Source organism: Chelonoidis abingdonii, chromosome 14 (genome assembly GCF_003597395.2).
Source record: "Chelonoidis abingdonii isolate Lonesome George chromosome 14, CheloAbing_2.0, whole genome shotgun sequence".
In the NCBI taxonomy this organism is placed as follows: domain Eukaryota; kingdom Metazoa; phylum Chordata; order Testudines; family Testudinidae; genus Chelonoidis; species Chelonoidis abingdonii.
In genome coordinates, this window is record NC_133782.1 from 3347828 (window position 1) to 3410008 (window position 62181).

General features: G+C 50.2%; 2 protein-coding genes across 2 annotated transcripts; one reads left to right on the top strand and one right to left on the bottom strand.

Annotated features, from left to right (window-relative positions):
• Positions 1–27395: 27395 nt before the first annotated feature.
• Positions 27396–38445, top strand: PSMF1 (proteasome inhibitor subunit 1). The gene is given in 8 exon segments (XM_075072165.1): positions 27396–27473; positions 27475–27534; positions 29187–29339; positions 30287–30369; positions 31533–31727; positions 34269–34322; positions 36453–36611; positions 36781–38445. Coding segments are annotated over 8 exon segments (834 nt in total). The 3' UTR covers positions 36833–38445.
• An 11093-nt stretch (positions 38446–49538) lies between these two features.
• Positions 49539–51791, bottom strand: TMEM74B (transmembrane protein 74B). Its single transcript, XM_032766394.2, has one exon. It carries the CDS (start codon positions 51789–51791, stop codon positions 50604–50606), a length of 1188 nt encoding a protein of 395 aa, XP_032622285.2. The 3' UTR covers positions 49539–50603.
• Between the last annotated feature and the right edge of the window lie 10390 nt (positions 51792–62181).

The following is a 62181-nucleotide window of genomic DNA, read 5'->3' on the forward strand; positions in this document are numbered from 1 at the left end:
TTTAAATGTCACTGTTTCTCATTAAAGGGCTGCTGGTCATTTTCATCTCTGTGAGCATCACATTCCACCACCCGCTAATAGGTTCCAGTAGGAAAACAATGTACAGAAAGAAACTGGAACATCGAAGATGGACATCAGAAGGGCGGGAGCTCAGGGTTTGTCTCCTTGCAAGGTGTCTGTGATGTTTTTATGACCCTTTCTCAAAGAGTCCTGCTGCCAAGTGTGAGTCAGTTTTCCCTAGCTCTGACCTCCTCTTGCATAGTCATTTGTGATGCATGAGGCTGGGTAGCAGGGCAGATGGGGGCTCAGGAAGCCCTATAACAGAAGTGCTGAGTAACAGGAAATATGACGCCTATGGACCTTTCAGAGTGACTGAGGATTGCGGTTTTATCCTTGGACCAAAGGGTTCAAAGCCTCCTTGAGTTTAGCAGCAGTGCCAGGGATGTCCCGTTCCCCCCTACATCCCTTTCACAGGTGGTTTCAATAGGGTTGATCTGTCCTGACCTGGATGCCCATAGGCAGTCATTCTAGAAACATGCAGTGCTGGGAATCAGCTAACTGTGGATGTGCTGCATGGCAGGTACTTACCGGCTGATGCTCCTTGGGCCCGATGCTCAGTCACAAAAGCCCAGCAAGATCCTGCCCCACGCTGCCTTCCTCCCACTGCTGATTTTGTCCACTTACAGATTTTCCACCATAACAGATGAAGGGACTCAACATCTGTCCCCTGCCTAGCACCACTGGCCAGTGAATCCCAGACTTTCCAGAGAGGAACGGACAAGTGGGACATATTCCTGGAGCATGATGTGTGTCAGTAGCTCATGGTTTATGCCCAGAGGGTTTTCCTGTCATTAAAAAAGAAACCTCGATTACTACAGCACTAACGTCCTTGCACGTGTTGCTGTTTAATGTGCATCAGATTTACAAGGTGGTAACGGCTCTGGAATCTGTTGCTGCTGTGATATAACTCCCCAGGTGTCGTGAGCTGGAACCAAATGTGAATGGAGCACAAGTAGGGGGAATTTCTTGAAGGTGTGATGGGGTGTTGGAGGGGAGCGAGAGCTTCCCTCTTCCTGCTGGGTGAGAAATTCAACCGCCGTATCACCTCGCTTGGCTCCAAATTTCAGAAAAAGGTGATGAGACAAATGGGGGTTGCCAACAGGGCTCAGAGAGAGGGAAATGTCGGTGCATCAAAGAAATTTGAAATAGTTTGTGTGGTGCGTCCTTGGATACTGTAATGGGAGGGGGACGAAGGATGAACCTGTGTGCCATATCCAGACTCCCAAAGTCCTTGTAATCACCCTTTTCTTGAGTTTAAATTGCACCCACACACTGGATGAGTTTCCTAAGAAACTTCTTCACAGACCAAAGCATTGGTCCAAGTTGGAGCCCATGGCCAGGTCTACGCTTCCCTTTTGTCCTCAAAATTTCCCACTGTAGCCAGTTCAGGCTCACCAGTGACAGCAATGCAGGAGGTGTTTGGGAAGACAAGACTGCCATGGCCACCACCATTTTCACCATGGTGCTGCCTACCCCATTCTGAGCATGGGGGAATGACACAGTGATGAAAAGACTAGCAGCCACGGGTGTCTCTTCTACACCAGGGCTCCCCTTCCTCGGATTGGTGGAGCCAAGTTGGTGGTAGTAACACTGGGAAGTTAGAGAACAGGATGGGAAAGACTAATGTGGATGAGACCTGAAGGCCTGGTTCTTCTCTCAGCTGCAGGGGTGTGAATCAGAAGTCACATGACTGAGTCAATGGGGTTACATTGGTGTGAATCTGGGATGAGAGAGGAATGTCAGGAGGATCTCCAGTCCCTTCCTTTAATCACTTTCACCTCCAGTTGCCCAAGGGGTTAGCATGTGGCAGCGGCATGTGTCAATGAGGGCAGAGCATGCTAGTGTCATCATGCCCAGGAACACAAAGAAAATGAAGTGTCAGACTCTAAACTATAGAGTGGCGGCTCCTATACCAGTGCTGCGAGGGGGAGGCAGGGTAGAGCAAACCAGACCCAGAGCTGTACAACAACAGGTTAATGTAATAGATCAAGTTCTCTATGCAGAAGCTCCAGCACTGGTGAAGTTCCATTGTTCAAACCAAGGGAAAAGTTTAAGGGTCAGGGAATAGGCTTCCTGCTTTCACCGATTGGTGGTCACTAATCTCCACCTTTGCACTTGACCTCTGCCAGTTCTCACTCCAGACCTTCTAGCCAGTTTCTTAGGGCCAGAGATTAAATCATAAATTGATTTATTTTTCTCATAGTGAAACAACCAAACAAAAGAAGACAAACTCAAGGACAGCAGGAAAATTGCTGAGAGGCCACTTGGAATTGAAACTCCCTTTTACTGGGACACTGGAGACACTATACACAGTTGTGTGTGCACATGGAAGTGATCTTGCCCTGGTCTGAGGTCTTATTTCATAGATCTGGCTCTTGCTACGTGCACTGTTACATGCTCTGTTTCAGAAGCAAATCTCAGCACCTTGACATTGAGATTTTTCTGCCTATTATTTGAATGTGCAAAAATTGCCAGTTTGTACAAAATGAGGCAAAATTTCACAGATATTTATGCTCAGGTTTATGTGAAAATGGGTCCGTTGCATTCCAAATGTTTCCTGTCGTTAATTAAGAAACACTCCGTAGTTTAAATACAAAATTTCAAGATAGGGCAAAAATCTGCTTGCATAGAAAACATGCAAAATTACAAACTGTCCATGTTGTCAATGTGAAAAAGGCCATTTCCCAGAATCATTGTGGAAAACACCAAATGCCGAGTTGCAAAACAGCCCTGATCAACAGCAGCCACAAATGGTCATGTGTAATTTCACAGGAAAAAATATCATCACTGTCACTCGGGGTCTCCCAGGTTGTGCTCTGCTGAGAGCCTGATGACAACACAGTGTGGCTTTGATGCAAGGCACAGAGTTCTGCATATCTGGAGATAATCCAGAGACACTTTTCCAGGGCACCAAGGGAAGCAAAGCCCCTAACTGCCCTTTGTGCCTTAGAAAATTCCCCCTGAAGTCTTGCTCCTAGATCTCTTGGGGTGAAACTCTGGCCCCACTGAGCCTATGGGAATTGTGCCATTGACATCAGGGTGGCCAGGAGTTCACGCCTCGAGTCTGTACATTTTTCAGTAAAATGAACTGAGCTTCTAGGCTCAGGGGAAGGAGTTTCACACACCCGACTACCCTTCCAAAGGAAATTTTGAATATACACCAGCCCTCAACACCCTTACAGCGAATGATACTCTGTGGCTTCATCTCTTTATCTAGCCCAGGAGTCAGCAACCTTTCAGAAGTGATGTGCCGAGTCTTCATTTATTCACTGTCATTAATTTAAGGTTTCGCATCCCAGTAATACATTTCAACGTTTTTAGAAGGTTTCTTTCTAAAAGTCTATAATATATAACTAAACTATTGTTGTATGTAAAATAAATAAGGTTTTTAAAATGTTTAAGAAGCTTCATTTAAAAATACATTAAAATGCAGAGTCCCCCGGACCGGTGGCCAGGACCCGGGCAGTGTGAGTGCCACTGAAAATCAGCTTGCGTGCCGCCTTCGGCACACTTGCCATAGGTTGCCTACCCCTGATCCAGAGAGAGCCTTTAGGTGGAGCAGCAGCGGTGCCTACTGACCAGGTTACCTAACACTTTCCATTGTAACCCTCTGTTTTCAGATGTGTAACACACTTTGGACAGATTTTCACCTTTTGGGCTGAAATTTTCCATGCCAGGTGTGTGCCTCAGCTTGACATTTGTGTGTGTGTCTGTGCATGCATCTGTGTGTTTGTGTGAAGACAGAAAGAGAGAAAGTTTAAGCAAAAATGGTTCAATCACTTCGGACATCAAGGTTAATGGAAAATACAGAACTTTTGCTAATTTTAAAACTTAGCAGTAGTGCCTCTATGGCTTGTCGTAGGAACCTGCTAGAGATTCATAGATTCATAGACTCTAGGACTGGAACGGACCTCGAGAGGTCATCGAGTCCAGTCCCCTGCCCTCATGGCAGGACCAAATACTGTCTAGACCATCCCTGATAGACATTTATCTAACCTACTCTAAATATCTCCAAGATGAGATGCTCACCAACCTCCCAGCAATTTATTTCTGTTTAACTACCCCTGACAGTTAGGACTTTTCCAAATCCAACCTAAAACCCCTGCTGCAGTTAAAGCTTCATTGCTTCTGTTCATCATTAAGGCTATGGTGAACAAGTTTTCTCCCCCTCCGATGACACCCTTTAGATACCTGAAACGCTATCAGTCCCCTCTCAGTCTTCCTTAAAAATAAAACCAATCTCTCAGCCTTCTTCATAGTCATGTTCCAAGACCTAATCATTCCTTGTGCTCTCCGACCCTCTCCAATTCTATCACATCTTTCTTGAAAGCGGTGCCAGAAACTGGAACAATATACGCCATTGAGCTTAACCAGCGCAGAGTAGAGCGGAAGAAGACTTCTTCGGTCTTGTTTACAACACACCGTAATGCATTCCCAGAGCACGTTGCTTTGCAACGTATCACACGTGACTCATATACTTGTGTCCACTATACCCGAGATCTCTTCGCCAATACTCCTTCCTAGACAGTCTCTTCCATCTTATGTGTGAAACTGATGTCCTCCTAAGGAAAGCACTTGCATTTGTCTTATGAACTTCATCGGTACTTCAGACATTCTCCAATTGCCAGATCATTTTGAATTTAACCCTGTCCTCCATAAAGCAGTTGCCAATTCCGCCATTGGATTGTCTCAACTAATAACTACTTTCTATGCAGATCTAAGTCGTTAGAAGAATAACACAGCCGGTCCCAAAACAGACCCCTGCGAGTGCCACTTTTATAATCCTTTCCAGGCAGGATTGGGACCATTAGATAACTACTCTCTGAGTACGGTTATCCACCCTTAATGCACCCACTATGACTAGCCCATCTAAATTGTATGTTGCCTAGTTATTGATAAGAGATCATGCGAGAACCGTATCAGAATCCTTCCTAAAGTCTGTATACACACATCCACGCTGCTCCCGTTATCCACAAAACTTGTTACCTATCACAAGAATAAGCTGTCTAGATTGATTACTACGATTTTCTTTACAAATCCATGCTGGCGTATTCCCACACCTACCACTTCCAAGTGTATCGAGATGAGATTCTTAATTACTTGCTCCATTACACTTTCCCTGCTTCAGAAGTAAACTAACTGGTCTTGATTTCCTAGGTTGTTTTTATTTCCCTTTAAGATGGGCATATACTCTGCCCTTTTCCAGTCTTCTGCGAATCTCTCCCGATCCCCATTACTTTGCCAAACGATAATTAGCTGAGGCTCAGGAATACCTCTCTATTAAACTCCTTTGAGTATTCTAGTGAGCATTCATTCAGTCCGCCTTGTGACTGCAGCATGCTACTTTTCTAAGTTGATTTTAACTTGCTCTTTTTATTTTATCTTCTAGAACCTATCCCTCTCCCATAAGCATTCACTATTGTAAACATTCCGTAAGACTTCTCAGTGAAGACCATACAAAGAAGTCATTAAGCTATCTCTGCGCATTCCAAGTTCCTGTTACTGTTCTCCCTCCCACTTGAGCAGTGGCCTACCCTGCCTGGTCGTCCTCTTGCTTCTAATGTATTGATAAAAAAAGTCTCTTCTGTTTCCCCTTTACTCCCATAGCTAGTTTGAAGCTCATTTTTGTTGCCTGCCTTTCAATCTTGGTGCGCCTGCATTCCCTGTGGTTATTTGCCTATATCATCTTTGTAATCGACCTAGTTTCATTTTTTAATGATCCTTTTATTTTGATAGGGCAATGCAAGATGCTCATGGTTAAGCCAAGGTGTCTTTTGCCACGATTTCTATCTTCCTACCCATCGGAATAGCTTGCTTTGGGCTCTTAATAGTGTCCCTTTGAAAAAACTGCCAAACTCTCCTCAGTTGTTTTTCCCCTCGGCTCTTGATTCCCATGGGACCTTACCTATCAGCTCTCTGAGCTTACCAAAATCCGCCTTCCTGAAATCCATTGTTCTTTTTGCTGTACTCCCTTCTACCCTTCCTTAGAATTGCAAACTCTAGGATTTCAGGATCACTTTCACCCAAGCTTCCTTCTACTTTCAATTCCCAACGAGTTCCCCCTATTTGTTAAATCAAGTCTAGAACAGCTTCCCCTCTAGTAGCTTTTTCAACCTTCTGAAATAAAAAGTTCTGCAATGCAGTCCAGAACTTATTGGGTAGTCTGTGCCCCGCGGTGTTATTTTCCCAACATATATCTGGATAGTTGAAGTCCCCCATCACCACCAAATCTTCGTTTTGGATGATTTTGTTAGTTGTTTAAAAAAAAGCCTCATCCACCTCTCCACTTGGTTAGGTGGCCTGTAGTAGACTCCTAGCACAACATCACCCTGTTTTTTACCCTTATTCCTAACCCAGAGACACTCAAACTTCCATCTCCTATGTCCATCTCCACCTCAGTCCAAGTGTGTACATTTTTTAATATAAGGCAACACCTCCTCCCTTTCCCGTCTTATCCTTCTCTGAGCAAATCTATACCCATCCACACCAACATCCAATCATGTGTATTACCCCACCAAGTTTCAGTGATGCCAACAATGTCATAGTTGTATTTATTTATTAGCACTTCCAGTTCTTCCTGCTTGTTACCTCTCGCATTTGTATATAGGCATCTAAGATACTGGTTTGATCTTGCCTCCCAGTTTTTCCCTGACCCCCTTTCTCTCTGCCATTATAGCCCACGCTCCCTTGTTTCCGACCCATCTCCCAGGTCTTCATGTTCCCCACTATCTGTAGGCTTTGCTCACTGTCCCAGTCGAACCTAGTTAAAGTCCTCCTTACTACGTTAGACAGTCTGTGTGCAAATAGGCTTTCCCCTCCTCGAAAGGTAACCCATCTCTGTCTAGCAGTCCTTCCTCGAATAGCATCCCGTGGTCGAGGAAGCCAAAGCCCTCCTGGTGACACATCTTCGCAGCCAGGCATCACCTCCATGATGCATCTGTCTCTGCCCAGGCCCTATCTTTGACAGGAGATCGAAGAGAATACCACCTGCCTCCAAACTCGTTCACTCGTACTCCCAGAGCCCTGTAGTCACTCTTGATCTGCTCGCGTCACACCTTGCAGTATCACTTGGCCTAGATGGATGAGTAGCATGGGGTAGTACGAAGCCAGACAATCCTCGACAATGCCTCTGTAACATTTCGGATACAGGCAGCAAACCTCCCGAGATAGATATCAGGGCGACAGATGGGTGCCTCCGTCCCCCTCAGCAGAGAGTCTCTGACCACCACTATCCTGCATTCTCCTATTTTCAGTGGTGCAGCAGACCTCCCAGCCTTAGGGGTACGAGCTGCTCCTCCTTAACTGTAGGGGGTGATTCCTTCTCTCCTGTATCAAGAGCAAACGTTACCTATTACACGGCGGAGGGTTAGGGATACCTAACATCAGCAAAGACAGGGCTCTGTGCAGGTGTGGGGAAGGTGGGGGATGTGCACAGGGCCGGTGCTTCCATTTAGGCGACCTAGGCAGTCACCTAGGGTGCCAGAGATTGGGAGGAGGCATTTTGCCGCCCTCAGCAGCAATTTGGCACGGGGTCCTTCCGCGCTCCGGGTCTTCAGTGGCAATTCTGTGGCGGGTCCTTCACTCGCTCTGTGGCCCGCCACCGAAGTGCCCCGAAGACCAGGAGCGCGGAAGGACCCCCCCACCGCAGAATTGCCGCCAACGACCGGGGGTGCAGAAGGACCCCCGCCTAGGGCACCAAAAACCCTGGCGCCGCTCCTGGATGTGCAGGAGCAAGAATTTGGTTTGATGTTGTTGCTGGGGGGAAGGATAGTGAAGGAGGTGGAATGAGATCTTCTCTCAGTCACACTCATGACAGGGCCAGGTGATGTCCCCCTTACTTACTTCGAGTAACACCACACTCCACACATAGTCCCATGCAAATCAGTGGGACTGTTCACACAGGGTCAGACGGTGGACCCCTATTGACATTGGTGAGCAGTTACTCACATGAGTAATCATGTTGAATACAATGAGATTACTCATATGAGTAACTGCTCGTCAGTGTAGGGGGGTGATAATCCAAGCCACGGTGCAGTATTTCTCAGAGATAAGGTGGCAGACTAGAGCCATATGTATAAGGAATGCTGGCAGTTCTGGGCAGGCTTTTAAGGCTTGTAAACAGAGTATTATCCTCCAAAGGATTAATACCTGTCCAGTCATGCGGATAATTTAGTAGCAGTAACTCCTTATCCTGAGTAGGTGATGAAATTCAGGGGGGCAACAGAACAGATGAAAGTAGCCTGGGAGCTGGCTCTGGATTGGATCTGTGTTGCAGCTAATCTGTAAGCTTCGCTCTAACTTTAACTTCCAGAAAGTTTCCCAATAACTATTGCCTTCCGGGACAGGAGAGAGACCTTTTTGAAAGAGCCTTTTCTATGTGTCTTCCATCAGGTTTGGCCTTTGTTATTGAAATGGCAGACTGGCTAAGGAGCATTTTTTCAAAGCCATTTGTTTCCTTCCTCTGTTCTCTGGCACTTGATGGACTCAACATTCACGGTGTGGCATTTCTGGTTCACTTGGGAAGAACTGATGGCTCTAAGCTTTTCACCCCGATTTTAGACACTGAGAGGGGAACATCGGGATGCTGGTGGGAACAAGACTGATGGATGTCCTTGAGATTTTCCTAGTAAAATAAGTTCCAAATAAACGTGGAGGCTGGGTATTTCTCAGACTTTTTTTTGAACAAAGCTAATTTGGCCTTAGCTGAACCAGATGGGAAGGAAATTCCCTTATGGTTCATAGATGGAACAAGAATTGTTGAATGGAGGGTCTAAAAAGAAGGAAAGCTTTTCTTAAAGGGAAGGTTTTCACACTGAGCAAACACATTCTTAAAATGTGCAATTCACAACTCAATTTCCCTTTCCAGTTTTTTTAATATTCCTCCAACCTGTGCATGGAAATGGTCAACAACTGCTCTTACATTGTGATTCCCATGTGAGAATCCTATCGCTTAGGGCTTGACTGCAATGGATCTACACCAATTTACACCACGCAAGGCTCTGGCTTTAAGAAGTTGAAGCCATTTGCCCACCATTGGCCTGGCACCAGTACAGCTCCCCTGCTGCAGTCAGTGGTGGAAGTGGTACACACATATATCAAATTTACCAAAATAAATAGACACAAGAGATAAATATTTTCATGGTGAAACATCTCCGTTAGAGATGAGAATCTGAGTGTCTCAGAGGGCTTTGCCCTGATTCTCTACTGACTCATGCCTTGACTAGCCAGTCATTGGCTCTTACAAAATGCTAGCAAATCCGGTAATATTTCACAGTTGCTTTGCAGAGGGCTGAGTGGTGACACAAGACACAGGGGTGAATCAGACCCAAAAGGTGAAATGATGATGATAACAGTAAAAAAAATGTAAGAGATGAAAAATGTGTCTGAACATCAGTGAGGTGTGAAAGGCCACCATGGAGGATGGGGCCGAGGGAGGGCTGCTCTCTGCAGGTGTATGCTAGAATGCCAGGCACGCTGCCATAGGAGGTAGGACACTATTTAAGATGTAGCAGCTCTTTCAGGGGATGAGCTCAATTTTGTGCAGCGGTTTCAGCTCGGAAGGATCAGTTGAACGATTATTGCCAGGAAATTGTTTACCAGTTTCCTATATCCCGGCCAATGGCTTTTATTTACCACATCACTTTCATGTCAGCAAAAGAAAATTGCTCTGTGTATGAGCATGTGGGCACACGTGTTTCTGTGAAGGGGCTGCCACTGTGTATCTGAATAGTCTGCTTACAAGGATCCTTGTGCATTGCACACCTCCCCATGCTCACAAGTCAAGAGCTGCACAAATGGAGCAACTAGAAAAATAAAGAGGAAATTCATAAAAGCCCAGAAAATAATCAATGTCGGGCTCCTTTTGCCTTCTCTTTTTGAGTCTTTAGGGTTCCTATTTTCAAACTTCTCTCAGGAACCACGAGGATTAGAAGAAAGCTGAGATTCTCCCATAGTCACCTGACTCCAGGAGCTGGGGCCTTAAGGAAAGCAGCAAGTAACATGAGAGTTGCAAGAGTTGGCAACATAGCAACTGCCAGAGAGAGCAAGGGTGGTCAGGGCACGAGTCTAGGATTGGGACACCGGGCTTCGAGTCCCTGCCCTGCCACAGATTTTCTGTATGACCTTTGGGCAGATCACTTAGCCTCTCTGTGCCTCCAATCCCAATCTGTACAGTGGGGATAACAGCACTGTCCCGCTTCCCAGACTGTGTGTCCAGAGAATGACCTAAGAATGAATGATACCTGCTGAGCTCAATACCCGGATGAAATGGATGGGGAAAGTGACACAGACGCATCCAAGATGCCGTGCGTAGCCTAGATCTAAACACTTCTCTTTCCCAATCTCCTTTAAGTCACCTTGCCCCGCACCGCCCGTCATTCGTTCTTTGTATTTTGTTCTCTCTTTTTTTGTACTTTTATTTTAAGTGTTGTAAATCTTTACAACAAAGGACATTTAAAAACCCAAAGGAAGTATTTTCAAAATAATGTCACAATCAGAACGTATCCCTCAGTAAATTTAATTTGTAGGAAATAAAGAACAAAGTATTGCAATAAAGGGCTTCTAAACAAACCCTAATGCCTTACATGTGTAAATGCCTCCGTGGTATTTAAGCACCACATTTAGGTTGCTAACTGTTTGAAGAGGAGCTTGCATATTTGAATTGCATGTTCCCGGCCTGCCCATTATTCATGCTCTGTGTTAGGCACTCTCCTTTTTTAACCTTTTATTTTTGGTGCTTGGTAGATTTGTATCCTCCTAAGCCCTGCCCGTGGAAAATGTCCAATCGGGTGCAAGTGCAACTGTATTTAGACTTGTGATAGCTGCGCAGATCAGGCACATCTCTGAGGAAATGCAGCACAAGGACCAAATCCTGCTTCAGTTCCACGCGTGTAAATCCAGGGCAACTCCACTATTGTCAGAGGGATCAATCTAAATTTACACCAGTGTAAAGGAGAACAGAACAGGTCCTCAAAAGATAGCCTGCACCTCCCCAAGTTAGGGTAGCTACAAGAATATAAGAACGGCCATCCTAGGTCAGACCAAAGGTCCATCTAGCCAGTATCCTGTCCTCTGAGAGTGGCCAATGCCAGGTGACCCAGAGGGAATGAATCATCAAGTGATCCATCCCCTGTCGCCCATTCCCCGCTTCTGGCAAATATAGATGTACATAGATAGAACTCTGTCTGTCCCTTCGTACATATACCTGAACTCCAAGCACCTTCCTAGTTAGGGCCAAATTCAGGGAGTGACTAAGAACAAAATCATGCTCCGTACATGTGAGACTAGCCCCTGTTCTGGGACCTCAAGGCACCCACCCCCATCGGTGCAGCTAGGGAGTGAGTTTCAGCCTCAGCTGAGAATTCTTTGCTCCCGAGGGTTTGTTCTGCACATATTTCCAAAGGAAGAGAGGAATTGCCACCCCAGATTACTTCAGGGGTCTCTCGAAGTCATCCTGACAGTTGGCAAGTAACAGCTCCTATGGGCCTTGATGTTCAGTAGCTAAATCCCCTCTAGCTCGCCTTGGTTTTGATGGAGCGTGGCTTATACCCCCTGCACTCCTTGGGACAAACTGTTCGTGTCACCCCACTGCATTCCTGGGGATCTAACGTTTTTGTCTCCAGCAGCACCCTGCTTTTGGAAAGGCAAGTGGCTAAAATTGGGCGGTTGCCAATCCTGGAGTCAGAGCATCTTTCTGGAGTCAGTATCCGCTCCGATCACCCACTGAAATGCAGGTTAAGTTACAGCACGATGGGAGGTATTCTCACCATGCTTTGCGTGGTAGGGATCCATTATACTAAATACAAGATCAAACTGCTTCTGGAAAGTAATGACCGTGTTCGGGCAACCAACGCTGTGCAGTTCAGTATCTCAGCTGTTGGAAACACTCTGCATTTGAGGCACATTTCTTTTTCCATATATTCCTTTTCCAGCTTGTGGCTACACCTCTCTCTCTCTCTCTTAATAATACCTGGCACCTACAGGAGAATTTTCCCTTGAAATATCCAGCACTACTTTTTTATGACTTTTATTCTGTATCTTAATTAGTGAACTGGAAAAAATGTCGATTGTTACATACCATATGTGAGTCTGTACCTTCAATTGCAATGGAAAGAGGCTTATTCCTAAATGGTTTCATATACCCGTTATTGTACCATTAGGCAGAGATAAATACCCTGTGGTAATGTCGCTCTGCAGTCACAGCAACCGATCCTATTTTAAATTAAATGATAAAGCCCCCACGCCCATGATCTGATTTTAGCTACTCAGTGGCTCCTGCGTAAAGAGCTCGGGCTCCATGGTGCACATCTGATGGCAATAGCTGCTCTTACCTCCAAACCAATTGTTTTTTCAGTACCAGCCCGGGCCCAGTGTTTACACCGCACATGAGGTTTCCTGGTTTAGAAGACATGTGGTTAGTTATCAATCTGCTGATGGAGCTGAGTGCAAAGTTTTGCCACCGTTAAATAACCCAATCTTCTGCAGACGGCTTGCATCAGGGACGACTCTGGTGGACAGTCCTGAATGTTCCTGTCCCATCTGGTTCTCAAGCTGTCCTCACCAGCTGCATCTACACACATTTCGGGAGCTGCTGGGGAAGCCTCTTTGCTTATCTTTTACATCTATTTTCTTCCCAAATCGTTAAAGCGAGAAATAACTCTTTAGCCCACCTCATTTCCTTCCTCCAACCCTGCCTTGAAACTCTGCTGTGCTGCTGACAGGCTGGACATGTGCAGAGAGCCCTGCCCACCATCTCTGCTTCCCTGGGCTCCCGCACTGGTCTCAGCTCTGTGGGGTTGGGAGCATCTTTGTTCTCTGTTTGTACAGAACCTAGCACGGTGGGCCCTGCTCCATAAGTGGGGCTCCTAGGTGCTATGGTAATAACAGCAATAAATGATAACAACAAGACAATATTAATAAAAGATCCTGTCCCCAGTGTTTAATGGTGCCTGAACGACAAGCCCACAAACAGGCAGTGGACTGGAGAGGCAGGTCCAAACACCTCTTGTGTTTTTATGATCCAGATTCAGACCTAAGCTTTCTGGTCCCAGCCTATTCCCATAGAACAGGTCTGAACCAGAACACATACCCATCTGAAACCCCTGCACCTCTGAGGAACCAGATCCATACCCCAACATCCAGGCCTGGGGTCATCTCATGATCGAATTGTCCGTATGACCAGCCGGTACATCCAGTCAGGCCAATTCAGCTTTCGTAGTGTGTACTTGCGTGGGTATAGCATCCTTTCAGCCCATAAGATCTCAAAGTGCCTCACAAACAATACAGCACCACTGCAATCAACACAAGCCCCGTGGAGATGCCAAGTGGCAACCAGGATAAAAGAAACAGAACAACAATGCAGGGGCAGAGGTGAAATCTTGGCAAAGGCTCCTGGGACAAACCCTTGTTTGTGTGAAAAGTCCCAGCGGATCAGTGATGTTCACTCAAGCCAGACAGGGCCAGACTCAGTTATAAAGGTTTCACCCAAGAGATCTGAACCTGGTGCTTGATCTCACAAGGTGCTGACTGCTCTGGCCTCAATCCAGCACAGCATACGTGCTAAAATGTGTTGCTGGATGAAGCCCAGAGAATTCGGCACCTGGCAGCATCCAGCTGCTGGTAAACTGCATGGAGGCCTCTTTTTGTTGACGGATATTTTCTATTGCTATCGATTGCCAACAACAAAGACTATTAATTACTCAACAGCTCTGACAGCGGAAGCAGATACTTCCAGAGAACATTGCCTGATAATACCCAGGCCTGCTTGGGATGGGGAGGGATGCTAGCTGGCTGAAGGTGCCATTCAGAAATGAATGTACTGTCCTCAGCGGTGACTGTCTGGACAGCACTCTGGAGAAATGAGCATTGTGGGAATGGAAGAAAATCTCTCCCTTCTTCATTGGCCTTTTTTGAGTTTTTCCCACTACTGGGTGTGGTTGTAGCATTCCTGAAGGGTTTGCGGAGGAAAGGTCTATGGAGCCATGAGACATCACCAAAGATTATTTTTTTCATTTATTATCTGCTCCCAACCAAAGCGTAGGGAAGTTGTTCTGAATGACGTGCAGCCCAAACAGTGCCGAGGTAACGCTCAACTCAGTCAGACTTTATTGGCAGGACAAGCAGGATGGGCATTGCCAAAGCGCAAGAAAAGGTCAGACCCCCTCAGCTCTCTGTCAGAGGCTGACATGCCCCACCCAGGATGGGGGTTACACACTGGGTTTGATCCGCTGCGTCATTGGCCATTTTTTTCCCTGGGGGCAGGTGGCTATGTCGTGCGGGGCCATCTGTGCCATCGCTCACTTTCTCCCAGGCTCTCAGGCACAGCCTCACCACATCGCCTTAAACAAGACGCCTTTAATATGCTGGTTGGCCCCGTCTCCAGGCCTGGTCAAGCCAGTAGACAGGTGAGAGCTTATGGGCTGCAGCAGAGACTGGTCCGTGCACAAGGCAGCCCCAAGAGGCAGGGGCTTTCATGGGAAAGTAGTTTTCACTCTATGGAGTAAAATGACGCTCAACCTCCTTACTTCACAGCGGGAGCACTGCAAGTAACATCATTTCTTTAAAGGGTCTGTTGAGCCGGCACAAGATTCAGCAAAGATCCCTGGAGAGTAGTAGAAAGTGAGTTGCCTTCATGGTGGGAAGAGGCAGAGGGCAGAAGTGTGTCCAAAATTTGTTGTAATTGGCTAACAGGCTAGACAGGGATTTCTAGTGGCTCAGCCTGCCCTTTTGTGGGTCGTAGCCCCACAGTGCTCCAGTGAACTGGATAAAGATCCTTATACTTACACGCTACAGCACTTGCAATGTGAGGATCTCAGTGGACTTGAGGGGACATTCATTAATGTCACCTCTCAATCTCCCTATGAGGTAGCTGACTAGTATGCCAATTTCATAGACGGGGAAACTGAGGCATGGAGTGATGACATGATCTGCCACAGGTCACACGGTGGGTCAGTGGCAGAGGAGAGAATAGATCCCAAGAAGCCTGATTCCCAGTCTCAGCTCACACTGTTTCTGTCCAGAACTGCCCTCACCCCACTGTCTTGTAACCAGCCCTTTTCCTAGCAAAGAGCTCAATAAAAGAAAGAGAAAGAAACCCTTCAGTGCCAAGCTAAATGGAACAATTCCTGCCTAAATTTCACAGAAGCCAATGGGACTGTGCAGGATGTAATTCAGAGAACCTGTCCCCATCCTGTATTTTTTTTAGGACAGTGCCTAATATTCTATGACCTTTATCTGATATGGGGCTACTGAGATGTGTTTGGTGCAAGTAAAAAGGTTTCCAAGCAAAGGATCACATGCTTTGATACAAACGTGTGATCTTGTATCAAGACTCTAAACATTGTGGGGTTGTGTCTCTTAAAAATAAGCTTTGCCCCATATTATTAAAGGGTTCCCCTTTATTTCCTTAAGAACATAAGAACAGACCTACCGGGTCAGACCAAAGGTCCATCTAGCCCAGTCTGCTGACAGTGGCAAGTGCCAGGTGCTTCAGAATGAATGAACAGAACAGGCAATCATTAACCCTGTCATCCACTCCTAGCTTTTGGCAAACAAAGGCTAGGGACACTCAGAGCCTGGGGTTGGATCCCTGACCACCCTGGCTAATAGCCACTGATGGACCTATTTTCTTGAAATGGAGGTGGTTACTGCCACAGCATTTTGCCTCATCTGTTAATTTCTCCCAAATTGCATTCCCTGGAACAATGAAACCATAATACACATGGAAAGAGAGAAGGGATTTTTCTACAGGGAAGAGATTGAAACCACATGCTGGGAGAGTGAGCAGCAGTAGCAGTAGAAGGAACCAGACAGTAAAAGAACATTTAGATGAAGCAATATATCTATCAACAGTGATGTTAAATGTAACATAAATTAGTTTAGCTTTTAAAACAGACACAACTAGGTCTGATGTATGCTGCCAAAAGGGTTTTAAAACAATTAGAACAAGCCTGAACTTCTGTGTTCTCAGAACAGCCTGTTAAAGCTGGAATGAAAGTTCTGCTTGTAGGGGTGCATCACACCAACAGATTCATGACTCATCAGCTGGACACGTTTGACAACGCTCTGGTTTCAAGAGAGTAAAGGGTTTCAGTTCTAACTGGCCTTCCCCGCAATGTGTACTTATGCCCGATATTTCATCTGAGGTTAATAATCCGGGGACCGTACCGCATTGCCAATATTAAAGAATGGGGCTGTTTCATCCAAGGAGCTCAAAGCACTTTACAAAGGTGGAGCAGCATTAGCAATACTTTTAACAGATGGTGAGACTGAGGCACAGGGCAATGGTGTCAATTCACCCAAGGTGACAGAGTAAATCGGGTGGGAGTACAGCCATCAACTGCCTTCTGCACTAGACCAGACTGCGGCTGCTCCCATATGACACGATTATTCTCAGGCTACAGGCAGAAAGGTAAAACAACCCAGGAAGGAAGTGCTCTGAGAATGGCCCAAGCTACTGCCTCCACAAGCTCACACCTCAGAGGATGCTGTTCGCATTGCTAAAGAGCTGCTGGTCCACTGGGCTGGGTGGGGCCCCCATGCCACCAGCACCAACAGTCAAGCAGAACTGATAGCCAGGCACTGGGAGGCAGGGTTTGCAGGCCTCACACCCTGGTAAAAGCTGTGGCACTGCCCTGCTCCAGAACTTCAGTACGTGCTAACTCCCAGCACCCCCAGCTGCCAGGGAGGGGAGGTTTGAACACTCGTACCTGAGCTGAAGCCTCCATGGGCTCCATTTCATCCCCTCTCCCTCCAAAATGGACTCAGCCCTTCACCAGCAAAGTATCACAAGGACTTCTGTGACCTCCTCCAGTGGGTATGTGCTCCACTAACCTCTGCCTGCCCAGAGGAAAAGCCGTTCACTCAAACAGCCAGCTCCCTACAAGTCATTCAGCCACCAGGACCAGCTATGTTCTCCCTAACAGAAGGCTTCCCATATAACCGCAAGTGGTATGGGTGCCAAACCGCCCGACTCCAGGGCTATCCGATTGGCTCTGCTTGAGAACTGATCAGCAGCAGCTGCCATTAGCATAACCTCAACCACAGGCACCTCCAGGAGGACGTGAGCCAACACCCCCTCTCAGCTGCCCAGTGCCAGGACAAGTATATTTAGGTTTTGCAAACTCTCCTGAGTCTTCGCTGTGTATTCCTACTCCATGCAGCTAGGTGGGCCTACTGCTGCTTACGTAACCTTGGTGTCAGTATTAGCCCAGCCTTCACTGCTGCTTTGTTACTGGGAAATAACAGGCCCTTGGAAATGAGGAAGCAGCAGAAAAGGCAAGTCCCAGGATTATTATTTGAGAGAGTTGCAGTGAAGAGATGCTCCACAGCCAGTGCGTCTACTTAACTTATTCCTACCACGCTACAGCTGCTCTGTGTGCCGAGCGAGTGCCCTTTGTTAGTTCAACAGCAGGAATTCCCTGGTGGCCGGCGGCCACACTGCATTCTGTATTGATATGGAAGTTGGATCACGCTCTGAGTGAGATACGAGGATTCCGCCGCGCAACCCCAGAATGGCAGGATGTGTGTATGTCACTTCAGATGAGCTGGCTGCAGTTTCTGTCCTTTATGTCTCTAGAATTTGTGTCTGACCGGTCGATTGAGAAATCTGTTTTCTTTTCCCCTCATTAAAGTGAAATATTGCACCAGGGCCTGTCCACTGGGAGCAATGAGCCAAGGGGAAAGTATGAACGCCAGGAAGGGCTGTGGTTTGCGTGACGGAGATGGAGCCGACCGTGAGATTCTGCGGCAATTGACACATCGGTTTACCTGCCTCATGCTGCTAGCCCCAACCGCTTTCCTTCAAGCCAGTCCAACTTGTTTAGTGCCACGTGAACTTAACGAGCGCACCAGGCTGCTGCCCCCACCGCTTCCAGCTTTGCCTTGGCTCCCGCAATCTGGAGGTTGCTAAAGGCCTTTGGACTGTTCCCTGAAGTCATTCAGATCCAGCAGCAAGCGGCTAACTTCCCTTCCCAGCATTTTGCTTCATAGCGGGGAGAAGGGGAGCGAAGTTAACTGACAAAGCCAACAGCAACCATGAGCTTTATCCTTGCAGCGTTAATCTCATTTCAGGATGTTCGCTGGGCATCAAAACCTGTCCCTGTTACTAATTCACCACACAAGTCCTGGTCCTCTTTCCCAGGGTCTTTCTCCAACAGTGCCTCGGTGGGAGACTGACTTCCAGTACCTCCTGTCGAACGCAGGTGTGGCTCTGAGCCCTAGTTTATAGGTCAGTGGCAGTGATGTTGCTTCAGGGCGTGGGAACCAGATACTCTGGCAGAGGGATACAGGGGCCGATGCAGAGGGGCCTGATGCCATTCTTATGGGAAAGCAAATAATGTTTGTCACAGTTCAAGGCAACTACACCTGTATTCCCCCTGCCTGTGGTCCACCAAAGACACCCACTTTAGGTTTCTGGCTCCCAGCCATCACCTCTCTTGGGTGGAGACCAGTGAACTGCCTGCAGTTATGTCACCACACAGCTCTTTCTAAGCAAGCACATTTATTCTTAAGGTGAAAGCATTACCGAGAAAAGATATTAAAACACTAAAAGAATCTACTCACATGCTGAAAAGCTCACCAGAGGTCTCCCACAACTCCAGCCTAGGGCTGTGGTCGGTTCTAATCCTTCAAACCCACAACTGGGTTTCTACAGCTTGCCTGGCTGATGCAGCATTTTATGTGTAGTCCTGCCGTTAATTTCCCAGACTTCCAGAAGAGCTCTATGTAAACTTGAAAGCTTGTTTTTTCACCAACAGAAGCTGATCCAATAAAATATATTACCTCACCCATCTTGTATCTCAGGTGATAGCAAAAGGCTTCCAGATGAGCCCTGTATGTATTTCTAACAGCATTTTCCAAATGCCTAAGGAATTAAATGTGTGAGTATTATTTCCTGTGGCTTCAGGAAGGCAAGAAAATCTGCCGACTCACAAAGGATGTTCTGATTTCCCCTCTCCAGATTATTTTTGGCAAGGTCACCTTGATATTCCCCTAATGATGTTACATTAACTTTTCTGTGGTTTGTGGTTCCTCTGACATCGTACATGCCTCTGACTTATTTGAGTTAAAATTAATTAGCACAGAAAACTAAAAGTTGCTGAAAATATTTCAACTCATATTGCCACAAAAAATAAAGCTGAACATGTTACAAACAAAGAGTCTCAGTGAAAAACGAGAGTACAAAGATGAAAAGAACCCTGTCAAAATTAATAGCTGTCCTTAATTGTGGTACGGCCATAAGTGCCTTCGAGACGTAGAAGGGGTTGCTCTTTTAAAAAATCCAACTGTGACACTGAAGCATATTTTAATGTTTTGCAATATTGTCTTTATTTTAAAAATTAGGTTAGCAAATATTTTGGTTCGATGTTGGCAAGCTCTGCTCGGTAGAGGCCTAAGCTGCAGAAATATAGATGGGAATCTAGAAAACAGCATAGGGCACACTTTAAAAAAGCAAGACCTTCAACAGCATACACAAAGTGTGTGTCCATGCCCAGTTACCAAAATTATGCACCCAAATTGGGTAACTGCATACACAAACTACCAGAACTGACCCTTTTATTTGTGCAGAGTTACTGAATCTACTGACACTAACATACCAATTAAGCATGCAAATTAGATTCATAACTCGGATCTTGCACAGTTTTTTCTCTTTCCATTCCCATTTACCACCCCAAGGTGGCCGGAAAGCCAGCACAATACTGCTGTTGAGAAATCAGTAACAGGAAAAAGGGCTGAGAACAATCAATTTGGGCTGTCACCATCAAACCAAACAACCTGCTGTTCACAGATCTAACACGAGAGAATTTTGGAGCGAAGCCAGCAGACTGGTACAATCAAAGGTAAAAGATAGATGACAGCTGGTTACCAGGACAGCTATTTCCCTGGCAACCAGAAGGCAGGAAGGAAACCTAGGAGGAAGATGGCAAGATGTGATTAGCTGGGGCTGAGATAAGACTAACTCTTCTAGAATGCAGTGAGTTTTGCATGCTCAAAGCACTGTACAGACATTCACTAATTAAGCCTCACAAAAGGTCTATGAGGTAGGTAAGTATTTGCCCCCTTTTATAGACCAGGACACTGGGACAGAAAAGTAAAGGGTGGCTACTTTTGGATTGCCCCAGTTTTAGACACCTGGGTTTCCAGAGGTGATGAGCATGAAGAGCTCCTATTTCACTTCAGCGAAGTTGTGGGTTCAGGCCCTTGGTGTCTAACGTTGGGAACCCCAGGCTAACAAACACTTTGGAAAATCTGGGCCTAAGTGACTACTCCTGAACCACAGAGAGTCACTCACCATGCCTGGGCTAGGAATTCCTTGATCTTACCCCTATGCGCCATCCGCTGCATCAAGCCACCTCTCCCATGTAAAACTGGTGTTGATTCAGGGTCAGATTCTGCCCTGGTTTTCCCCTTGAGCCACCCCAGTGACTTCAGCAGAGCTACATGGGGGGCGGGGGGCAGGTAAGCGAGGGAAGAATATGCTCCTCAGAGGCTAAGGTGGGACAGATCTGTCCCTTTGCTTCTCCACTGTCTCTAGCCTGGCTCAGTGGCTCTGGGGGGGCAGTCAGCTTCAGGGAGGGAGTCCCGCAGACTTTAATGAACCTTTGAGTGATGTCTGAGGTTTCAGCAGAACTGCCCAGCTGGGCTCCCTTCATGTGCCTGGTTCCCACCTGTTGTTGACAGAGGCCCTTGTGTGCAGTGACTCACTGGGACACCAAGCGGATGAGTGAACACCCTTCCCCAGCCCCAACCAGGTGCCCTTCTGCTTTGCAAACGCCTGCTCCTTCTGCCTCTGTCTTAGCGCTGGTGCCGGATCAGCCAGTGCCCAGCCTAGTCTAGTCCAGTCTGCCTACGTTCTTTTACCACCCTCATCACTGTAGTATCTGAGCACCTTCCCATAACACATCAAGCAACGTGACTACACATCTGTCCCATGTTCTCTGCCCAGGGGGGAATCGGGTGCAGTAGAGTGGCTTGTTTCAGTAGGTTTTTTGTTTTATTTGAGAGTTTTCTCCCCCTGCTGGCAGAGGGAGACCCACCGAGATCCTCTCGGAGCTCTCTCTGTTGTACCTCACTCCGCTTCAAAACAACTGTACACACATTCGCTAATTACTGTACAGACCTTCACCCGTCTTAGAGTTCTCCTGGCCCACTACTGCCTTCCTTGCAGGCAGGGTGACTTCCTTTCACAAAAGAGATTGAGCCTGAGCCTCATCCCTATTACAGTCTGATTGTTCCGCTCCCACGGGACTCCTGGGTTCTGCCACTGACCGACACACTGTGCGACCAGGACCAAATCCCTTGATGTCTCTGTGCTTCAGTCTACCCAGCTACAAAATAGGTGTGGTGCCTGCTTCCCAGGGTGCTGCGAGGCTTGTGTGCAAAGCAGGCTGAGAAGAAGTGGGGGCTATTACGGCAAAGCAGTTGTATCCTACAGGGATGGACCTGAACCAGAGTCCTGCCCCCAAACACTCCCATATCTGGGGCAGTTTGGGTGAGGAACCTGATCTTTGCGGGACCCACCTCTAGTTCTGTCTCTCTAACTGCTACCCCTTCTCCCTCTATAACAGGGGAGGGAGTTGGGGGGCTGAAGAGGGGGCTCCCCCAGCCTTTCTGCGTCTGCTGCAGGTCTTGGGTTCCCCCTGTGGAGGACTCAGGAACGCCCCTCCTTGGGAGTACTAGCTTCTTGCAGCCTTGAAATGGAGACTCACTTCTGGGATCAGTCCTCGGGTTCTACCGAAAGAGACGGAGGGCCCTCTAGTGTGCGCTTCTAGTTCCTGGAGCCATCGCAGGTCGAGAGCGGGGCCTGGAAGTTACTAACCGGAGGAGGGCTCTGCCTTGTTTCACTTCAATCTAGGACACAAGAATGGGCCAATAAGGGTACAAAACCCCACTTTGTGCCCAGTCCCTCTCTCCCCATGACCCCACTGTGTGACACAGAGGCAACAGGTGGGATTTTATTTATTTCAGCAAAGGCCCTTTCCAGAGTTTCCTTCACGTGGGATAATATTTGTGCTCCCAGGAAAATCCCGCTCCAGTATGCCTACCTGCACTCGCTTTCACCTAGCTCGCATTGCTGAAAGTAGCAGTGAAGATACAGAAGCCTGGGGCTTCAGCGCAGGCCAGCAATGCAAGTACGTGCCCTGGGTCCCTGGTCGTACCTGGACAGCCTGCACTGAAATCCATTCTGCAACATCTTCACTGCTATTTTTAGCTGTGCTGGCCTGCCAACCGAGGCTGCAATCACACCTTTGATTGCCCTGTAGACATACCCTCAGACTGGAGTGTTGTGGCCCTGATCACTGGCTTCCTGTTCCTCTGGTCTGACCTGTTCTGAAGACAACAGCAGTCTCCTTGTAAGGTCAGGTTTCAGAGCCAGTGCAAGGAAGTTTCACGCCCTAGGCGAAACTTCCACCTTGCAACCTCCCCCCTTCAGCCCTGCGGCAGCTCCCCACCCCCCTCAACCCTGAGGCGCCCCCACCCCCGCAGCAACTCCCCCCCTGCCTGAGGCTCCCCTCCATCCGGGAGCCATGTGGCACCTCCCCACCCCAGCTCACCTCTGCTCCACGTCCTCCCCGAGCATGCTGCCCCACTGTAATTCTCTTCCCAGGCTTGTGGCTCCAAACAGCTGATTGGCGCTGCAAGCCTGGGAGGCAGGAGAAGTAGAGTAGCGACCATGCGCTCAGGGAGGAACAGCTGTAAAAAAAATATGGAGGCACCGCTTTTTGGCGCCCCTAAATCTTGGCGCCCTAGGCAACCACCCAGTTCCCCTTAATGGGAGCACCGGCCCTGTCAGGTTTCAGAGTAGCAGCTGTGTTAGTCTGTATCAGCAAAAACAAAGAGGAGTCCTTGTGGCACCTTAGAGACTAACACATTGATTTGGGTATAAGCTTTCCTGGGTTAGAACCCACTTCATCAGAAGCATAGAGTGGATAATACAGGAGCAGGTATAAATACCTGAAAAGACGGGAGTTGCCTTACCAAGTGTGAGGTCAGTCTAACGAGACAATTCACTTAACAGTAAGGTAGGGGTATTTCCATTCAGCAGAGGAGAACGCTCTCTGCCCCAGTCTCCATACCCCCGGCACAGCTCAGAACCTGGAACTCAGAACACTAGAAACATCATCACTTGGCAAACTCAGGGCAATAAAGCGGCAGAAGCCAAATCAGCTGACCTGACATCACCTCCCATCCATATAACCTGTGCAGGACTGAGCTGGATCATTTCAGACGTGGTGGAGTGCAGCTGGAAAGGTTGGTAACACACACAGCAGACTGAGTCCCTGCTGAATTCACCTGGGGACCCGTTATTCTTAATACAAAGAGCACCTGATTCTGCTCTCACGCGTGACAATTTTCCACCCAAGCAACTTCACTGATTTCAAAAGCGTTCATGTGGACTGGCACTGAAGTGAGGCCAGCATCAATTCCAGGGCTCTGCCTTTCGCTCCAGTCTCAGCTCAAAGGGACTTGTACTGGAGACAGAGCTTCCCAATGGGATTGAATGTATATGCTTACTTAATGGTTACCTCTTGGTAATTAATTACATACCTACAATAAAATCCGCCCACTGCCCCTGCTTGCTGGGCTCCAGCATGGTCACAAGTGCTTGTGAAAATATCTGTCCAATTAGGTGGGATATAATCTGGGTACCCTTGAGTAGTAAGGCCCTGGTCTTGTTCACACGCATGTCGGTGCTTATTTCTAAACACACCCGCAAGTGTTTGCAGCAGCAGGGCCTAAGAAATTAATCTGACTAGTGTTACCCATTAGTTAGCTATTGTAAGATAGCCACTTCTTCCTGAAAAGACCCCTCCCCTGCTCCCAGATACACAGCAACAGAAGTTGGTCCAATAACAGATATTACCTCACCCACTTTGTCTCTCTAACATACTTTCCAATTGACAGGATCACTCATTCCTGTTAGCCTGGCGTCAGAGAACAATGAATGAAAGGTGGTTTTTTTGTAGTTCTGTCACCTGGCAGAAAATTCCCTGAATAATTCACTCTGCATAAAGACGTAAGTGTTTTGTTTGTGGTTATTATGCATTGTTAGTGGATATTATTCTCCACATCAATACTGAGCACAATTGGAAATGTCAGTAGAAAGCCCAGATCCTGCAAATGCTTGTGCATGAGCTTCACTTGACACTTGCTCTGTGGAGTGTTTGCAGGATCAGGGCTCAAATAAGCACAACAGGACCTATTAAACTGATAGCTATTTGTCAGGAATTAGTTAAAAACCCATAACAAGTCGAACTAACTCCATGAGCTTGTCTGACAGACAACTGAAGCTTCTGGTTTTTTCCCCATGCATAAAGTGCAACCAGATTGCAAGATACTTTCCAACTTTTTCATCTATAATTGAGTTTTCCCCAGTGCCAAACGTCCCAAATGTTGTTAAACCAAAATGATGTTGAAGACTTTTTTTGTTTTTTACCTTGTCATTAAAGCTCAGTCCCCAGACTAAAAACAGCCTGAAATTATATCTCAGGGGGAACATAAGAGCATATGAATGGCCGTCCTGGGTCAGACCAAGGGTCCATCTAGCCCAGTATCCTGTCTTCTGACAGCGGCCAATGCCAGGTGCCCCAGAGGGAATGAACAGAACAGGGAATCATCAACAAAAACAACAAGGAGTCCAGTGGCACTTTAAAGACTAACAGATTTATTTGGACATAAGCTTTTGTAGGTAAAAATCCCACTTCTTCAGATGCATGGGGAATCATCCATGGATCTGAAGTGGGTTTTCTACCCACAAAAGCTTATACCCAAATAAATCTGTCAAAGTGTCACCGGATTCCTTGTTGTTTTTGTGGCTACAGACTAACACGGCTCATTCCCAGCTTCTGGCAAACAGAGGCTAGGACACCAGGGTAACTCACAGTCATGTATTTCGATGCTGTAGAAAGTCTGTGGTCACTTATCTGGCTCTGATGGAGAGCTCCCAGCAGCCTGACTGGGGGCTAGAGGAGCAACAGGGTGCAAACCATCTAGAATTGGAGAGAGTGGGACCCTCCTATCACATTTGAAGCCTCCCCCCTGCCCCGGAATGTAGAGCTGGGATGCAACTCTCTAGTCCAGTGCTTCTCAGCCGGGGAAGTGAACCCCTGGGGGTAGAGAGTGGTCTTTCATGGGGTACCTCACCTCATCTAGAGATTTGCCGTTTTCCAACAAGCTACAGAAAAAGCACTAGCCAAGTCAGTACAAACTAAAATGTCATACAGACAACAACTTGTTTATACGGCTCCATATACTACATATGGAACTGTAGGTACAATATTTATACTCCAACTTTGATTTATTTTATAATTAGATGGTAACCATGAGACAGTCGGCCATCGTTCAGCTCTAGTGTGACGCAGCTGTATGTTTGTGTCTGGTTTTGTAAACAGGTAGTTTCTACGTGAGGTGAGACTTGTGGGGGGGATGAGACTCTGGGGAGCGGGACAGGACAGGACCCCAGGGAGGAAAATGGGAGGGGGACGGGACTCCAGGGATGGGGACGGAAGGGGGATAGGACAGGACTCTGGGTAGGGGGACAGGACTCTGGGGACGGGAATGGGACAGGACCCCAGGGAGGGAGATCGGAGGGGGATGGGGCCCCGAGGATGGAGACAGGACAGGACCCTGGGGAGGGGGACAGGACAGGACCCCAGGGAGGGAGATGAGAGGGGGACGGGGCCCCGGGGATGCGGACAGGACCGCGGGGAAGGGGACAGGACAGGACTCTGGGGAGGGGGACAGGACAGGACCCCAGAGAAGGAGATGGGAGGGGAACGGGGCCCCGGGGATGGGGACAGGACAGGACCCCAGGGAGGGAGATGGGACGGGGCCCTGGGGATCGGGACATGACCCCGGAGATGGGGACAGGGCAGGACCCCGGGGAGGGGGGACAGGACAGGAGAGGACCCCGAGGATGGGGACAGGACAGGACTCTGGAGAGGGGGATGGGACCTCAGGGAGGGGGACAGGACCTCGGAGATGGGGACAGGATAGGACCCCGGGGAGGGGGACTCCAGGGACAGGCTCCGGGGAGCGGGATAGGACCCCAGAGATGGGGACAGGACAGGACCCCGGGGAGGGAAGCGGGACGGGACCCCGGGGATGGGGACAGGCCAGGATCCAGGGAGGGAGATGGGAGGGGGACAGGCCCCCGGGGATGAGGACAGGACCCCGGAGAGGGGGACAGGACCCTGGGGAGGGGAGCAGGAGGGGACCTCGGGGATGGGGACAGGAGTCTGGAGAGGGGGACGGGACCTCAGGGAGGGGGACAGGACTGGACTCCAGGAAGGGGAGGGGGACAGGACCCCAGAGAAGGGGACACGACAGGACAGGACCCCGGGGAGGAGAGCAGGACGGCCCAGGGATGGGGACAGGACAGGACCCCGGGGAGGGGAGGGGGACTCCGGGGAGGGGGACAGGACCCTGGAGATGGGGACAGGACAGGACCCTGGAGAGGGGGACGGGACCCCAGGGGATGGGGACAGGACAGGGCCCCGGGGAGGGATATGGGAGGGGGCAGGACCCTGGAGAGGGGGACAGGACCCGGAGATGGGGACAGGGCAGGACCCCGGGGCGGGGAGCGGGACAGGACCCGGGGAGGGATATGGGAGGGGGCAGGACCCTGGAGAGGGGGACAGGACCCGGAGATGGGGACAGGACAGGACCCTGGAGAGGGGGACGGGGAGAGGGGACGGAGACCCCAGGGGATGTGTGGACAGCACATCAAACCTATAAACCACACCCAAAGATGGACAGGGCCCGGAGGTGATATGCGGAGGGAAACAGGACCATGGAGCAGGGGGACAGGACCCGGAGATGGGGACAGGCAGCGACCGCCGGCGGGGAGCGCGACAGACCGGGGAGGGACTCTATGGAGGGGATCAGGACGGAGGATGGGGACAGGACTCGGATGATGGACAGGACAGGGGCCTCCGGGGCGGGCGAGGGGACGGGGCCCCGGCGGAGGGATATGGAGGGGGCAGGACCCTGGGGAGGGAAGCGAGGACCCGGAAGCATGGGGACAGGACAGGGCCCGGGCGGGGAGCGGACAGGACCGGGGAGCTGCAGTCGCTGCTTTAGCAAACCCGCCGGCAGCGGTAGCCGCGATGTGCTGCGGGTTGACTCCGGCCCAGCCCGCTCGCCTCGGGCAGCCCGGCGGTGTCTGGCCCGCGCTCGGCCCTTGCACCGGGCCCGGCCCGGTAGTGTCCTCGCAGCGGAACCCGAGCGCCCCGGCGCCGCGGTGTCCAGCGGCCCCAGAGCCGGCGGCCGCGCCGCGCTCCCTCCGCCTCCCCTCCCTCCGCCCCCCGGCCGGGCTGGCGGGCCCGCCGACGCGCATGGCCGGCCTTGAGCTGCTCTACGCCTCGGGCAGGCGCCCAGGCCTCTCCCGCCACGCAGGAGCTCGACTGCTCTGCCTCGGGTTGCAACTGGAGCTGGTTCACGCACCAGTACCGCGTCGCTGGCGCCGGGTAGCAGGTTTGTGAGGGGCCCGCCGGGCCCGGCCCGGCCCCGGCCCCAGCTCGGCGCTGCCGGGGCGGGGGTGTTTCCGGGGCTCCGCGGGCCCGGCCCGCCCAGCACAAGCCCGGGGGGCGTTGTGTAACCAGCGCCCACGGGCGCCTGTGGGAGCTGCGCTGCCGCGGGAGGGGGGAGGGGCCGAACCGCTGCCCGGTGTCGGGGCTCAGTCACCCTGGGGGAGACGGGAGAGGGACGCTCCCTGCCCCCGATCCCCAGCAGCCAGGGCCCCGGTGCTGCCGAGCCCAGGGCAGGACGAGGCCCGGGCACTGCGCGTTGTTTGTGCGCCCGGTCTCTGGGGACTGCACGCGCCCTGCTAATGTCCTGGTTAGTTTCGCTTTTGTTTCCCTGGCTTTGCTCTCGGCATGGTCCCTACCAGCCCAGGGTGACGTCTGTTGAGCAATCAATAACCTGCTCCCACCAAACTATCCCAATTTCAAAGCTCAGCCTCGGTGCTCCAGGGTGAAAGTTTATTTCTATAAAACCTAAACTTGAGACCAAATCCACTGACAGGGAAGATGAGGGCGTTGCAGTCGCAGGCTTTTCTAGTTCTTCCTTTGGTCTTTAAAAACATGGTGCTTGTTAAGAATGCGAGTCGTTTGTTTATAATATTTCACCTTTAAAAGATTCCTTTGCTCTCAGATAGACAAAGACAAACCATAACAACCGTATTGTGCCCACATCAACCTTAGGGATGGGAAGTTCTTTTCCCTGCGCTTGGGAGCAGATGAGTCTCTCTGATGCTCCATGCTGATGGGCGCCGGTGAACCCCCTGCACCAGGCTGGAGCGCCATTGCAGACAGAGGTCAGCCCATGCGGATCAGCTTCCAGGGCCCAATCCTGCAGACTCAGCCAAGCCTAGGGAGCTGGGTCTTCCCTGAAAAAACATAGATGTGTTTTTACATTGAGATAGCTGCCTTGTTGTGAGATCCTAGTGCAGACAAAGTACGGGTAGGTCTTACCCCGTGTACCTTGTCCCTGTCTGGAGCTTACTTCAGTTAGCTGCGTTGAGGTGAAGACTACAGTGCCTTAACTCCACTACAGTGTTATAGTGAGTTATCCATCTCGATGTAAAAACACACCTGGTTTGTGCAGTGTAGACATAGCTGGGGGTTACTCATAGCAGTAAGCATTACATCCAGCAGCAAGTATGGACAGGAGTGGGTCCCAAGAGAGCTGTGATGGGTTACATTCACCTTATGTATGCCCTTTAGAAGGGAAGGATCCTTGCTGTTAGCTGGCAGAGAAGGTTTTGGCCTTGGGGGCTCCTTTAGAAGGAAGTCACATTTATAGCCATCAAGTGCTAATGTCAGAAAAGACCCTGATCTGGGGGTCTCTCTAGTTTATTCATGACCTGGGACAGCCGTGTTAGTCTGTATCCACAAAAACAATAAGGAATCCGGTGGCACTTTAAAGACTAACAGATTTATTTGGGCATAAGCTTTTGAGGGTAAAAAACCCACTTCCTCAGATGCAGGCATTATAAAATGACACATGAAGAGACGGGAGGGATTTAAACCTCCTCTCAGATTCCTGTGTCCAGCCAGGATCTGTTCCTGCTGTCCCGTTGGTATCAGCTGGGACTCCAGCTTGTTCTCTCTGATGCCTTTGTGCAGCCGGGTCCCAATGAAAGGAAGTCAGAGTTGTTGCCGGCTGGATGGAATGCCGACAAGGACCTGTACACGCTGCGATACAAGTCCACGGATGACCGCCACGAGCTCCTGCTGAAGGCAATCATGGTGGACACCAGCATGATTCTCAACGTCATGGTGAGGCTCCCAGCTGGCTGGGTGCTATGTAAGGATCAGTCCCTGCAGGGAGTCTCAGCTCCCCAGGAGGTGGGGAGTCAGTGCCACCCCTGTAAGGGAGGAGAGGCAAAGAATAAGAGCTGTGACTCACTTGAGCATCCATTTTCCTGGCCTCCTGTGTCCCTCAATGCCCTTGGCTTCTATTCAGTGGAGGCGCTTGACGAGAAACCCAGCCAGCTAAAGAGGGGAGAGGGGGCGAGTGTGGCCCAGGTTCTGTGCTGGCTCCATGCGATTCGGTGTCCCTGTCATCAGGGTGGTGCTCAGGATACACGTCAGGGCGGAGCTTGGCACCTAACGTCCTCAAAAGAGTGCAGAATGCTGTGTGCTTGTGGAGTCATGTAGAGTTCACCGCTGGTGTAAATCAGTGTCACTTATGGCCTGCCATGGAGCAGTGCCTTTTCCCCCCAGCTGAGGACCTGGCCCTGGAAGTGTTGTGTCCAGTGTGAAGCAGGAAGCTAAGGTCAAACATCCATTCAGTTGAAGCTGTGACGTTGTTACTGCTCGGCCCACGCCGGCAGATGAGTTGCAGCCTTTGTGCATCTTGTGGAATTCCGGATGCTTGTTGCCAGGCTGCCTGCTCTGTCACCCCCAGCCCTTGTGTAATGACACCTCTCCTCCTGATCGAATGCTGGCTCAGTACCTGTCTAACCCTCTGCAGCCCGAGCTGGGAAAGATCCTTCTCAAGCCACTGCAAGCTGGTTGCACTTGGGTTTAGACAGCTGGGAATCCAGATATATGGATACTGCACTGACAAGTGCCAGTAGAAGAGCAAACTCCAGTGACTGCCCCTGCCTCAGATTTCCCCATTCTTCCCCCGACCCCTGTTCTGCTGTTGTGTCTGCTCCTTCCCTCCCCCCGCCCCCCATGAGCTTGGCTGCTGGAGCAGCATTTTGTTTGTCCTTCCCCAGGATTGCAGCTCAAAGCAGGTGGCCGATTTGACCTTGACAGTGGCAGATTACATCGACTCAGAGCACTTGGATGATTTCCACAGGTAACTGCATTTCATGGAGATTTTCCACACAAGTGTCTGAGCCCGCAGGGAGGGGAGGCAAGCGAAGATTGAGGTAGGGGAGGAGAGGGTGCGTTAGGAGGAACCTGAGGGACTCTTTGCAGATAGAGCTTCGATACCTCCCACATGTTCTCCTCCTCCTCCGTTCCCAGATGGCACCCCAAGCTCAGGCTGGGAGAAGAGAGGGAGTTAGGCCACGTGGCCTCTGGATCAGAGCACAGGCCTGGGAGCTCGCTGCTTTGGGAGTTCTAATCCCGGCTGAGCCTTTGGAGAGCTCTGTAACTTTATTTCCAGAGTGCTGGCCGTCATGTGTTCCCTGCATGGGAGCCCGGACCCTGCCCCCAAGGAACTTGCAGCCTGAATCCACCACAGTACAGACCTATGCTACCAACTTGCTGTGGGGAAAGTGATTGTACTTCCTTAGAGTTTGCATGCAGCCCTCCGTGTGTAACCATGGGGAGATTCTGACCTTGAGAGCACTTAGACTGTGGAATAGTCTCCTGTGGGAGTGGACGCGCTGTGACTTGGGGCATCGGACACAAGACTGGACAGAGCACCCAACGTGTGTTATAGGGAGCAATGCTGCATCAGCAGGGGTGGGCTGTATTATCTGATAGGGATTCACACACACCCCACACCTCCAAGTTCAGTGATTCCCTCCTGCCTCCATCAACTCTGCTGCAAAGCTGGGTGAAGATGAGACTTGCCCAGCTGCTCTCTGCTTAATACCTGAATGCTGCATCTCACCTGAGATGTCAGCAAACGTCAGTGCCATGAGTCTTGAAATTGTTCCGTACCGGCATTTTTAACTTCAGTTTACGAGAGTCCCTGAAAGCCCTGTTTGTGCTGCAGCCAGCCCCTCCGTTTCCAGATAAGGAAATCTTAGATGGCTTGGACACCAGCCAGCAATTCCAAACAAGAAACAAGCCAAAATCCACCAGGTTCCCTCTCTTGCTCTGACATCTGCAGGCAGCCTGTCCATGGACGCAGGATGAACATGCCATGGGTACTGCCGGGGAGTTAGAAAGGACAGTTCTGTGTGTGTGTCGTGTTGGGAGCCCATTGCACTGTTGTGTTAGGGTCTTTCCCACCAAACCCTTCTGTTGTCTAGCTGTCAGCCTTGACTCTCCCTCTCGCCCCTGCAGGGTGTACAAGAACATCGAGGAGCTGCGGACCAGGGTTGTCACGGGCATCATCTCTCCATTGCAGGCTCCCAAAGAGAAGGGTGACCCCAAAAAGGAGGCCAAGCCTGAGAAGACGGTCCCGCCTGCCTCCACTCAGGATTATGACCCCTTGAGGATTCCTCCCTGGCAGCCTCTCAGTGGCCGGCAGCCATCCTGGTGAGTGAGATGCTGGCGAGGGGATGGGACCGCATAGCCTGCGCTTCTTTCAAATGAGGCGAGTGGCAGGAAAGCAGTGACAGAGCATTCGGCCCTTCGTGGCTCCTTCCCGCACCCACCCACACCAGCCTCTGTCACAGACGTGTCCTTGTGGGCACCAGTGCACGGTCTAGCTCTGTGTCGCAAGTTTAGTTCTCGGAGGGATCCAAGCGATGCAGGAAGGAGATTCTTTAAAAGAGCCCATGTCCTGGCACCCCATCAACCCTCCTTAGAAATCCCATGCATCTGGTTCACCCATGGGCTGATCGTGACCCTCGGAGGATATTGGCATGGGGCTCTGGCTGGCTACCCTCTAAGGTGGCCCATCAGTGGGAGGTCTTTTCTGGAGCTTGGGACCCCACCTTGTATTTTGGGTGAAATGCTGCCAGAGTTGGCCACCTGGGAGAAGAGCGAGGTAACATCCCACCCCCCCAGCATGGATAAGGCACCTGTGTCACTCTGCCTCTGTGCCATGGCCTTGCCCCCTTGCCTAGGGATTCAGGGGGCCCCTTCCCCTCCCATCCCTGAGAGTCAGGATGGCAACTTGGGGTAGAATGTGCAAACCCCATGTCGGACCAGGGCAGGAAGGGATTAATGGTCTGGCCCAGACACAGGCTGAAATCTGCCGCACGCCACATGATCTGTCGTGAATGTCCAAGCTGGTGGGAGGGCCCTGCAGCCAGTGTCAGGAGGGCACAGGACAGGGAAGGAAGCAGGCCAGTCTCTGAGGTCTGCCCTGCCTTGGGGGGCTGGGGGCTGCCATGGGGAGAGGAAGGCCCCACTAGCTGGCTGATGGCTCAGTGATGGGAGAGCTGGCCACATCTATGCTAGGGATGGGCGGTCAGTTCAGGCTGCTGAGTCCGGCAGGATGGCTTGTGGAAGTGTTGGCCAGTGGGCTTGAGGGTTGCACAGCCTACTGCTTTGTGACTGAAGGGGGGAGGGCAGATGGCAGAGCTCCCTTTGGTCCCCAGAGGGGGCTGGGATCTGGCGGGGCTAGGGGTGGGAGTTAGAACGGGGACCCTGCCTGGCTGTGGCAGAGAGAGCAGTTCATCCAGGGTCCGTTTGCCCAGCAGTGCCTCCCACGCTGCCAGGGGCTGAGAAGTGGTGTGCAGGTGCAGGCGGCTTATGGAAGGGGGAGGAAAAGCCTTTTAACTTTGCTTCCCTTCTCAATGATCTTCCTTCGGACCAGCTTGTGAGCACAGCATCCCAGACGGAAAATCATGACGCTGCAGTCACACTGCCAGCTCCCTGCCCCCAATGCGAGGGATCAGTCTGTGGGCTCCTGCACCCTGATAATCTCTTTCCCTGGGATAGCAGAGGGGCAGGGCTCTTCATTCTCTCTCCTCCCCCGCACTCCCCTTTAATCAAGTGCCAGACAGGAAATTAGAGCCTGCTGTGGCCATTCAGAGCATTGTCATCACTCCTCACTGTCCCTGTGGTAGCGCATGCAGAGCTGGTCCCTCGAGAGATCAGAAGGACAGTCCGTAGCATCTTACCCCTGGTTCCTTTCACACTGCTGGTGTTCATCAAGCCTCTGTGATGCCCCAGGTTCTGCAGTTGTGAGGCTGGCGGGGACTGGGGTGGGGGTGGGGGGTCCAAGACAATGGCTGCCAATGGCTGGCTTGCCGTGGAGCAGGCACCAGAAACAAAAGACATCGAGTGAGTGTTGAAAGCTGGGGCTGTGCTCCTGCTGGGCGCTGTTGCATTCCCTGCCAGGCCCCCATACCCTGCCCTCCTCTCACGCTCGTGGGAGCCGGGTTTCAGTGTCAGTTTGTCAGCTCGCTGGCTGTGCTGTGGTTTGGGAGCCTGTCCCTGTACTGATGGGCTATCCTGGCCCCTCTCAGGCTCTGTCCAGGGCCGTGTTAGCATTTTGCTGGGAGCTCCAGCCTGCAGCTGCCTTTCCATAAAGTGGAGCAGATGGCAGCCACATGCACTCTCTAGCACGGGGAGGTGGTAGCTGTGGAGTCCTGCATACCAGGCTGCTCGGCTCAGGTGGGGCGATGTGTGCTGCCACCTGTAGTCTCCCTCATTCCCACACCTGCACCAATTAAAACCGTAGACCACATCACAAAACACCATTAGCGGCACACTGGACACGCCTGCCCTGGTGACATTCTAGTAACACCAGTCTGCACAGCAAGGTTGCTCAATTGTTCCTGGCATCTGTAATGTGGACTAAAATACAGAGACCCGACTACAACAGAGAATCGTCCCTGAGCACAGCCGCCTTCTCCAGTGGCCTGCTCTGCTGGTCACACAGGCACACTCATCTGCCTGTAAAAGCAGCAAAGAGTCCTGTGGCACCTTATAGACTAACAGACGTATTGGAGCATGAGCTTTTGTGGGTGAATACCCACTTCGTCAGATGCATGTCATCTGCCTGGGCTCTCAATCTTGCCTGCCCCCTGTGCACTCTCTTTCATACCCCATACCCACTTGCCGTAGGGCGTGACATGAGGAAATTTACACCTCTCACTGAGGTAATTGTGTCTTGTGTTTCAGGCCTGATCCCCGGGACCCCTTTGCTGTGGGTGGAGAGGACCTGGACCCCTTTGGGTGAGTATCCCCGAGAGAGGATCGTGTCGGGAATGACTGAAATAACTCGGACTGGCCTCACTGGTGTGTTCAGTGAAGTGTCTCCAAAAAGGACTTCAATAAAACACTTACTGTGTGTGAACTGCCCAGAGACCAAGAGCTGGTTCTAAACTGAAATATGGTTTTAATAGTGTACTAAGATCCTGTCTCTCACATAGCTGATTGGTTGGAATCTGCGTCTGTTTAATAATCAGCTGGTATTCATTTAACATGCAGTAATTCCTCCAGGAAATCAAAGCTAAAGACATCATTAAGTGAATTTAAGCCTCCAATTTAAAATGTTGGTTTGTCTAGCCCGCGGATTTTCCAGCCCCCTCTGGATCTGCAGGGCTGTTCTGACGTACCCAAGAGCAGAGAGGAGAGGCAGCTGCCCGAGGAGATGGGAGCCATAGGGAGGGATGCTGCAGGGTGCCTTGCTTCTGCCCTGGGGCTCCAACTCCATTTGGGGAGGAAGGGGGGGACCTGACCCATCATTTTCCATTCCAGTAAAAAAACAATGTAACCAAAGTAAAACCAGTCCATGGGAACACTACCCAGCTCATTATGGAGTCCTGGAAGTCCTGCCTTTTGGAGCCTCTGGCTGATCAGGATCAGATTTATTTCTCCTTGGACGGCTTTGTTCTTCAAGGGTTGGCTAGAAAGGGATCGTCTAGAAATCTGGAAATGTTCCTTGGAGGCTGGAAAGAGGAGCTTGCAGCGGAGGGCTAAGAGGGTGGCTGGAAAGCAGCCCTGCATACCACGGGGAAAGGGAAATCAGGACGGGTCCTTGCCACCCCCTTCCCATCTCTCCTAAAGAGATTTCTTTCTTAAATGTATATAGCATCTTGATCCAAAGTGGGCACCTGCTGGAGGCAGATTTTGAGCCCCAGGACCTCTGCGTAGGATCCGTGGGACTTTCCATGAGCAGCTAGCGCTTACTGTGGCTGATGTTAATTATTTTTACTGTGGTAGCATCCAGAGGCTCCAGCTGAGATCATACAGTATGAGGACAGTGCACAGCATGACAGAGCTGCAAGGAGCTGAGGCTGGCAGAACTGATCTAGCAAATGGCTTCCAGGCACAGCTTTGGAAAAGGTTCCAGGCCACTGATGCCAAAGAAGGGGTCTGGGAACTCTTGCAACATGGTGTTGGGGTGGGGGTGGGGGATCTTGCGTTTAATCAGAGACAGCCAAAAGCATAGAGCTAAATGAACCTAAAGAATAACAATCAAGCAGCAAAGGAAACCAAGGCAAGGGTGTCTCTCAATTCCTAAAACAGCCCTGGCCTGCAGCAGCGGGCAGTCTGACTCGCTACTGTCTCCAGTATTCTCCCAGCTGGCCTGGGTCACAGTTTCTCCTGAATCCTTTGAGAAATTGGAGGAATATAGAAACTGCCCCCCCCCCCCAATTCGTTGCTCAGCCCCCTCTGTAGGTGGCCAGTGGGACTGCAAAAGATGCAGGTGCCTATTTTGCAGTTCTTCGTGACTGCATTAAGGACAGCGAAGGGGCTTGTCATTTCCCAGTGCACGTCACGGTAGAACGTGTGAACTAACACTACGTAGCACCCAGTGCAGTGTGCGCACTCGGGGGTGAATTCATCACAGCCCCCAACAGGGTGTTCACTATGACAGTCCTTGTCTGCATGGCGTGCCAAGCCATGTTTTACATCATGTTAGTGCACATGTGTTCTAACACTGCGCAATTTCCCAGTGTAGGTGAGTCCTAAGGGTAGTGATATCAGGCATTGGCCAGAGGGGGCTGATTCCTGTTCACCCTGAGGCCCCTTTACATGGCCGGAGCAAACCCCAGGGGCCGTATTGTAAATGAGAACAAGGCGTGAAGTCTCGTCCTTGTATACCCATCTAGCCCCCCCAGGCTCGGGTTCACACCTAACTGCGTACTCTTGTTCTCACTGAATTACTCTCCCCAGCACATATTCTGCTGCGCTGTACGCACGCATTCCCATCCCATCCGGAGTCACACACGGCGGTCTAACAACGGGCTGCTCATGGAGCAGCGAGCCAAGCTCGGAGCAGACGGGAGCTGGTTACTCTTATCTCCAATTAGAGCTAATTGTGATCCTGCTCTCATCCTGCTTTCTTCTTCCTCCCAGGGGCCAGAGGGGCGGTATGATCGCCGATCCACTCCGCTCCGGATTTCGAAGGCCTCTTATCGACCCATCATCAGGTCTCCCAAACAGGCTTCCTCCTGGGGCCGTTCCCCCAGGAGCCAGATTCGACCCATTCGGACCAGGGGGCGGCCGTCCTGCAGGGTGGGTATCTGGATGTGTGTGTACTTTGCTTTACTGACTGTAACCATGCTGGAGTTTTCCTGTTGTTCGCAAACTGCACCCAACTCCCTGGGTTGCTGGGAGCTGGGGGGAGTTTTCACTCTGTGACTCCTCCTGTAACTCTGCTCTCTACATTCCATTCCTGTTGCAGGCCAGATCCAGATCACCTTCCCCCTCCGGGGTACGACGACATGTTCATGTGACTTCACTGAGAGAGAAGCACCTTTTCCCCACCTTTCCCCTTTTTGGAAGACTCTCTTCAGCTGTAGTTTTCTCCCCGGGCACTAGAGTCTTTCCCTACACTTCAGATCAGCTGTAAAGGTTTCACTGCATGTATAACAGCAGAGAAGGCAGCGTGTGGATCTCGTGTCTCTGCCTGATGCCCTGGGGAAATCCGTAGCCATTTGTAATCTAACACCTGTTGAAACATGACTGCCGTGCACTAAGAACAGAAAGCAGCTTGGGGTGTGTTATTCAGAACTGGAACTGCCCTATGAGAACTGTATGGAAAAAAATGTCATTTCCTTTGCTTTCCTTGTATCGCGTTCTCTGGACGGACGTGATGTGTGCTCTGGGATTTACTCAGCTGGTTGTTGCTAGAGAGAAACATCCACTCCCCACCACCGGTCTGGTAACGACTTGGTCTTGACGAGCTTGCTGGTGCTGGTGCAGAGTCCCTCATTCCATACTTGCTCCCAGCTGGCCACGCGTATGTCTCAGACAGGCCTGGCCTAGAGTGCAGTGAATTACTGGGGTGTGGATGCAGGAAGCTGCAGTGTGCCTGCCAGGAAGGGCTTGTAAAGGCATCTGGGGTTTCTCCTCTGCTCTGTGCTCACCTTCGCCCCTCAGCTGCCAGTAGAATAAGGGGTTAGGAAGGGCTGAGTGGGGCAATGGATTAATTCTTCAATTTCTGCCTTTAGAGCAGCATGGCCAGATCCTCAGCTGGTGCCGCCAGACCTAGTTGCACTGGCTCCAGTGAGGCTACATCCGCGAGTTAGATCCGCTGATCATCTGGCCCCTAGATCTAAAGACACCAACACACAATCTAGTCAGTTAAAAAAAAGTCACCATTAGTTTCAGATCCTGCCCCTGCATCTCCCTTGCTGGTTTGTGTGGTTCTTATGGTCACCTATGTCTGTTCCTAAGTCTCTCTCCCCGATTGCTGAGGGGGAATCTTACATAGAGGCTGGGAAGATGGCATTGCCTGTATCCCAAGTGCTGTCAAACACACAAAGGGAACTAGCTGGGGGGACACAGAAAGCTGGAGAATGTTTTTTCTCCGCCCGTGCTCAGTCAAATCTGGAATAACTCCATTTGTTTTGGTGGAGTCTTTGCGTCCTGCAATTAGATTGGAGTAGCTGAGATCCGGGTAGTTTATAGTTTCTGGGTAGGGTGATGTAAGAATGGGGTGGAGGGTTGCTTATAGCTGTTGTGCTTTGACTTCCCTTGTGTTTTACAGGAGGCATTTTTCATGTGGCTGTTCTTTGTTTTGTTAATTCACTTACACCAGGCTAGTATGTTAACAGGATAGTTACTGTCCTCTGCAGATCCTGTCCAGTTGAATTCAGTGTGTCAGTTTTCCAAAGTGACTACTGATTTGGGGTGCCACTGTGTCTGAGGTGTCTTAGAGGGGCTGATTTTCAGAAGGCAAGCACCTAGCTCGGTCTGAAAATCCTGCCCTGTTGCAGGATCGTTGTGCTGGGACCCAGCATTGTTAGTTACTTTTGAAAATAAAAGTCACTGATTCTCCTGATTCTTCTTGGTTTGAATTTTTTTAAAGGATCTTATAACTAAAATAAAAACTGAGTGAACTGCTGCTTGTGCTTCCTGGACTCTGCTCTCTCCTCTGACTTAAGACAACTTCTCCAAATGTCAGTCCTTCCATTGCTGCTTCAGTGACAAAGCAAAGGTTTCCTCAGGCTTCCCCAGCCTCTCACTTCCCTTCCTGGTTAGAAGTTTCAGATTGTTGTGACTGGATCCACGTCATTTTTTATGAGTAGAAAATCCAGGCTGTGAAACAAATTAGTCACACCTGTTACCTTCTCCCCCAGCAAGCACTACTGGGCACTTTGCTTAGAAGACAAGGTGTCTTTGTGAGGTGACTGCCCAACCCAAGGAAAGATCAGCATTACCTGTGGCTACTGGGTCTAAAATCACTGGATCTCCTGTGTCCTAGATGCCATATTCAGGCAATTGTATCCCAAAGGAGAAAACAAAAGGGGGAAAATAAATCCCTCCCACATGCGTTTCCTTCTCAACCCCCTTGCAGACACGTGCAGATGGTAACAGCTGAGTCCCAGCACACTCTGGCTTTCAGGGCAGTTGTGCTGGGGACTGAGGATGGGTTGGAGAGGATCAGCCAGCGGTCTCTTCAATTCAGCACCGTGGCCAGCTCCTGCATCAGTGATTCCCTCAGTCTCCTGCCCTCACCCCTGTGCTGCCCTTTCATATTCTTCAAACACCCTCCCCTCTGGAGCTGGGGCTATTCAGCCCTTTCAGAGGCTCTGTGATTGTTTCAGGCAGCTATAAAGAGAGAAGCAGGTTTCCCAATGGACTGCCATTGCCGTTGGTAACTGAGGCTTTTCAAAGAGCCTAGAAAAGTTTAGTACGACGAGTGAAAGTGTCTGTCATTTCCATCCCTTCCTCACAGGAGTGCGTGGGGCGGGGGGAATCATCTGCTCAGTTGTGAGCTACTGCTGCCTCTTGCACTTCCCTGATCTCCCAATGGTGGTGGTAGAGCAGATAGATGCTTCATGGGGCACTGAATTGAATTTTAACATGCAAAAGGAGGGGCAGTAGGAAGTTCTGGCTCCTGAGTGCAAAATGTGTTTCTCTGCTGTCTCTCTTTCCAGGAGGACTGTGCACTTGTATTGGCTAATGCCACTTGCGCCGCAACAGCTGGCTTGGTGCTTAATGCTTGCGTCCGGCACGAATCATCCCTAAGTGCCAGGACACAGAGGCGCGGGTGAGATCCCAGTGTAATTGCGTGGGATGGTCAGAGCTTGACAATCCCCCCGTTCCTCCATTTCCCCACCCTCGGAATAGCCAGGAGAAGAGACAGAGAAGCCCGCAGCCACGGTGGTCTGAGATGTTAGCCACTCAAACACAGAATCTGATCCAAAGCAGCCACTCTTGGCAATAAAGAGACAGCTGGGTGTGCGTAGGCCAGGTTAAGAGATTTATCATGCAGCTAGAGGAAGGCTGCTTTGCCTGCTGAGCCTCAGAGGGCAGCAGGATTCCCGCTGCCCTGCCCGTGGTGGGGATAGCACATGCCCTGCTCCTGTGTGTGTAAGGGCTGATCCAGCAAGGTGCTGAGCACCCTCAGCTCTCCCAGCAGCCAGTGTTCTGAGCTTTGCTTGTTCCAACCCCTCCCTGCAATGGAAGCAGCGAGGCCCGTTAGTCCCTGCTCACATGTGCAATAGCTACAGAACTCCAGTAAAGCCCCCGTCACAGTCTCCAGTGCAAGATCCCAGCTTGCTTTCCCGCTGTGCAGGGCTCTGTGCTGTTGGGATTCCTTTAGCCCTCTGAGTGCTACAGCTGAGTCAGCGACTACTGGAGCAGAACAGGCCAGAACCCTCTTCTGTGTCCTCTCCCAACACATTTCACCTGCCCTGCTGCAGCTGGGCCTAACTGTGTAGCCCCCAAGGGGCTCCCACCCAGCCAGCACCACCCCTTTCCCTGCTGAAACATTTGCCCTAGAATGGCCAGTGGTTGCAAAGAGCGGGGTTGGCTCTCCCTTGTGGATGGCTGTGAGGTGGAAAGGGGGTAGATTATATTTGACAGGGTGGTTATCTATAGAAAGAGTCTGAGCAGAAATCTGAGGGCTAGAAAGCCACAGTTTTATACCTGTCTCTGCCACTGATTTCCTCTGACTTTGGGCAAGTCAGTTCACCTCTCTGTGCCTCAGTTTCTCCCTCTGTGAAATAGGGGTAATACGACTACAGAAGGGCATTGGGTTCTTCCGTATACACAGGAGGTGCTGTGGATGCTCCTGATAAGGCATTAGACTTTGCTCTTGTGAATAGGAAAAATCTCAGGCCGAACCCTTTGACTATGCACACAGCTAGGACAGCAGAACTCCCCCTGTCTTGTGCCCTTTCAGTTCTCAGTGCCTGCTGTGCTCAAGCGCCTACAGAATGCAGTTTAAATACCGGCCAGCTGATCTGCAAGTCAATTAGCTGCACCCCTTTATTCAACCCACTGATCATCTTAGACCTGCAGTTTCTGAAGCAGTGGCCTTATCAACACTGCTGTCCTCTGCAGGAGGCATTGCTTTTCTACTGGCTGAATTAATCATGCTCTGCAACTTTGGGGAGGAGGAAAAATACAGCCTGCTTTGATGAGGCCAATTAAAGTCAGTTGAGCTCTTGTGTGAGACAGTGTTTTTTATCTGTATCAACATTCCTTTGGCTGCAGTATTTAACCCCAGCCGGTTCGGCTCTGTGACGCTGGAGGAGAAGAGACAAAAGTCTACATTTTAAAAGGCAGTTTGACTCGGCCCCTCATTTTGTGACAATGGAGAGTCAGACCCACTGGTCTACAAAGCCCCTCAGCCTGGCTCTGAAATCCTCAGTGTGGATAATAAGGGGGAGATTTTCACAAATGAGTATGTGTCCCATGTTCCTAAATGCCCTTGTCACTTTAGAAATTCATAGAACAACCTGCTCATAGGGGGACATTTCTTCCTAGCCCCCATCACAGGGTAGCAACTCATGACCCAAAGCAGAGGGATTTATATTTGAGCTGCTCAGAACCTGTCAACATGCTCAGAAATGTTGACAAAAAATAATTAACAATTTCCTCCCCATTTTTCAGCCAGTTCAAGTTTGTCTCCCTCATTTTAAAGCCCTATCTTCATTATCTGTATAACTGTCAAGTCCTTGTTGAGACTCCTACAAAGCTTTTGTCCTGAAGGAGAGTTTCTGGAATGAGTTCCACAGATTAATTATATGTGCTGCCAGGGTGGGGGTAGGGTCCTTTGACCAGTTTTAAACTTGTTGCTGGTGCAGAGATATGAAGAGAGCCAATATCTGATAGGTAGCACCCACAGCCTCTGTCATTGGTTGGGAGCATGTGCCAGGCTTTTCCCATTTAAGACAAGCAAAAGCTAACGGGAGGTGAGAATTCTTACCAGCTGGAGAAAAGCGAGAGCCAATAGGCAGGAGCCACTCTAAAATCACAGCTGATTGGCTCTAAGGGGCTGGCCCCAGAAGGACACGCTAGGGGGGAGAGGTTGCTATAAGAAGGTAACCCTGAACTAGGCAGAGTTAATGACAGGGCAGCTGGAGCAAGGGCTCTGCTATATTGTGTTTATGATCACTCTGGGGCTGGTGCACAACAGGGAAAAAACCAGCTTGACTTTCAGATTCCTGGGTGAAGTTGCAGGGCTCTGTGAGAACTGAGGTGAGGGTGGTCATGCCCCGTGGTCAGAGTCAGGAGCCAGAAACTGGAGCCAGGATTCAGAGCAGGAGTCAAAGCTGGAGACTGAGTCATGGGTGGAGCAGAGGAGGATCTAGGATAAGGAGAGCAGGAATAGGCAGGAAGGCCTAGGAGTTAGGCAAATAGGTAGGGTCCAAAGTGGCTGGCAGCCAACCAGGCATTCACCTAGTTGCTCAGACAATTTCCTATGCTGCCTCCTGGCTTAAGTAGCTCATCTGAGCCAGATGGTGGGGCTGGATGCTTCCCCCACTCAGGAGCTTTGTGGGTGGAGCCCTTGGTGAGAGAGCTCCACTAGCTCCCCTGCTTCTAGGAAGCTGCTGGGAGTGGGTAGTAGCCAGGGTTGAATACTGCCTGGGGCTGCTGGGGTTGGAGACCTTGACCCCTCACAGGCTGGCAGTCAGGGACCAACCATCCTGTTTTTGTGCAGTTCTCTGTTCAGTGGGGTCCTGCTCCATGACTGTGGTCCCTAGATGCTACTACAATACAAAAGAGCATTGTTAAAAACAATAGCTGACAACAAGCCTGCAGTGAACACATCCACCTGTCCATTTTAGCATAGTCACCTCTCAGAGCAGTGTCACGCTTGAATTAAAAATAAATCTGGTTGGGCCCCCTAGTCTTCCCCAAACTAAGAATGGGTCTGCGGCTCAGCATGTCTTGTGTGGGATGGGATGGAATCCCCCACAGCTCACTCGTCCCAGCAGGAGCTGAGATTAGCTGTGTCCCAGACATTTCTGAGGCCGTGTACGTGTGAAGGAATAGGTCATGTGAGAGAGTTTAATTGTATGGATAGGCCATAAAGACAGACAGAGGCTGGACAACAAACACCCTGCTGCTGCGGCTCAGGCAATGAAGAAACAGCCCAACTGCCCCATGGCTTAGAGACAAGACACTTGAATGTAATGTTTTAAGAACTGCACTTGCCAGAGTAGTGGCAGTAGCTCAAGCTCACTAGAAGACCCTTTGGCTACCTGTCTCTGTGTCCCATTTCCTCAGCAGCTGCCTGGCTGGTGACCTGTGACAGAGACCAGTTCCTGCTGCTCCTTATCCAGCATATGCTCTGCCCACAGGGATTACAGAACGCCCACTGGACAGCTGCTGGGCCCTGCAGCCGCCCAGCTCTCTAGCAGGTGGATTTCAAATAATCACTGTGTGTTTGTGCTTTTCAAAGCCCCATGCAGTGCAGATACAGCACTCGCTGAGTCAGACAAATGGGAGAGCCTTCAATTCTCTGCAATAGCAAAGAAGTGACATGAGCTTCGCCCTGCCTCTCGCCCTGCCCAGGGCCAGATAGTAATTTTTGTTGTCAGAAAGGGGTCGTGGTGCAATGAAGTTTGAGAGATGCTGAGTTAGAGAGATGGGTTCCATTGTCACATTTCTTCCTACTATGTTCTCCCTGCAGTCTCCCTCTCCTCCCTTGTCTTCAGTACCCCTTCACACCCCTAGAGAGATCCCCTCTCTGTACGCTATCCCGATGTCCCCTGGTGGCTTCCAGACTCTCTCTGCCTGTCTCTTTTCCCCAGCAGCTTGCCAGCTCGCTTTGCCTGTTCTCTCTTGCACACACTGTAGTTCACCCGCTAACACTGTGCTCCCTGTGTTCTAAGTGCCTAGAGAGACTGGGACTGAAATCAGCAATTTCTCTTTATGAATCGCTATGCCTCCCACACTGCTTGTGCCTGTGACTCTTCGGAGGCTGAACTTTGTATGTCAAGGCAAGATGGGACCATTTCATTCATCTTGTCTGACCTCCTGCTTAACCCAGGCCGTAATTCCTGCACTGAGCCCATCACTTCCAGTTGAGCAAAACATGTCTCAGGCAGCAGCTAAACTCCTCCTGTGCGTGCAGTGTTGGGATACAGCATGGACAGGTGCAAATGTCCAGGTGCTGCCCTGCCAGTGTGCTGCACTTCTGAGCTAAAGGGACTCTTATCCCATTTACCCTTTTTACATATTGGTACAACAAGAGCTTTCTTCCAGTCCTCTGGAACTTCCTTGTGTTCCAAGACTTATCGAAAATCAACACTGAAGCTCCAGCAAGCTCCTCAGCCAGTTCTTTTAGAACTCTTAAATATATGGAGATATACTTACCTCAAAGAACTGGAAGGGACCCTGAAAGGTCATTGTGTCCAGCCCCCTGCCTTCACCAGCAGGATTTATATTCATTACTATTAACTTCCCCTTTCTTCCATTTGTTTTATATAAAAATTTTTATAGCTGCCTTCATTTCCCCTCTAAACCAGATCAATTTTTTAATCAACATGGCCTTCTTCCTTGCTTGTGTCTTTTTGAGCATCTAGTAAAGTGTTCTTAACAATTCCTGCTTGTCACTCACATTTTTTGGATTGAATTCTTCCTCCCAGCTGATTTGGCTTGTAACAGTTTTCAGCTTTGTGAAACTGTTTTCCCCCCACACATTCTAGGGAGGTGTGTGAGGAGCCAGTCATCCTGTTCCCTGATCTGGTGGTCCGTAGCAGACACCAGCTAATACCCCATTTGTGGTTTATCTGTTCATCCATAAACATTCAGGATAATTTTCCTCCCTGTTACCAGTGACTCGGTAACAGGTAATGCCATTTTTGACATAAAGTGCTTGTTCCCCTCCCCTTTTGCCCACTCAATTCTTCCTAAAAAGATGACAGCCATTGATTTTAACATTACAGTCATATGAATCTTCCCAGCAGGTTTTAGTAAAACCAGCTAGATCAAATTTATGCTCACAAATATGCAATTACAATTCCTCTTGTTTATTACCAAGCTCCTAGCATTGGTGTATAAGCAACGTAAGAATTTCTTCTCTTCACATCCTTGAGTGTCTGGATTGATTTTGTTCTCAGCATCTTGATTTTGTTCTAAATGAATGTACAAGGGCACTTGCCCCACCCAGCTTGCTTTATGGGCCCAATCCTCTCCGACTGTAGTCAGTGGCAAAGCTCACGGTGACTTCAATAGGAGCAGGATTGGGCCCTGTGCCCAGCTTTCCAAAGCAATATCCAATCAATACTGAAACTGACACCAGCACACAACCAAAGCACCAGCACCAGAAAGCAGAACTATCGCACAGGATCACTCCACAGACAGGCGTGTCCAAAGGGCAGAAAACTGACTGAGTGTTTTATGAATAATTTTAATTAGTCCAAGGAAGACAACAACAACAAATAAATAAATAAATAAGTGCACTGTTTCGAGACACCCCAGCTAGAAATCCATCTGCTCTGCAGGGCTCCCTGTTAATCGCTCTAGCTTACAATAAAGGACACAGACATGTTACTCAAGGCAGAATGTTCTTACAACATGTGGCTGCTTCAGTAGCTGTACGCCGCTGGTATCGTCGTGGGAGAGAGCAGGAAGTGAGTGACTATTGCACAAACAGGGAAACAAAGAGTTCACAGTTCCCTTATATTGGTCAAATGAGTCTTCATCCCTCTGAAATAACCAAGGCCACTATTGGATCATCCCCCAGAGAGGCTGGGGGAAGACGGGGATTCATAAGGCAGGGGAGCGAATGGGTCCCTTCAGCTACCGCAGACTGGGCCCCAAATCTAGATCACAGAGCTGAATGCGCTGCAAGATTTCAGCTTGGTTTTTCACACCCATTCGGTCTCACACGAGAACACCAGCAGGAGGGGAGGTCAAGCCAGCAACAGGGGAAATGGCTGAAGAGGAGACGTCAGTAAGAAAAGCCTGGCGTGGTTTCCCAAACCTGCCAGGGGTTCCGAACACCCCCTCCTGACTGAAGGCGCAAGGCACAGCTCTCACGAAAGGCCTGGCATGACTTCCCAGCAAACCTCAGCTGCAGTGAACAAGACAGTCAACAGGGGCAGCAGCGTATAGATCAGGAGTCTGAAGGAAGCTCTGACTCCAGCACCTTCACACAAGCCAAATGGCATGAGCAGACCAAGCCATGGTTGATAATGTGGCTGTTTAAGGTTCCCTAGCCCAGCCCTCTTCTCTGTTCCAACAGAATAAAAGGTTGAGATAACCAGGACTACAGTGTAACAAAGCCGGCTGCCAGGTCCTGGTGCTCAGCTTTACAATGGGTTCCTCGCCTGTCAGTGGATCAGAAGGATCTCATCATACACCACACAAGCAGAAGAAGGTGGGAGTGAGAGAAAGGGCTTCCTTGTAGATACTGCTGTGATGCGTTCTTTGGGGCTGCTTGTCAGAATGAGAGCTGAGCAAGGAGAGCCCGCGTGGTATTTGCTCACACAGTGAACCCTGGAGGCAAAGCAGCCGGTGCAAATGCAGAATCAGTTTGGTAACTTGGCCCATTCTGTCCCATTGCTCCTCTAGGAGCATTGCATAGGCCAGACGAGCTGCAGCCCTGTGTTCTGAGATATGGCTGGGGAGGGGTTCATTTTTCACCAGTGGTGGTCTTTGGGCCTACCTCACACCTTGGGTAGACATTTAACCCACTTTGCACACATGTAAATGACTATGCAAGGTGCAGGGTAACAGAGAATCAACCCCTCTGTCCCTGAACTTCAGAACAAGAGAGTTAAAGGCTCCAAGATGCACTTCCCTTATGCAACAGTCCCTATGTAGTCCCCTGGAACCCCACATTCCCATGCTCTGCAGTGCCTGTGTCCCCTCATTTCCATGCTCTGCAGTGCCCTGGATTCCCACATTCCTGTGCTCTGCAGCGCCCTGGATCCCCACATTCCAGTGCTCTGCAGTGCCCTGTGTCTCCACATACCCATGCAGTGCAGTGCCCTGGATCCCCACATACCCATGCTGTCCAATGCCTTATAACTCAAGAATGTTTTAATCTCGCTCATTTCTAGAACCAATTATTTCCCAGTGGGTTTAGAAATAATTTCCACATCAGTGCTAATGACTTTCTCCAGCTCCTGATGGCTTCTAAACAGCAGTCATCCAACAGTCATATTGGCAACTTGCCACAAACCCTGCATAACTTGCATAAACTGCAGCAGATGGCAGTTGCCTTTATCTTTAACATGGTATATTGCGTGAAGACCACAGGTCCTGCATGCAATGCTCCAGCCTGATACGTGCAGCCAGGAATGTGATTGCCATTAACATTGATGAAGGCCCATCCATAGGCCACACTTGGGGCACTAGGAGTACACTACTCTCTCTCTGCAGGATATTAGTAATTCCTATTAAGGTAAATGGAAGTTACTTGAGTCCTGCTGCAGGAGAATATAGCCCCTGGAAGGCAGATCCTGTCTGATCAGCTGCTGCAGTGTAAGGGTAAAGCACAGCTCTGCAAACCACCATGGACACACAATCCAGCACTCAAGCAAGCATGCACTCTTTCTTTTTATACTTCTAAGGCAGAAATCCACAAATTCTAATCAGCAAAGATTGCAAGGAGGCCTTGATTAAATAGCCCTTTTCTTGTTTCTCATGATAACTTCTATTTGTCTCTTATTGAAGAACCCATGACAGAAAATAATTACCCATTTACAAACAAACCTGGTTTTATAGGTAAATGTGAAAGAATCTGGCATGTGAAACAGGCTGTGGTGGAGATCTGTTTCATTTTGGTTTATTCCACTTCAGAATTAAGACTCTCTATAGTCAAGAGTCTTCCAGAGCGATTGCAAAGTTCCTTCCAATGGCAGCCAGTGATTTTATTCAAGTGGGTGGAAAAAGTGAGGGAAACTCACTTCCTACCCTAAAAGAATCAAATAAACCCTGATCCTTGGCTCTAGGGCCTATCTGACTCCCAAGCTATTAGAAAGCAGCTCTGGCCTTAAGATCACAAGGAACAGATTCCCCTTCACTTTAGAATGTTTGTGGGTTTATTATAGCTTGCTAAATTCATTGTTGCCTATTATTCATCTTAGTCCATAGTGTCAAGCTCTCTGGGTTGGTTTTCTCCTCCATCTTATGAATTCAACAAATAAATCACTGAGCAAAGAGCAGAACAAAAAAAAAGTGAAAAGTAAAGCAAAATGTAAAAAAGAGCAAGTGCTGGATGCATGTGGATAGCTGTACCTATATGTGAGGTGAATGTTTGCCAGCAAAAACAGAGGCTTTAAGTCGAGTGCAAATTATAGTTTACCAGCATCTGGCTGATTTTTTTCAAAAAAAAATCTTTCTCAATTACTAGATATGTCTAATGCTGCAGCCTCTCTCTCTAATGGAATTTTTCCCTAGATACACTTCATTCATCCTAACTATATTTCAGTCCAGGGGCCGGCTTTCTTCCCCATCCTCCAGACCTCCTTAAGGGATAATACAGTAATACATTGCAAAAGCCATGACAGCCTGATTCCATTAAGTTCTCTTCTTAAACAGTCTTATGTTATAATGCAAACGGAGTCCTTCTTATACTCACATAAATCAGATGTTCAGCAGATCTAATCTCCTAACAGGTTCATCCTTTCATCACTTAAGAAGCATTTTATCTTATTTAAAGTGATAGAAATTGATGGTCGCAGTTTTATTCCTTTATTCTCAGAACGGGTCTCCTCGTCACTGTAATTTGGTATTCCGGGGGTTCTTTTAATTAATTGGAGAAGTTTAGTCTTTAATCCAGACATCCATTGGAAGTGGATTTTGTGTTCTTATATCAGGTTTACAGCCAAGGCCAGATCCCTGCGCCCTTTATTCACATGACTAATCCCAAGGGGCCAAATCCACTCCCATTGAGCCTGATTCTGAACCTTTTGGGAAGTACTGAGGGCCCTGATCACCTACTGATACCAGTGTCAGTTACTGCTCTGCACCTGACAGACTTCAGTGGGCGTAGCGTTTGCTCAACACCTGCACTAATTTGGCCCACTGATTTTAACCTCAATCACCAATGTACACACGCTGTTTACTGTCCTGCAGATCTTCCTCAAGAAAACCTGCCCAACGATGTTGGGATAAGAGGCCTGAGTAAGGACTGCACTGCTGGTTCCCACTGATTTCAGCGGAAGGAGGCTCAAGCTCCGGGGGGTAGGTCTTGTTCCAAACCCAGTGAAGATAATGGAAAGACTCCCATTGACTTCAGTGTGGTTTTGGATTAGGTGTTTAGCAGAGTTTCCCCAAGACTTCTAAATGCCCGACAGAGAGTTAAAGAACATGGCACATGAGATGTAATTAACTACACACAGATCATGACCTCTGGAGACCATTAAAAAATGTGGTACTTCAATGGAGGGTTTTTTTCCCCAGGGTGATAGAGACCATAGTTCGTCCCTGTGTCTTTACAATGATAGCAAGAACCAACCTCAAACTTCTAGAAAAAATACCTGCCTGTATATTGACAACCCCCAAAAGCTGGAGAACTTTAATAGTTATTTTATGGAGAACTTTTGGAAGCATTGAAATAAAATATGATGAGCAATTCCGTCACAAGCAAAATTACTTTTTTGCTTGTAAGCATTTTTGTTTGACTGTTTAAATATATATTTGTATGTGCCTAGGCACATTTGAATTAAGCTATTAATAGTATATATTTATTTATATACTATTATATATAATATATTTATTGCAGTACACTGCAAATGTCACCTTTTCTTTGGATTACTTTCCTATCTCCTTCCACTTTTAAACTTCCTACTTACACTGGTTTTTCTCTCTATGCAGAATATTGTGCTTTACTTATATTTCAGGCTTTATTGCCAAGATGTTACTTCATCTCCTAATTGCAGACCATGTCTCCTGGCATCAGCACAAATAATCAGACTCAGACTTCTGAATGGAGAAGAAAAGTTCATTTAAAATGAAAATCTGGAACTTGTTTAAAATGCAAGTCATTTTTCTATTTCTTTTCTTCCGGACAAAGAACCAGATTTTTTTTTTAAAGGCTCGAGGACCGTGGATTTGCTGGTGTGACTGGTAGGTGGAGTGAAGCTTGTGTGCTGTCCATTTCTCTGGCCTGCTTTCAGAAGTAGGATAGGTGCAATGCAAATATTGTGAAGGATTGGAGAAGTCTTTTATATTCACATAACTTGTAAAAATGGTGACATTTTTCACATATTCTTCCCTTTTAGTTAGGAATAGTGAAAGCTCAGATTCGATGCCACACAAGTTTTACAATTAACTATTGCTTAAAAGTTGTTTGCTGCTGAAAATTATACCCAACATAAAAACCCAAAACACAGACTCTAAATGTGCTTTGTGTTCCATAAACTAGCAGAGGACCACCGATCTGTAACTTTGGCCATGCTTATTACTGCAGGCTACCCTTGGCTGCACATCAGTCAAAGGTCATGAGGACATAGTATTGTACATGGCACAGAAAACTTCCAGATATCTTGAAGTTTTCTTTCATTCTAATGTCAGGGCTTAGGAAAGCAGCTCTTCCCAAAATGAAATAGAAAAAGAAACATTTGGTTTCCAAAAGGCTGCTGGACTAGGTACTTAGTTATATTCAATAGTCAGGTGAGTGTCCGATCTGCATTTTCAATATCTGCTCTTGCTTCCAGATAGTTTCTTGCAGTAGGTGAAATTCCAATAGTCCTGCTCTGCTCTGAGGTGTGGAGTTAATGTAAAACCTCCATGTCGAACAGTTAAACCCCCCTTTGATCGGTTTGTTCACCAGGAGTGAAGGCCCAAGGAACAGCAGGAGTGAGGGCTCTAAGAACCCTGGCTGATGGTTGTGGACTCCGGCACCTGGATGACTTCATTCTCTACCAAGGCTTGTCCCCCGTCGCCATCGAGTTGTCTCAGTCTCAGGTTTATAGATCCGTAGGTTTTCCGTGGCCCCCGGGAGCCCGGGAAGGTCCGTCTGCGGTACAGCTCCCCCTTGTACATGGAGACCAGCAGCAGCCCGGAGAGCAGCAGGCCCCCCAGGGTCAGCAGGCCCAGCCCCGCGATGATACACGTGTCCAGGTGGGAGCCCAGGCGCGCGTAGTATATCTCCAGCCTCTCCATCTCTCGGGCCGTCACTGCGGCGGGGTCCACCCGGGGCTCCCGGGGGACGGCGTAGGCGATCACCACCAGCACGATCCCGCTCACAAGGAAGATCAAGGCCGAAACGAACCCATAGTCCACGGAGTGGCCGGCGGGCTCTGGCGGGGGCCCATCCTCCGACCTGGGCGAGAGGTCTCCCCGCTGCGCCCTGGCCCGGGCGGCGCCTCCCCCGGGGCCGCTCCCCGCCTCCCCGCCGCTCCTGAACCAGGTTTCCTCTTCCTCCGGCGCCTGGTAGGAGGCGTTGTCCAGGCCGGCGGCGGGAGCTGTCCGCGGTGCTGAGCAGCCCCCGGCTGCCTGCGGCGCCGCTCCCCGCCTGGCCCCGGGGCCCTGCCCGAGGCGGCTCAGCTCCAGGAGGCAGGAAGTCGCCATGGGCCAGCGGCTCCCCGGGGCATCCCCGTCAGCGCCGGTTCTGCGGAGACACGAGACGGGTCCGCAGGCCGGGCTGTGAACAGCCCGCAGCGCCCCGGCCGCGCCCTGCAGCGCCAGGGGCCCCGGCCGCCGCCCGCTCACACGGCAGTCCCACGCGGCCGTCTCTCGGGCTCGTGTGATGCGCCCGGGCCAGACCCGTGAGCTCACCTCCCGCGCTGTGCGCCCGGCGCGCCCTCGAATGGCCGCGCAACCCCCCCCGATCCAGGGCGCCCCGCCAGCCGCGGAGTGTGCGGTTGAGATGGAGAAAGCCCACGGCGCTTTCGCACAGACACGGCAACTGGCAGCGCTCCCGCCCCTTGTTCCTAACGTCCTAACCTGCGCGGGGCCGCGCCCTGCGGGCTGGCTGCGCCGGGCGGCCCGGCTGGGCTCTCGGGCAAGCCCGCTGGGAGAGCTCCGCCTCTGGTGGCGACCCCACCCCCCCATGGGCGCAGGGGCCGCTCGCTGCACGGCCGTGCGGCGCGCGCCGCTGCTTTCGTCTCGCAGCGCGCGCGTGCCCTCGCGCGGGAGGCTGGAAGGTCGGGCGGCGGCAGGGCTGGGCTGTCCAGGCTCAGCGAGCCCCGGGAGTCGACAGTCCCGCAGTTCACCTTGCCCCAGCGTCGGACACCAGCCTCCTCCCTCCCCGCCCGGCCCGGCCCGGCCAGCCCTGCATTCACCAGGGGCTGGCACCGGCAGACGACACCTGCTCCCAAGCACCCGAACGTTCAAGCCACCAGCCAGGGCGCTCACGAAATAACGGTCTCGGTACCCCCGGGCCGGCCGTGGGAGCAGGGCCCTCCCCCTCCCCTCCCCCCCGCCCGGATCGCTCTCTCAGTGTGAAGGGGAAGCGGGTGGGTGAGGGGGGGGGGGTGAATCCAGCCCGGGGACGGGAACGGTAAACAAAGGAGCCCCCAGGTTCTCACGCAATCGCCCAACGGAGCAGATCAGGCACCTGCTGCAAGACACTGAGCCCTTGCGAGGCCGGGGCGCAGGGACACCTACCTGGCTGGGCAGAGCCAGAGCCGCTCTGCCAAGGCGATCGTGCCCGCGGGCTGCTCCAGCGGGCCGGACTGGGCTCCCTGCGGAGCAGGTGCGAGACATCCCCTCTGTGCCAGGCAGCCAATGGGGCCGGCTGCGGAGAGCCGGCAGAGGGGCCGAGCGGGCGCGGTGACGAGAGACAAGCCAATGAGGACACATACCTGCGGGCTGGGGCGGGGGGCACAGAGCTGCGAGGCCCAGCCCCAAGGCTCAGGCCAAGCACAAGGGACCAGATCCCGGCTGGGGAGAGAGACCTGCAGGGGAGGAAGTCCGCGAACGCCCATCCCTGGCTGGGCGTGTGCTGGGGGGCAACGCAGAGACCAGTGGGTTCATTTCACTCGTCTCTCAAAGCAGGGAGGGTCCCATAGGGGCTGGGTCCAGGGCCCCCTCCTGCAAACTAAGTCAGTGTATGTCAGCGGACTCTGGGATCAGGCCCTATCTCTACAATGATGAAGCAATTGCTCTTGGGTCTCAGAGGGGTAGCCTGTTAGTCTGTATCAGCAAAAACAAGGAGGAGTCCTTGTGGCACCTTAGAGACTAACACATTGATTTGAGCATAAGTTTTCCTGGGCTAGAACCCACTTCATCAGATGCATGGAGTGGACCATACAGTAGCAGGTATAAATAGACAGCACATGAACAGATGGGTATAATGCACCCTGCAGAGCAGCAGGACCATGCCCCAGCCCTAGAACAGGCTGAGATTCACACACACACACACACACACACACACTCTCTGTGCCTTCCTTCCCACATTTCTACTACCTGCTTTTTCATTCAGTGCTTGACATATTCCAGACACATCAGATGTTAACCCTGCCATTTCCCAATCCTGGTGGTGACCTGCTGGCATGAGATTGGTTTTAGTTTATTTGTTCCTAAACTATGTGTTATTTTAGTTTTAGTTCCTATCCCTAGAGATTGTGTTGTGGGCATAAGTACAAAATGATATGGGACCTGGAGGGATTCAAAGCCACCTAGGGAATGCAGACCCCCAATGCCCAGGCATTGTAATGCAGTGCTATCGCTCAGGCAGCTTCAAAATCTCAGCCATAACAATACATACAGTTCTCAGACTGACATGCAGATGCTCTGACACCATGCTGATGAGTGTGGTGAAATAACTAGAATAGAATAAAATATTAGACCATATTTATCTCAGGAGCAATTATTCTATTGTATCGACACGGTTCCACCATGGATACATTTGGCCCATTATCACTACTGTTCATAAGATTAACTATGTGGATTATGTTTATCTTCATTATCTATCTCTGAGTAAGCTTTAACGCTGTCTTTTTTTTTTAAAACCCTATTGCTAATGTTTTGGGGGGGGTTGGGGGGGATTTCAGCTGCTTTGCTTGCACTTTCTGATCTGACTGGGATGCACCCAGTTCTGTTAACTGAGTCGGCAGGTCTCAGCCCAGTGTGGAAAAGTGTCCACACTGCAGCTGGAACTAAATGGCGTCTTTGTAAATAGCCTTAGTAGAGAGGCCAAAGACTGACTAGGAATGAAGACTGAACTTTCTTCTCACCCCTAGAAGCAATCTCTGAAGGTCGCGACTGGGGCACCTTGCTGGCAGGGCCGGCACTTCGATTTAGGTGGCCTAGGCAATCGCCTAGGGCGTCAGGATTATTGGTGGGCGGCATTTTGCCGGAGGGGGCGGCAGGCGGCTCCGGTGGACCTCCCGCAGGCACAACTGCAGCTGCTCCACCGGAGCCGCAGACCAGCGGACCTTCTGCAGGCACAACTGCGGCAGCTTCACCAGAGCCGCGGGACCAGGGCTCGGGGAGGCGAAATTGCCATGCGCCTAGGGCGCTAACACCCCTAGCGCTGGTCCTGCTTGCTGGGGTGTTGTATGGGAGGTTTGCACTGTCATTCACTGTCTTATACCTGTTCCATGGAGAGGGGGTTCCAGTCTCTGTTTTTGTCAGGTCAGGAATTCTTCCTGGGCAGTTCTCTGACCTGTGTTACACAGGAGCTCAGACAGGATGATCACAGTGGTCCCTTCTGACCTTAGAATCTATGCATCTCTGAGCAGCTGTGGCTGTTAAGTCCATCCTGGCAGAGAAACCTCAGAGGGGCTGTGGAAAGATGTTGATTAGCAGGCTGGAGACCACCAGGAGGTGATATGAACGACTACAGCTGAGGGGTGACCTGATTTCCTGGCCCCCTGCTCCAAGGGGTGAACCCTTGCAATCTAGGGGAAGGGCTTGGGAAACTCCTGCTACAGGGTGAAGGTCTGGAGAACTGGTGTTTTGAAGATCTAGTTGTGGAGCTGAGGGAAAGCTCTGGATGGCTGAAGCCTTTGAAAAGTGACTGATCTAATATGAAGGAGCCCTGAGGAAATCGGGTGCTGACGGAAACCCTCAGGCTGAGCAGCTCTCCGGTGCAAGTGTGGGGATGTACCTTGTCTTTGGAGATGCTCTGTTGAACTAGTCTCCTGAAAGGCAGGTTTGATTTGGACCTTTGTATTCTGTTTGAGACCATCCCCTGTGGGGGAAATTGAGCCTTAGTGACCCTGACAAGGGTCTGAATTGGCAGGAATCCCCTTCACCCCTTTCATGTGTCTCAAGTTGAGCTCCTAAAGCATCAAGGCAGTGCAGATCACCAGTCACTTCTGAAAAATTTTGGCCTGTAGTGATGAGCCAACAAGCAAGATAAAGTCACCGCCCTATAACGCCCCTAACTCGGATCTGTGACAGGTGGCAGTGAAATGCTCTTTCTATAACCATGAACATACAGGGACCAGGAGAGACAGCACCACATTTGGCAGCATAAACTCCCCCTTCGCATTCTGTAAGAAACAAGCTCACTCTTGCCACACTTCAACCAAGAAGGTCTCGAGTGGGGAGGGGGGTTCATGCAGCCCTTTCTTCACTTGCAGACCTTTCCTCCTGCTCTGACATTCAGGACACTTTCCCCTTCCCATGTGCCCCTGTTACTTTGACTGTTTTGTACAGGGGTTTCCCCTGTACTTCCTTCCCTTCCCCTCCCCCCCAAATGTCCTCCTTAGACTGTGATAGATCCTGTATCCAATGGTGCAGGAAGGAGGTGAAGGGAAGCACTGGCAGAGCCATGCAGCTGTTTTCACACTTAAAGAAAAGGCTTTGTCATAGCCTGGCCAAGGAGGGAGTCCGGGCCACTTGGTCAACCAAATCCTGGGAAATGCAGCTCGCCAGAGAGCTAGATTTGGTTCCTCGCAAACATCGGCAGGCTTTGGAGTGTAGCACAGCATCCCAGCCGTGGGATATTAAGTGGGGGAAGGTGGATAAAGATCTGGGGGAGGGAGCAGTTTTCTGTATCCTCGCCTTGGAATTTGTTTTCCTTTGTCTTGGTCTAAGCACAGAAGACCTAGTTTGGATGCAGTTATGCCACTGCAGCTAGTTCCCATACAGGAAGGGGAACGCGCTAGACCAGGTGTTGACTCACACTCCACCTTAGTATTTTCTTTCAACGTGGAGGCCTCTCCCCCATTACAATAGCAGGAACGGGACTACCCACTGGCATAGCTAATGCATTTGGCCTGGCCACCCCTCTGTCTTGATGGAGGGGTGGCTGGGCCAAACCTGAGTGGTGGTGCAACCTGGTGTGCCAGGCTGCAGTGCCACTCAGTCAGATTAGCCCCAGCTGCTGCTCCATCATGCCAGCAAGAAAGGGGGTCTGCTGTTACACCAGACAGATCTGGTCATGATCCAAGTTGTGTGGGGTGCTGGGTCTCCTGCACCCCCTCATTGTGCCCCTGCTGAGTTCAGGTTCTCAAAGGAGGGGGTCCTGGCTCCCCTGTTTAAAAAGTGGGGGAACAATAGCCCTTTGCCACCCCCACCCTATCTCATGCTCCCATGGCTCCATCCCCCTAGAAAATTTGATGCCCCTCACAACCTTGTTGAGACCCTGAGATCTAGTGCTGCAAACACTGTGACCACATCAGGGGGTTGTGTTAGTGTAACTAGCTAGGCAAAGAAAATCACACACACACCCAACCACCATAGTTATACCAGCACAAACCCGTGTGTAGGCCAGGCCTTAGAATAGCTCCATTTACTCTACTCTGGTGCATTCTGATAGCAAACAACTTGTCCTTGGGAAGGATTTCTGAGTCCTGGGGAAAATCCGGCTCAGAGCAGGACAGGCAACGTGGTGGTAACGTAACTTCTGCCATTGCTGGCACTGGGGGAGCTGGACTCAGAAAATCCTCCTACAGATAAGGCCAAAGAGTTTGCCACAGACAGACAGATAGATAGGAAGAGAAAGGGAGGCAACAGAGAAGCAAGGAGCTCAGGGGGCCATCCAGCTAGACAGCAGCATCCACAGAGCAGTGAATGGCGCAAGAAGCAGAGAAACCCCTCACTCTCCCTTCCAGAGGGCAGCAGGATTTTAACAAGTGGCTGCTGCAAAGGGCCAAGAGCTCACTCCAGCTCCGCAGTGACTAATGCTCTGCTCTTCTTTCCAGGAAGCGCTCTCTGAGCTCCACTTCCCCAAATACAATCCCACCTCGAGCCCTTGAGCTGTAGGCAGACACGATGCCCCTAACCGTCTTGTCCCCAGCGGACCACTCCCGGTGTCTGTATACCCCAGTCAATCCCAGGTCCTCTGATGTGTGTCAGAGCTAGGCACCCCCACAAGTGCACAGGTGTGTGCACACCCAGGGAGGATGGCTGAGTGGTTAGAGTGCTGACTTGGGCAACCCAGGTTCCATTCCTTGTTCCGCCACAGCCTCCCTTTGAGACGGTGGGAAGTCACTTATCCTCTCTGTGCCTCAGTTCCCCAGCTGTAAAAAGTGGCGAACAGCCCTGCTGTGCCCCTCGGAGGTGTTGTGAGATGCTAAAATACTGCAGTGATGGGTCCATAGAGGTACCTGAGATGTGTGAACATACACACTGTCTGCTCTTGGAGCCTGGTTCACCTCTGTGCCCCTCCAGCTGTGCTGGTGTAGCCCATACGATATCAATCGAGTTACACTGCAATAAAAACGGAGTAGTGCAGGGGTGAATCAGGCCTGTCTATGCTGAGAGGTGGTATCAGTTTCCTGCCTGCTACCATCCCTCTCTTGGACTTGTGGGAAAACAAACCTGATGACCCAACAGGACTTTTCTCTCATCTTCTCTTGGCCAAGCCATGTGGCGTTGTCTGCAGGCTCTGCTTACATCTCTGCACTGGGTTAGCTCCCTCTCTTAGCTCTGCTTTATGCAGTTAAGACAGTCACTAAATCCATCTGGAAATTTCCATTACATGTGCCTGAAAAATTGGGTATTCACCCACGAAAGCTTAGGCTCCAATAAGTCTGTTAGTCTATAAGGTGCCACAGGACTCTTTGTTGCTAAATCCATCTGATGTTTGTTCTGGTCTCCACTCTGCATTTGTTAACCTGAGCAATTGCACTTGAAACGTTGCCACCAGAATAACAAGATCCCTTTGTATTTTTCCTGCATGCCTCTCCCAGCTGCTGTGTGCTCCTTTTTCCGTCTGGTGGGCACCTGCAGTGAGAGAGAGAGGCTGTTGGCCTTCTTGCTTAGCTTGGGTTGTTTTCTCTTTTGACAGAGGCAAGGAGCCCTCTCCTGCATTCTCTGTCAAAGCCTTTGAGGTCAGATGCTGTTTTGCATGACTCACTGCTGCCTCCCTGCTTTGCTTGGAGTGCTGCAGTCAAAAACACACATTTTCAAAGTTGAGTCACCAGTTGCTTTTATTCTGCTCACTGCTCAGTGCTGCTACACTGGGGAAACTGCAGAGCTTGTGCAGCCGACTCCAATCTGCTCAAGGACGAGGTAGTAGCAGAGAGACGATGTCCCAGAGTCCTTAGGAGGTCCATGAGTGTGCCCAGCCAGCAGGGTGGCAGATTGCCTGGTGGCTTTGGGCTGCCAGAATGCAGCCGGAGGAGGAGCAGAAACTGCATCTAGAGCACACGCTGGCCTGGCTGAGGAGAGAACTGGTAAGAAATCTTCAATTTTACAACCCTCCCTTCCCTCTGCGTAGTCAGAGAGAGATGCAAACATGCAAGCACACACCCAGCCAAGGCTGTGAGCACAGGGGGACATGCAAACCCACACACTGAAACACACACAAAGCTCTTGCATAAACACACATGCAAGCTCACACCACCACAGAGAGGGGCTGTTGTCTGTCAGTGTTTGTGCACACATCTTTGAAATAAACATGCAAGCATGAACATTCGTTCATACAGAACCACACACACACACATGCACACAAACATACAAGCAGAAACATTCAGAGAAACACGCATTTGCCAGCAGCAAACCCATGTGTGCCCACACAGACAGACACAGAGGTGCACTGACAGACACATATAAGCAAATAGTCTGCACATCAAGCATGAGTCTTGCTCTCTAATCACAATTAGCACATATATGGCGCTTTCACATTCAGTGCATTTTGCACGCCCTAGGTGCCGAATCCCGTGGCACCACTGTGAGCTAGGTAGGTTTTATTTCAAAGGGACTGCGGGGGAAACAGGCCCAGAGATCGTGTTCTCATCTGCTCCAGGTGAAGTAAGTGACAAAACTCCTACTAACTTCAACAGGGTCAGGCCCTACGGGACTCGTCCAAGGCCATGCGGGAGTCGGTGTCAGTGATTAGAACACAGGAGTCACCTGTTCCCAGAATGACTAATCCCTGGCATCCTTACCTGCTGACCTTCCCCCATTAGACACTATAGAGTGCTCCTTGCTGTCTGTCCCAATCCACCTCCTGGCTCCTTACCTGCCTCAGTAAACCTCCTCCCACACCCTGCATTGAGCGGCGCTATTGCCACAGCAGCCACTGTGTCCCTGTCGTGCCTCTGTAGCCTTGGTCTCCTGCTGGGAGTGGAATGAAGCTAAGAGACTAGAGCAGCCCGTGGGGTGGAAAGGGAACTTGTGAATTTACCATGTGATCAGTTTTATATCCCGGCCCCTAAAGCTCCTAGCACTGAGAAGACCTTTGAGTGTTACATCATGGGCTAGCCTGGCAATAGCGTACCTGTGGGGGAGATCATTCCATGCACCTGGGGGTGATCTTAGCAAAGTCCTCCTTATGTCACCACCTTTGGCTGCCTAATCCAGAATGCCACAGATTCTGATGGGTTTGGGTCGGCGTGCACAGGGAAGCAATCCCGGTCACCTTAAACCTAAAGTGCTCCTTGCTGGGGTGGGCAGTGGTTAAAGTGAACTGGGATGAGCAGGGGCCTCTTCCCCCCAAAATATATAAGCTGAGGATGGTAGAAGATGCTTCCCCTGGTAAATCCTGCTACTCGGGAGGGCTGACCACAAAGCCAAATGATCTACAAGAAGAAAAAACTTGGAATATAGACTTCAGGAGCTCTGATACCATGGCAACAAGGATGGGATGGATGGCTAGATAGGAGAAGGCCAAGGTTAAAACCTACAGCTTCCTCCAATGCATCGTTATTTTGCTGGAGGAAAAGGGGAAGTGTGTGTGTGTGTGTGTGTGTGCACGCGTGCGCTGAACTCCATCCTGGCCCAGGGCAGAGCTGGCATTCGCTCCCAGCTCTGCTGGGGAGGTAAAGGTTCATTCCTACCTCTTTAGTATTCATAGCTTTCCACAGCAGACTGAACACCAGCAACTGAATGCAGCTCAAGGTGACTCAAAGGTCAGGTTTTGATTATGAGAAAAACAGCTGAGCATTTCTGGAGCTAGCTAAAAGCTCCAGGGTAGCTGCATACTGAGGCAAAGAACCGCATCTACTGAGTCACTTTCTAACACTCCTGCTGCCTTGTTGTTACACACCTGGACATGTGCTTAGATAGAATCTCTAAATACAAACAATAGATGGCAATATGCACACACACACACCCCATAAATGCCCTTTCACCCTAATCATGGTGTCTCATTGTTCATGCCCACACGCTGTCACACCCCAGTCACAATTAAACACTTGCACATACTCAAAACCACTAATCTTTGGCAATCACAGAAGCATGACCAGAGTTGCAGAATTAGGACTGTCACATAGATTGTAACTAAACTTAAGACACCGGTGACCTGGGTTCAATTCCTGGCTCTGCAACAGACTCATCATATAACCCTGGGCAAGACATGTACTTCCCCTGTGCCTCTCAGCTTTCCCACCTGCAAAATGGGGATGGTATAATCCTTACTTTGTCTGCCTTATCTGTTTAGATTGTAAGGCTTTGGGGCAGGGACTGTCTCTTATTATATGTTTGTACAGCCCCTTGCACAGTGGGGCTCTGATTTCAGTTGGTGCTACCTAATACATTAATAAACTGCACCATATTCACTAGAATCTAAGCTTTCATTTAAAAACACAATAGGGCATTTTTCTAATGCCCATTCAAGGTTTAAAATCCCCATCTTCCATTCACAGATGAGATCCCATACAAGGAGAGGGGCATTTCCAGTGGAGTGCACCCCATGTTTCCATGATATTCTACCGTAGGCCCTTTCCTGAGGGACCTGGAAACACAGCCAAGATGATGATAGTCATTTAGAATTGAGGACCCCACAGTGACATAACAGCATGGGGGTAAGGTGAGGGCTGTTTTCACATTATTCAGCAGAGCTAAAAGTGACTTATCTGTGAGCACCGACCTCCTTAACGGCCTGAGTTTAACCCACAAACCCAGCTTTGAGCATGGGCAGTGGTGCCAGGCTCAATAACAACCACAGGGTCACCGTAGGGCAGGGTTTTTAGTGTTATTCCTTTTTTATGTCCATCGCTGGCTGCATTCAGCTAGACCCTGATCCTGCATCTCACTGTCTGTGGTGTAGGGTCTGCCCAGGCTGATTCAGGTTGATCCCTCCCTAGCGGTTCAGAGGACCACAGTGCTGAATAGGAGAAGCAGTCAATGTCCCTCTGCAGCTTCACTCAGCAAGGGCCTGACCCAAAGTCCATTGAAATCATTGAAAAGACTCCCACTGACTTCATGGACTTTGGATTGGGCTTAGGTTCTCTTCATCCTTTCTTTGAAGTCTGGGGTAGCAGAATTCCTTCCAATCTACGACTCCAGCAAAGGGTGGGTGCAAGGCAGCACCCATTCAGGCGACCCAGCTCAGGTGATAGGGAAGCCCAGCTTTATCTGCTCTATGGGAAGGTTTACTCCAACTTTTCTATTGTGCTGACAATGGGGCGAGGGAAAGAGATTGCCTCATGGCTTCACTTGCTGTGCCAATCTCCCAGCCATCACATCACCGCCTAACCCCAAACCTTCCACTGCTTGCTTCTCAAGCTGTTTCATTGTGTGGGACAGCCTGAAAAAATCAGTGGACGACTGGTGTTCCAAGGGCTGCAGTGAGAGGGTCACAGTTATAGGACCTTTTTATCTTGGAAAGCTGATGTATGCTGGGAGTTCCCAGACAGCACAAGACAGCCTCAGCTACATCAGCTCTTACAACTGGGCCAATTCTTCCTCAACTTTCTCATGCAAGTGGTGTCACTGACTACATAAGAACGCAAAAACTGCCATACGGGGGTCAGCTCAGTGGTCCCTCTAGCCCAGTATCTCGTCTCCACCAGTGGCCAGTACTAGAGCTTCAGGAGAAGTGTACAGAAGAGGGCAGTTTTGGAGAGATCCATTCTATCTTGCCCTCCTGCTTTCTGGCAGTCAGACGTTTAGTGTCATCCCAAGCATGAGGTTGCAAACCTGACCATCTTGACTAATAGCCTTGAGGGACATATTAAGCTTGTTTGTTTTTTTAAGCCATTTATACTTTTGGACATCACAACATCCCATTGCAATGCGTTCCACAGATTAACTGTGTATTGTGTAGAAAAAGTATTTCCTCTTGTTCGTATAAAACCTGCTGCCTATTAATTTCATAGGA

Bases quoted from the DNA above. Each gene is read 5' to 3' on its own strand.
- TMEM74B (XM_032766394.2), bottom strand. From the start codon at position 51,791: ATGGGGGGGTGGGGTCGCCACCAGAGGCGGAGCTCTCCCAGCGGGCTT.